Here is a 72,089-nt window from a genome sequence, read left to right as displayed (position 1 = left end):
GCCTGAGTAATACACAGCTAATACACAACCTTATGGATGCATGGAGGGAAACCAGCCTATCATGAAAAGTTTAACTCCGGGGCCCTGGCCAGCTCCGAGTTTCACATGGAATTTCTCATGGAAACAGGCAAAAGAATGAATGACTTGAGTGGATAATTAAGGCTTAATTTTACATCTCTGTCTGCAAACAGTCATAGTGGCCCTCACTGGTGATGGTTTGAATCTAAAGTTTTTCATATATGTGACCAGAACCCTTCATGCCTTAGCCAAAATATTTGAGTATGTTTGTCAATTAAGGAAAAAAATTCATGAGGGAGACATTTTTATTTTATCCAAACATTTATATCCACATCACTTTATAGTGTTTCATAAAGGGAAAAAAATATGTTCACCACCTGCTCGAGAGGTGTGCAACCTGGCTCCTCAGGGCTGTAGCTGAATAACGCGCTAAGACAGCTCAGCATTTCCGGGGCCTCCCGGGGGTGGGGGGACTGTTGTACCCTCAGTGACAAGGCTGTGTTTTAATTCCAACACAGATTATGCTAAACGTTTGCTTCCAGCGACAACTAACACTTGGTTTGCCTTCCTTGCTTATCCACTCATAACAAATGGTGTTAATCTCGAGGTAGGCTCAGCGTCCATGAGAAACTCTGACCCACAAAGCACATGTTTTTCTGAATACGTTTTGTTCTGGATAGGACCATTTGTAGCCTAAAGGTTCTGTTAAGAGAGTGGATTGAGAGTTAAAGATGTTCTAATTGGGGTTTATAAATAGGACGTAAAAGGTATAGGGTTCTGGAAGATGCCCCAGGGAAGGGGCAGGGAATTCAGATGTCTGTCGGCAAAGAGCACTGAGGCTGGATGGTGGGACAGCCAAAGGACATGTTTTAATGCATTACAGTGTATTGTTTCTCTGGGAATCTGAGCTGGATATGAACTGCAGTTCTGAGATGGCTGGGTAGGGATGGGGTGTATTGTGGGAGCTCAGCAGGGTCAAGGAAGTAAAGAATAAAAAGCAGAAAGTAGGGTTAGGCCAGGCCCACAGGAAACTCCTCCCTGTGTGTTTGTTAACTGGTATTTATGGGAGTTCAGTTCCTTTCATTTCACAGAGGTTGAGTGCTGGTAAGGGCTCTGTCTTCAAGATGACGATGCTACACACAGTAAATCCTTCTAGCTGCCTTGAGCTTTCTCGGGTGAGCGCTCCAGATCGTCATAGGTTGTGCCCTTGAGCCATTAGAAAGTGTTTGTGTTTTAAGTCTTTACAGGCCAGAAGGGAGTTGAGAGGAATATGACTAGAAATTGGCCAAGGAGAGAATCGTTGTGTTGGGTGCTGTCGTCACTGAGTGGAGATGAAGCCAGGGATCTGTAGTCAGAATCAGGAGATGGGGGCACATGGCCCTGGGATGTGTTCCTCTGGTCTCGATCACCTCTTCGGACCAGTGCTACATCTCCATGAATCCCAGTTTACCTTCCTTCTCTTCGTCCCTGATCAGATCAGGAAAGAACAACAGGAAAAAGTGCCTGATGGATCTCAGGGTAAATTCTTTGTTTTTTTCTACCTGATATTCCAAAACAGAAACGGGAGCAGTTGGCTTTGTATCTCAGGTGAGGATACTCTGGTTTAGATTAAACTGCATTTGGATTAGTAATTCTGCTTCTCTGGTTGCATTTCAGAGGACTGCCCTCCAATTCTTTCTTCCACCCACACTCAAGCCGTGGGCTACTGTGTCTTGGTGGTGACTCCATCACAATTATGGTGGCCACCTCCTCCCTCCTTCTTTGAATCCCATGCCCATCCCTATTGCCTTGGGTGGATGTTCAGGTCCCCTGGGTCCTCACGGTGTTTTTCATTTTCTTTAACCATGTCTCCACTAAAACAGAAGACATCTTGCGTGTCTCATGCTCACTGTAGGACCTAGTACACTATTCTACACGTAATGGATGCTCCATTTTTCCCCCTTGTTTGCAAAACTAATTACAAGGAGCTGAAAATCTTTCCATTTAAAAGAAGTGTTTATCCTCTAGATAGCACTCTTCAGGAATAATATTGCTCATTATTACATGCAGAAAATTTAACAAAACTATCTTAATTTGAAGGTGTTCCTTTCTAAGAACAAAAAATTAGCAAACACTGGGCAATAAATGATAAACATCTATATTCAATTAGTGAAGGCTTTTCCTATCCATCCTAATGTCCTTGTTTCATAGGAAGGCATGTTGTGTGTTGAGGCCAGGGCCTGTTTCTGATGCCTGGACATGAGCAATTGAATATTAGACCACACTTCTTTTGAGTTCATCTTTCCAATTATTTCTCTTTGACAACCTCTAAAATTTAGGCTTTCATTAAGATCCATAGACTACTAACTTACAAGATATCATTCAGGGCTCAATTTCCAGCACCTCCATGGCGGCTAACAACTGTCTGTAACTCCACTTCCAGGGGATCCAGCGACCTCTTTCAGCCTGTGCAGGCCCCAGACACAAGTGTGGTGCTCAGATACACACGCTGCCCAAATACTCATACACACAAAATAAGAATAAAGTCTTATGAAATATCAAGACCATTATTGTTTGAATATGCAACTCCAGTTGTGGTGTAACACTGTATTAGGTGAGGAAAGGATTATTCTTAGTTTTTTTTTTAATCTGTAGCATGTCTTCCATTAGAAGAATTTGAGAAATGATTTTGACATTAGTAAAAAATAGATTTTAATTTTTCAAAGCTCATTTACTCAAAGCTGAAAATGACTTCCGTCCACGACGGTGAGGGCGACACTCTAATGGGAACCAGGTTAGCAGATGCGTCCCGCATGCTTAGCATATGTGGACAGCGGGCAGGGCATGCTTTCCCGATGTGATCTGAGGCTGCGGTAGCAGAGAACAATGCATAATTCATCGTCCTCACCCTTTCCACTGAGCAGAGTCTCTGGAGCTTTTCCTTGGGCTCAGGGCTGTCTTGGCTGCTTCAGAATTTTGGTGAGCAGATTGAGTGATAATTTTAGGCTTCTAAAATCAGTCTGTGTCCCCTCAGTCACATGATGTCATAAGCAGCTGGTGTTGCCTTGGCAACTTTACAGAATAAAAGTGCTGCTTTTGGTAAAACTTTGGAGTCACATGATCTAGCTCTGTCGCTGGGGGAGGCGACATGAAATTATTACTTACATACTTCTCCACCAAAACAAACCCAGAGCCGCAGAAGAGAGAAACAAACCGGAACTTGAAGTCCTATGCACATTAATTACCAGCCTGCCATCTTCTGAAAGCCAAGTTTGTTTAACTTTGTAATTTCAACATATCCCACTGTCGGCGATAGCCTCAGCCGTGTTTTCTTTTCCTCCGGGTGTCTCATGATCTGGGAAAGGGCTCCTATGTCTGAGAAGACAGCGAGGTCTGGAACGGAGTGAGAAACCAAGCCTCCTATGCCGGCTCCCACCCGGGGCTTTCTGGTGTTCCGTGGATCCTGCATGCAGATCCAACCACCGACCCGTTTACTGTGTGATTCGAGACGGCCTGCTCTGTCTTCTGATTGGGCCCCAGGGATGTTACCATGAGCTACTCACGCTGCGATTTCACAAGGTTAAAAGCCATCTGTGAAGTACAAGCACCCGCAGCAGCCTTTCAGTCGGCTGGTTTGCCCAGCAATGACGAAAGTGTGCTGTTTTTATGTTTGTGATTAAGGGTAACTTTAAAAAGAATATTTGAAACAGAAAACAATCAAGCCTAATAAGCAATATAATCTTATTTAGAAGTCTTTTTTATGTTTAGGTATTTCCGTGAAAAAAAAAAACAACAAACTGTGACAGACATATTTATATGCAAGCAAATGAACACATACACACACATTCAAACACACACACACATGCATACACACACACACACATACATATATTTCTCATCTACATACAGGCCATCTCTTCCATACATTCATTAGTGTGTATATCTTTATTTCCCTACCTTAAAAAGTCAATAATTTAAGGTGGTTTAGACTTGCTTTTTAACGATTCTTATTTTAAATGATTTCTATGTTATTTGACTTTTCTATCAGAAGTTATTTATTTATTTGTTCTTTTCTGTCTTCTAATTTTTTTTTTTAAAAAAGACAGGATCTTACCGTATAGCCCTGGCTAGCTTCGTATTGGGGAGGTAGACTAGGCTGGGCTCAAACTCACAGAGATCTTCCTGCCTCTGTCTCCCAAGTGTTGGGATTAAAAGTTTGTTTGGCTTTGTGCTATTAGGAAACAGAGTGTCAGATGTGAGACTATGACCTCAAATCTGCATTAAAAATGTAAGACTCCATCCATACCTGTCACATTGCTTTCTAGAAACAACACACCACTTTCTCTTTCACTAGAACTGGGCAAAAACGCCAGTTATATAGCACGTATTTGTTAGCAATAAATCGTACCAGTTTCTAACACAATTCTCCAAGTCAAAACCCCAGGGCTCCTTGGAGAAAGACCTGCTACGTCTGCAGCAGGGGACAAATAAAATGAGGCCCGTCAATCTTATAGTGACACAAAGTAACAAAGTTTCAGTTCCTTCATCAAAAGTGTGTGTGTGTGTGTGTGTGTGTGTGTGTGTGTGTGTGTTCCACAAGGCTACTGTTCAACCGAAAGAGTTCTCAATAGTGAAGCTGGAACAATACACTCAAGGGGGAAATAAAGCTGGCTTTACATTGTAACCAGGAGAATCAGATGAACGCCAGTGTGCTCACACTGGCACAAACGATGGTCGAATGAGTAAGCCAAATGGTAAAGAAGAGACAAAACTCAAATAATCCCAGGTGAGTTTGTGTGCCTGCTACACCTTCATGGAGGCAGGGCACAGCTTCACATGCTGCGACTATGATCTATAGGGGTGACTGCCCCTCCCTCCAAGATACTGCGATAGGGAAACAGAGGTAGTGAGTGTGGACAAGGAAGCTGGAGAGACCCCGCCATAGAGAGGGGAGGAGGCTGGTGTGGATAATGCTGCACCATGTTGCTAGACGTTAGAACTTCATAAGATGGGACAAAGATGCCATTGTTTAATGACTTCTACTCAAAATCATACAACTACAGTGTAAGAATAAAAATATTAAAGAAATCTAAATTAGGGGCTATTCCACAAAATCGTAATTGTGTGGCTTTTCTTGGGCAGATGTGAACACACATCTATTCATCTCAGATAAAGAACTGTTAACAGACCTGAAAGACGACGGCCCCAAGTACAGGTTGGTGAGGGACTGGCTTGTTTATAGGAACATGGTAAGAGGTTACTTGGCCAACCCAAAGGCAGCTAAATCATCCAGCGCCCACCCCAGCATGGATGAGCATTTGGAAGGAGGTATCTTGTAAATTTCAGGAATTTCCTGAGCCTGTAAACTTTCCTACTCGCCCTAAGAAGGAAGATTTCCCTTCAGAGGGAAAGGAAGAAACAGAGGGTGTTTCCCTCTATAATCCTATAGGAGATTAGGGTTGCAGGTGTAGGTGACTGATGTTGCTCAAACTGTCAAAACCATTCAAACCAAACCAACCAAACAACAACAACAAATAAAACACCTTGGCATGCTGGCACTATAAATCGTTTATTTAGTTGAGGTAGATTCCCCCCCCCCCCCACCCAACCTGTTGAGAGCTTTCATAATGGAAGCGTGCTGATGTATCAGATACTTTTTGCAGTCTCTTGAGGGGATGATAAGGCTGTGGTCCTCCCTTTGGTCAGGACAGCACATTGTATTTACTGACTTCTGCCTGTTGATTGGTTCTTGTGTCTTAGGGATGAATAACTTGGTTATGGTGCAGGCTCCATTTGCTGTGACATTAAATTCTGCCTGCTAGGATTTCCTTGACGGCTTTGACTCTCAGCTCTATGTTCATTAGAGAGATTGTTCGGTGATTTTATTTTACCGTCCTTATCTGGCCTTGCAACATGAGTTTTTTGATATCCCCTCTTTTTCAGCTTGAAGGAGCTTTGAGAAGGATTGGTGGTGATAATGATAATGATTTAAATGCTATGTAAACTTCCCCCTGTGGACCCCAGACTTCTTGTATTTCCCCAGTTCCCCTTCAGTCTCCTCAGAACTCATCCATTCTATTAAGAAAATAATGTTAGGGCCAGCAAGGTACATCTTCATCACCATTTTTTTTGTTTAGATTTTAAAAATTTTTAATTATGTGTACATGTGTGTATCTGTATGTGGGCATGTGTATGCGAACACAGGTATGCTCAGAGGCCTTCAGATCCCCTGGAGCTGGAGGGACATGAGGTTCTGGGTTGCTCCGCGTGGTTGCTGGGATTTGAACTCTAGTCCTGGACAACAGCAGTGTATGCTCTTACTATCTGGAGCATCCCTGCAGACCCTTTCATCAGCACCCGGATGTCTAAATTATATCCCATGTCTTAGACGATGTGGAATGACTGTAAAAATCCGTATCTGATTTATATTCCCATGGGTCTAAAACTATAAAAATGATTACATTTTAAGTACAAGAACTGCCATGCCCCTGATTTAACATTTTTCTAAAGTCCTGAAAATTAGATTTGTGGCTCTACACATTGTAAATACGTTCCTTTTGTTTTAAAATTTTATCTGTGGGCACTTGTCTTAGTCAGTGCTCTGTTGCTCTCAAGAGACACCATGGCCACAGCAGTTCTTCTAAAAGGAACCATTTAATTGGGGCTGGCTTACAGATTCAGAGGTTTAGTGCATTACAATCATGGCGGGAAGCATGGTGGCATGCAGACTGACATGGTTCTGGAGAGCAGCTGAGAGTTCTACATGCAGCAGATGTAGAACTGCAGGCAGTAGGAAGAGAGAGACACTAGGCCTGGCTTGAGCTTTTGGAACCCCAAACCCCACCCCTAGTGACACACTTCCTCCGAAAAGGCCACACCTACTTCAACAAGGACACACCTCCTAATAGTACCACTCCCTAATGACCAAGAATAAAAATATATGATCTCATGAGGCCCATTCTTAGGCAAACCAGTACAGTACTCCTTCTTATCATGAGAAGTCTTAAGGTGGACATTTTTGGAACCATCCCTGAAGTAGCAAACTCTCAAGGGCTTTTCTGCCCAAGACAGCAGTAAAGCCTTGGTGGTGGTTCCTAACATCCTGTGGTATGTGTGCGCCCACATATTTCACTTTTGTATTTGATACTTGTGATTTGGTTAAAGCCATTTTATTTTATTTTTTTTTAAAGTTTCAAATTTTCTTTTCTTTCTTTCTTTTTTTTTTTTTAAAGATTTATTTATGTACACAGGGTTCAGCCTCCATGTATGCCTGCAGGCCAGAAGAGGGCACCAGATCTCATTACAGATGGTTGTGAGCCACCATGTGGTTGCTGGGAATTGAACTCAGGACCTCTGGAAGAGCAGTTAGTGCTCTTAACCTCTGAGCCACCTCTCCAGCCCTTAAAGCCATTTTACATCACTCATTAATTCATTTTTAGTCTTTACTTTTATTCTAGTGCTTCTTGTCTCTCATTTGATCTGTTTTCTTTGGTGACTTTCCCCAGTTCAAAATTAAAGGACTTAAAATTTTGAAATAAGTCTACTATCTCCAAACAATGGCAAGCCTGTTTGTTGTTTCTTGAATTTTGTTTTCTTACTAAAAGTCTTGTTTTTTGACCTGGCAGTGGTGTAGTATAACTTTATTTTAGCACTTGGGAGCAGAGGCAGGTGGATCTCTATGTTTGAGGACAGTCTGGTCTATAGATCAAGTTCTAGGACAGCCGGGGCTACAAAGAGAAACCCTGTCTGACCCACTGCCAAAAAAACCAGAAACCCCCCCCCAAAACACACAAACACACACAAAACAAATAAACAAAACCAAAAAAGCTTGTTTTTTAAAAAAAATTAATTTGAAACATAAACGTGAAACTTTATTTCTATTGAACATATTTAAAATTTAAGCTTTTAACTTACTATTTGCCAATTATGGAACTTGAGAGGAGGATCATATTAATCATATTACTTGATTTCAGAAATAGAAACTGAAATATTTTAACCTCACCTCTATCCATTCCTACTTAATCCTTACCTGAAAGAAGCCGAAATGCCTTGATTGCTATTCTAGGTACTGTTTCCGCTATAGAAATAGTATCTTTGACTTCCCACTTAGCATGGGATTTACGGCAGTGTTTAGTCTTACTTCGGCTCCTCTGGCTTCAGGGTTCACTGCTGTCTCACTTAGAACGTGACCTTCCCATGCTCAGCTGCTCATTCTGAGGCAGAGAATACCTCCAAGGCTGTGTCAGCGAGGTGTGTTGCTGAGCCCTTAAATGTCTCCCATGGCTTCCTATTGCTTTGAAACGCGACAGCATAATTCTGGGTGACATCATTTTACACTTATGGCTCTGCGGTCTTCTGACACTAGGCAGACAGGAGAATAAGATCCGTTGGGTTCCTCTCCCACCTGCTGTGGGACAATGGTTTTACCCTGTAAAGATTTGTTTCTTGTACTTGTTTAATAAAATGCTGATTGGCCAGTAGCCAGGTAGGAAGTATAGCCGGGGCAACCAAGCAGGAAGTATAGGAGGGGAGACCAGGCAGAAAGTAGAGGTGGGGCAATGAGAACAGGAGAATTCTGGGAAGATGAAAGACTCAGTCTGCTGTTGTCATCCAGACACAGAGGAAGCAAGATGTGACTGTCTCGCCAAAAAGAGGCACCAAGCCACATGGCTAACACAGACAAATATTATGGGCTAATATAAGTCATAAGCATTAATAAGAAGACTGAACTAATAGGCCAACCAGTTTATAATTAATGTAGACCTCTGTGTGTTTCTTTGGGACTGAAAGGCTGTGGGACTGGGCAGGACAGAAACCTCTGTCCACACCCACCCCTACCTCCCCTTTTCCTTTTCCCGTATCCACTCATGTGTATTTCGATTGCCATTATAATTTCAGGCATTTCTTTTTCATTTTTGATCATTTGGGTAAGGTGTCATTTAGTTCAGGGTGGCCTTGGACTTACCAAGTAGCCAAGGTTGGCCTTGAACTCTTGACCTCTCTGTCTTTACCTCCTATGTACTGTCATTGTAGGCATGTGTTACAACCCATGGCTTAAACTTTATTCAAATTGTGTTTGTGGCATGGGTTATCCTGACTTATGCCTGAGATGTGTTAGATAGGCCCTATCGTATTTGATACCCCTTCATGAAAACTTAGGTCTGTCCCCAGAATCTACCTTATTTAATGACCTATGAATCCACACACCTGTTGTTGTGGGGAGGGATGGAGCCCAACTCCTGCTGTATAAAGCCCCCTTTTCCCTGTTAGGAGGACCTTGAATTTCCCACATAGATGCTGTTCTGCTGAGAATTTATGGTACATGTGAAAAAGGACCCTTTCCTGTCACGTGTCATTGGGTTTTGGAGGCACTGGTCACCACTTCACAGCCATGCCGATTCTGAGTCTATTCAGTGTCTGTTGACAAAGAGAAATTTAGACAGATAGATGGGCATCTTTACTCTGCCAGGGCAATGGTTGAGAGACGGCTGGGGACTTTCCCCTTCAAACACCTGTTTTTGTTGTTTATCCTGATCATTAATTACCATGTTAGAAATTAAAGCAGAATTAAAAAGAAAATAGTCATTATCGATTCACTTACATAGTAAACCCATTTCATCAACACACATCACATTTATATATTTATATTCCGAAATACAAATGAGAAGACTAATGTCATGGCATCTTTCTGGGAACCTCCTGAAGAGGGACTAAAACCAGAGCTGAATCGCATCTCCCTTTGCCTGCCTCACTGCACAGTCCTGCACTGCTTTAGCTGGTGTTAAAGGAGATCTGGAGTCGTAGGCTGTGCAGTTATTTGTCGGGGGCATTCATGGAGCCTTTCTGTTTACTTTGCTAGTCCATTAACACCTGGCAAGTGGTGATTTCTTGAATGTCAGCACAAACTGTTTGTCCTGTGCTATGCTACAATCCATCAGTCTTTCTTAAAAATAAGGTTTGTTTTACTATTTTTAACTGCGTGTGTGTGCGCGCGTGTGTGTGTCTGTGTGTCTGTGTGTGTGTACAAGAATGCAGATGTCCACAGAGGCCAGAAGATGGCGCCTTGAAACTCTGGAGCTGGAGTTAATAGGCATTTGTGAGGTGCTCCATGTGGCGCTGGGAACTGAGCCTGGGATATTCTGCAAGAGCAGCGCGGGCTCTTAACTGCCGAGCTCTCTCTCCAGGTTTGGTCAGTCTTCCTTGCATTTGGAATGGATCCTTTGCAGCCATGCATTGGCTATATGATTCACTGGGTGCTACAGGTCAAGCACATGCTGACATACTTTCTTTCTTTCTTTTTTCTTTTTTTGAGTATAACAAAGGGTTCTTTTTTCAGAGATAGACTCACAGATCACAGTCCTCGCATGAACGGGGAACAGGATTTGAATCCAGCAGTGGAGAGAGTGTGTGTGCAAGCTTTACACTTGCATTTATAGTATAAGAGATCACACCCAAGTGGGATGGTATCTTTTTTTAAGATTCATTTTTTTAATTGTTTTTATTGAGCTAAATATTTATCTCCACCCCCTCTCTTTCTCTTCCCTCCCTTTCTACCCTCTCCCATAGTCCCCATGCTCCCAGTTTACTCAGGAGATCTTGCTGACTTACTTTCTTATCCCACACTTTTAAAAATTACATCAGTCTATAGGGCCATTATTTTACCAAAAATGTCTTTATGCAACAAAATGGCACTTACACATTTTCCAAAATTTTAATTCTCCCCAACAGCTCAAACTTTATAAACAAGTGATATCATTTGACCTTGAAGATACTTTTGTTCATTTTTAAGAAAACTATCTGCCAGGTGTTCACATCCAAAAAAAGTCAGAATGTATCCATTTATTCATTCAGGAAAATACCCTTTTTCCATGAAAGACATGGCTTCTTTCACTGACATCTCTCTTGGAGCAACTGCAGCCCTGCACTGTGTGCCCGAAGCTTCATGTTTGCCCACCACCCAGCTAAACAAACCCATATTTCTTACTGTGCTTTCTGTGCGGTGGGGGTTTGAGCTGACTCTGGCTTTGGACACATCATAAAGCTGTATTGAAGACAATGACTGGGGCTGCAGTCATCCTATGGCAGGACTGTGGTAGGTGGATCCCTGTGTGTGTGAGAACTCATTCACCTCCATGGGAATCCATCCATACAAGTCAGCAACGAGAGACCTCCCCTGCACTCCAGACAGGCAGCTCCACGGAGCATCTTCTGGTCTCATGTGACTTTCAATGACATTTCTCCTACAGCCTGTTGATTGCATACACTATCTACACTCCATGTACCAAAAGGAGGAAATGATAAAAGAGGATGCTGGGAAGTCTGAGGCCCTGAACACAGTGTGCCGATGTCTCAGGATCTGAAGCGCCATGCTTTCCAGAGTCACCATGACGCAAAAGTCATGGTTTTACTGTTGAAGCAAGGTCTTCCATGAAGCTGCACAGGCACAGGTGTGCCAATCATTGGACCGTGTGATATGTCGTCCACAAACACTCTCAGCTCGCTTCAGCTGTCCTCGGGTGGTGTTGGTAGAGAGTGTTGGCTGGACCAGTGTTAGATCGTTACTTGTTTATCTGTGATGGCTGCTCAGGTGTGATGGCATGCTGCTCAGTCTCTTTTCTTTAAATACTCAGGAGTTCCTAGTTCTTTACCACATTATTAAGTCTATGTTTAGAATAATCAGCTTTAGCATTTATTATTTGTTCCTAATGAGGATTTTTATTCTGTTAGTGTATTTTTAAAAATTGCGCCTATTTCTTTACTTGTTGGAGTACAGGGGATGTGCACAAGCCACAGTGCAAAGGCGGAGGTCAGAGGACAGCTTTTATGAGTGGGGCTCTCTCCTTGCTCCATGGGGTTCTGAGGCCAGGACTCAGGTTTTCTACCTTGGCTGCAAGCGCATTTAATCACTGAACCAGAATCTCCCAGGCCTTCTGCGTTTGTCTCGAGTGCTGGGATTAAAGGCGTGTGCCACCACCGCCCGGCGGCGCGTTTGTCTCTTTTTAATTCTCCTTTGGGCACCCTCATTCCACCTTTTTCTTTTGTCGAGACATTCAGCATGTTCTGAAAAACCGGACGAATGCAGCACGTTCGAGACCACAGTGGGCCAGTGCTGTGTTGTGGGGAGAGGTTGTCCCTTTCTCGCCAGCGAGCTCTGCTACAGTGGTCCTCCGGTCAGAAGGTGATGCGGTTGGGGTTGCTGCTCAGTTTCTTCAAATCAGATAACGGGAGAAAGAAGTCACATGCATTTTCTTCTTTTTAGGATGGGACAGTGTGTGCAGTGGAGTCTGCGTTTCCTGTGGAGTAAAAACGTGGAGATATTTGCTTCTTCACTTCCCTCCGTGGTTCTGTTCCCTTTCTGGTCCAGTGCCGCCATGTCTGGGGAACATCGGTTTTGTTGTTGTGGAATTTTGTATTTATTCATGAGGGGCAACTCTGCATTTTGTAAAACATTGCTTCTGAGGGTCTAAAGAGATGGTTCAGCAGTTAAGAGCGCCGGCTGCTCTTCCAGAGGTCCTCAGTTTCGTTCCCAAGACTCATGATGGGTTCCCAACTGCTTGGAACTCCAGCTTTAGGGGTCAGATGTGCTCTTCTGGCCTCTGAAGACACATGTACTCATGTTTACAAATTCCCAGCCCTGCATATTTGTGATCAAAAATAAATCTTTTAAAAATTTCCCCTGAAAGAACCTAAAAGGTCGTTAAGACTAGTTTAGATAATTAAAAGCAACATAAGAAAACTGTCATTTGTTTTCATAATTTGAAACCGTTTTGTGCATATGTGTGTGGGCATGCATTGTGCTTGTGTGCGCGCGCGCATGCATGCGTGCCTCTGTGTGCATGTGTGTGTGTGTGCAGGCCAGAGATCAACACTATCCTCCATCACTTTCTTATTGAACCTGGAGTTTCCTGACTGGATAGTCTGATTGACTGTCTCTGAATGACTCAGGCCCTCTTGTCTCTGGCTCCCAGTGCTGGCATTTACAGGAACTATGTGCTGGGGTACCAAGCTCAGCACTTTACCCATAGAGCCGTCTCTGCGGGCCAATTTTATTATTGTTGTTGTTATCTTTAATTGCACATGTTTATAGATTTCAGTGTGATAACTCGATACACAGACATGAAATACAACAATAAAGTCAGGGTCGCGATCATTTCTGTCTCCTTAAACACGGATGGCTTCCTTTTATTGAGAATTACAGCATAGCTGGAAATAGGTGGGCATTTAGGGTCAGCGGCAGTCATCAGTTCAGAGTGTGGCCTGTTATAGCCCCCACTGATTTCAGTTTTATTATTTCTTTTACTGTCAGTTTTCAAAACTCAATTGTAATTATTGCACGTATACAATGCTGAGCTGACTTTCAACAGGAGAATCACGTAACGGGTCCAACCCTTGCCCAGATGGTCATTTCATGGTTTCCACTGGGCACGTTAAAGTTTTATGATTATTATTATAAGGCAGGGCCTAGGAGGCCTTGGGTTTCTTCTCTCTCATTCTGAGTTCTTTACAACTAGAATCCATTACTTTATTGAGATACGAGTCACATACATGACGCTGTGTGAGTCAGTGATGTTCTGCAGAGTCAGTGTGCAGCTGGCACCATGAAGGACTGAGAACATTTGTGTAACCACAAAGGAAATCCTGAATCTGTAAGAAATGAAGCTCCATTTCCATCCCGCCCTCCAGAGCCCATGAGGACCTCTGCTGCACTTTCTGATTCTGTGGACTGGCTATGTTGCCTTTTGTATCTGTCTTTCTTGAACTATTAGCATAGTGTTTTCCTAACTCATTCATGTTGCCTTGTGGATCATTATTTTGCCTTTTTCTCCCAGCCCAATACCATCCCACTGTAGAACTAATCCGCATTTGATTTATCAGACTTAGTAGACAATGGAAGTGACTCTTTCTAGTTCCTGGCTATCGGGAATAATGCTGCTGCGAATACGTGTGCAAAGTTGCTAGTAGGACACATTTTCATTTCTCCTGCATAGACCCTAGGCTCTCTACCGTGTGACCTTACAAATGCGGAGATAGCTGTCTTTGAGCGAGGAAGTATTTACCAGAGACCAAATTTGGCGACAGTTTGATCTCAGACTGTTTAGCACGTTGAAGTGTGAGAAAATAAAGGTCTGTTCATTCTAAGCTGTACTCTTATGCTTCATTGTTACAGCAGCCTGAGAGGACAAGTCAGGCATTCTAGGAGTGGCGTGGCTGGGTCAAATACCAATTCTATTTTTAACTTTCTGAAAAAACCATCCAGCTATTTTTCAAGCGGCTCTTCCGTTTCACAGCGATGTGTGAGGGTTCCAGTTTCTCTCCAACCTTGCCAGTTGCTCTTCACGTCTGCCTTTTTAACCGTGGTTGGCCTACGGGTGTGTATGGTTTCTCACTGTGGTTTGGATTTGCGTTTTCCTGGTGCCTAATCATGCAGAGTGTGTTTTCCTGTTAAAAAAAAAATAGCTTTTCGATTCCTGAGTAACTTCTTCCTTAAAAAATGTTGACTCGCTCTCCACAGAAAGGTATTCCTAAAGACGCAACGATGCCACTGTTACCGGGGCAGCAACCCACACTGTCTGCTTGGACTTCACAACCTGACTGAGAGGAGGAAAGTCATGCCTGTATTGTAGACCTTCCCAACCACCTGGGCCTACTGCTGCTGCCACTTCCCTCAGGATAATTCCTAACTGCATTCTAAGTGTTTATCTTCACAGCCACAGGGGAGCACGGTTCATACTCCTCCTTGGAGAAACTTCTCTTCAAACTTCTCTTTACAGCAGGTGGGAGCCATTACAGCACGTGGTAACAGCTGGCAAAACGACAGAGAACAACCGACTGAGGAGGACCAGGCCTCAGCTGGTAGCTCTACGGGAAGACGCCGACAGCGAAGGCTCAGGGGACCTTGACAAAGACGAGGTGAAAGAATTGTCAAGAGCCGGAGAACCAGGAAGATTGCTCTGAGACTGTCTCCTAGATAGGACAGGTCAGCCACACCCAGAAAACTCAACAGCCTGACTGCCTGAGCAAGCTCAGCACCAGTTGACACCTGAATGTGGACGGGGGACTCTCCAGGGACCTCAGCACTGGATGAATTACATCATTAATGACAGTCGAGAGAGGGTGACTCAGTTTCCTCCAGGGAAGAGCCTCCTAATTGGCTACTTGATACCAAGTGGTCATCCCTAAACACATATACGCCCAAGCAACACAAAATAGGCTCAGGACATTGTATTTATATATTTACTTATTCACATTTATATGTAACAATAATAGCGAAAGAAAAAGACGAGATGACTTTGAGAAGGAGCAGGGTATATATGATGTGTTTTATTTAGTATAAAAATATAACATGTAACGATTTTGGCTCACTGTCTGTTACTGAGTTGTCAGATACAAGACCTTTAACTGATATATATATATATATATATACACATATATATATTCATGTATGTATACACACACACACACACACACACACACACACACATATATATATATATATATATAAACTTGTTTATATTCCTCCATATTTTTAAGGCTTTATGCTTGTTTTCTAGGGTTAACTTGGCAACTCTCATTTTAGCCTTCAGCAGTATGAAAATCAGTACACTTCCTTTATTGGCCCCCTTCTTACTTTGCTAATTGGATTATATTATTTCTCCTATTGTTTACATCTGCAACTTTACATATACTTATAACCTGGCCGCCCCTCTTCTTGACATTAGGTAATAGTTTATAAGTGCTGAGAAATTTAACATGTCATGTCGCCGCCTATTTTTTTTCCCCTCTCCCAATCTTGGTCCTCCATGATTGTTCTATCAACAGAAGGAATATCATTTGCATTTGCTTATGTTTATAGAATAATAATAAGTTTATAGAACGTATTCTATATTTTACTTGGTGGTAGTGAACAGTGAAATGAATGACGTATAGAGCATCACGTATTTCAATGTTGTTTCTCTACTTATCTTTACGCGGCATGAGATTCCTCTCCTAGTGGTTCCTCCAGGAAGGTCTTATGGAAAACACGCTTATTTGTGAGTTTAATTGGAAATTCTTTATTTTTAATTTTAAACTATGCATGTGTGTCAGTGTACATAAATAGTATGTAAACATGTGAGTCTAATGTCTTTGGAGGCCAGGAGAGGATGCTGGATCCCCTGAAACTGAGTTATAGACAGCTGTCAGCTGTCATGTGGGTGCTGGGAACTGAATTCAGGTCTTTTGGAAGAGCAGTGTGTTTTCTTAACACGGAGCCATCTCTCCAGCATCTAAAATGGGAGATTCCCTATTGCCTTGGCAGGCTTTGCTTAGTGGGGACCCTGTGAGGCCAGCTACAGCTATAGAGAAATCTTCAGCTTTTGATTTCTTTTCTTTCTCCCTAATAGTAACTCAGTGTTTCCATCAGCCTCAGGAAAATGATTATTTGTCTGTGAAATCCAGTTTCTAGGGTATGTATTACTGTTCCCTTTATTTCTGTTTACTTCCTCAGGCCCAGCAGCAAACGAGATGCTCTTCCGATCAGCAGACACAGTCTTCAGCTCTGTTTGGATAATTCTCTCAAGTTACTTTTAAAAAATACTTTAAATCTAACTGATTATTTCAGTTTTCTTCTGTAACAGTTGTAATCATGTGTGCTTTGACTTTCAGTTAAAGATTAAAAAATAAATTTTAGTTTTTTTGACTTTTATTTCCCAAAAATGAGTATTTTCTTCATTGTAGAGGTTTGAATAAGAATGCCCCTCCCCCCCATCTTGCAGGCTCACACACACACACACACACACACACACACACACAGAGGCACAGACACAGAGATACAGACGCACACACAAATAGACACACACACAAAGAAAATGAATCTTAAAAAACTGTGTCTTTAATACATTGTCACTACAGTTTCTATCTTGCTAACCTCTGCTTTATATAAACCAATGTTTGCTTTATTAATTATATAAATACAAAGTAGACATGTGCTGTAACCCTTTGTACCAGTGGGCTACTTGTGATGATTGCTTTTAGTTGTTAATTTGATACAATCTAGAATCACCTGGAGAAAGTATCAATGAAGGACCACCTGATGAGGTTTTCCTATGAGCATGTCTGTGTGGGGACCTACTCGGTTAAGCTGAGAAGACCCCACCCCCATTGTGGGTAGGACCCTTCCTTGGGGTTATGCCATGGATTGTGTTTTTAAAAAAGGAGAAGGTGAGTCAGGCACAAGCTTGCGTGCATTTATTCTGCCTTCTGCTCTTGACTCTGGCTGAGACTGCCACCTTGACTGCCCAGCTATGTTGAAATGGCGAGCTAAAATAAACTCCTTTCCTTTAAATGGCTTTTTTCTCAGGCTGTTTTAGTTTAGCAACAGTAATGCAGCTAAGACCTTACTGCGGAGTTGCTTGGACGAGCTATACACTCCTTTTGTCTAAGTCCCTGCCCTCGCCTGGTGCACTGTGCTGCGGAGAGCTACATGCACTGAGAAAGCTTCATTGAAAATCAGTCTGAGATTTTGGGACATAAACTTGGAACAAATATTTGTTTTCTCATTTACACTTTACACACACACACGCACACACACACACACTTATAGATGACCCAAATTAAGTTTCAATTGTATCATGAGTTTTATCTTATATGTTTGATTTTTTTCCCCATTATTTTTCTTTGAATCCATGGAAAATCTGTCCGGTTTGGTACCGTAATACAGACATAGACAGATGCATTTTTTTTTGTGTGGTCATAGAGATTGATACAAAGACCACTGGTACACACGGGAGTAAAGATGGCTGAGGAGTGCGTGTGGTGAGCAGAGAGTATGACCTTGGCGACCAGCTTCAAACGTGTTCATTTCAGGACTTGATCAGTTAGCTCCTGATTCATGCTGAAGACACGGTAGATGATACCCAGTATGGTCGGTTAACAGGTAAATGCTGTCAGAGAGTAGATCAAGTTGGTTGGGATGCTAACTTGGCACACAAAACACTCCCGTGAATATAACAATCTTTATTGGTCTTTAAAAATTCAGAGTCGAAAGAAAATTTCAACCCATAGCTCTATACAATCATAAAGATGATCCCATCATATCCTGGAACATTATAGTTAAGGGTTCTGGAGGGCTCCAATTAGAGGATAAAGTGTGCATCTTGGAAAGCTGACTCTTAAAAGTGTGCGTGTATGAGGGGGTGCACAGTTCTCCCAGCTGATGTGTGTGAACTGGTTCCTTAATCTGGAAGCATGTCAGAGTTTGAAACAAAATACGCTTCCCACCTGCATCCTGCTTTCTTTTTGGAAAGATCCCTTGTTTGCTTTTAGGATACAAATATTTTTTTTTTAAGGTTTTAAAAAACAGAACTTTTGAAACAAATCCAATTGCTGAAGAGGCTTCTTCAACCCTGGCTCACCCACCCCATCACTAAGAAACCCTTGCTGCCTTCTTGATTTCATCCCAATTGAAACATTGTCTCCTGGAGGGAGGGAGGGAGGCAGGAGGCTCATAAGATACAGGAAGTGAGATTTACAAGCCTGAGGAAGCTCCTGAATCTTATAGGATTCACAAGGAGGCTAAGCAAAGTTTTAGAAGCAGCGGCAGTTGCTGGGGAGATGCTCTGATTAGCTGAGCAGTCTTAGCGCTGTGCAGAGAGCTCCAAGGATGCCGTTTCCTTGAGTCATCACTCATGCTAGAGTGGGCTTTCCAGTCACCCACGTTCCTTTAAGTAACCCTGTATACTCACCGGCTCACTAAGCGAGCCTTAGATGGAGTCCTTTCTCTCATCTGCCATCAGTGTTCTATCTGGGGTGAGTAGACATTTATTCACAATTCCCCAAGGAAACTCATACTACACACTGAACACACCACTCGCCATTATTCCGTTCCTCCTGGATTTAAAATGCCAATCCTTTCCCAGCAGCCGTCCCCAGAAGTCTGGTTGAGGCTGGTCACGGAACTCACACATGCGCAGTTCGGCTTCACACCTACAGACCAGTCTTCCTGCCGCTGGCGGAAGCTCGCATGCGTTCAGACTACGTGTTCTTCCTCTCTTAACTGGGGCCTTTTGCCATCCAGTATGCATGACTTCATCTTTATTCATGTCAGCTGAGCTTCTGTTGCCCTGCTGTTGTCTTTATTAGCAGCAAAGTGGATGTGCGCCTTTACGCTGAGGGAGGAAATGAACTCACGCTTTCTGGCAGAGTGGGTTATCTCTCCTGCGCTCTCACTGGTCTTATCTGACCTCATAGACTCAACATCCATCTGAAGCCTGCTTTGTCTCCCTCTCAGAGGTAATTTCTGGAAAGTGTACAGAGAGCTGAGGGTGCATTAAAATAAGAAGCAGCTTTCACTTGTGGTATTTATAGTTTATTAACATTTTTTTAGGGGAAGCAAATGTTTTGATGATTGACATTTAGATGATCAGCAACTGTTGTGAGCTAAAGTGCATAAAAGAACTTTCTCAGATGCATTGCTGATGAGGAGAAATTAATAATTCTAACAATGATGTAAGTTTTTTTTATAGAGCAGCAAAAAAAAAAAAACCTGACCACTGATTAATAAAAGGAGCAGGTCATTTAAATTGCTATTTTAAAATGCAGCTTAATGCTGGTTTGGAAATGATGCCAAATGCATTTTAAAAGCCAAGTATACTCCTTGCGTGAGTTTTCTAGCCTTGAGACTCCCCTTTGTATCCTATGTGGAGTCCTCTGTGGGAAGGAGTCAAATACAATTGAAATAATCTGAAATATTAATAAGAAAGCAGGAATGCTGGGAGATGACGGCAGAATTGTGTTTTCAGCTTCGAAAACACTCAGGGAACCTAAGAAAGCATGCCTCCTCTGGGGCCTGGCAGCTACTGTGTGGCAGCAGTGACGGGAAGCCCGTGTGCCCACAGCAGGTCGTGCTCACTGCTCTGCCTCCCGTCGTGGGTTTGAACGGTTTTCCTCCCCAGTTTTCTTCCTTGCTCTCAGGAGTCAGCAACCAGCCTCCTTCAGGTTTACAGAAACCACATGACTGCTGGTGCTTAACAGCCACAGCACACTCTGAAGGCAAGCTCAGTGCAAAGAAGACAGGAGGTTGAAGTGTCAGGTAAATGTGCATGATGAACCAGAGCTATTCTGTCGCCTTTTGTTCAATTTTCAGCAATCCATCTACTTATCCACTAATCCTCCCGCCCACTCATCCACTCATTCACCTTCCCACTCATGCATTCACCTTCCTAACCCATTCACCCTCCTACTCAACCGTCCACCCATTCACCCTCCCATCCACTCATCCACCTTCCTATTTTCACACTCACCCATTCACCCCCACTCACCCATTCATCCATTCACACCCCCCCACACACACACTCCCCTTCCCACTCACCCAGCCACCAGACAGCATTAGGTGCTAATGATTTTCCATGCTTGTAGTTAGCGAAGGATGCACTGGTCAACCCAGACAACATGCTGGTCCCTCCAATCAGAAAGGGAGACAGAAATCGGTCAAATGATGAGACTGTAAGATTATTAAATGAGGCTAGTAAATGAAAAAAAGGAGTGTATATTTTGGAAAAGCGTGTGTTTTTCCCTGAAAAAAAAAAACGAGTTTGATCTGCGTTTTGAAGAAAGAGTAGGCATTAAACTGGTGTGGCTAGGGGATGTATTAATTACCTTTTTCATTGCATAACAAAATACCTGATGGAAGCAGCTTGAAGAAGAATTTGTGTTGGCCCATAGTTTTAGTATAAAGAGCATCTTGGCTCAAAGTCACAGCAGTGGGAGCTCGAGGCTGCTGGTCACATTGTATCTGCAGTCAGGAATCAGAGGAGGTAAATGCTGGCTCTCAGCTCTTAGTAATATGCTTTCACTGAGCCTAAGACCCCAGCCCATGGAATGGTGTGTGCCTATGTTTAGACTAACTTTTATCACTTAATCTAGACAATTAATTCTTCAGAGGAATGTCCAGAGGTTCATTTCCAAGGTGATCTTAAATCTTGTCGCTATGACAATCATTATAAACCATCATACTTAGTGATGAACTAGTCAGAGCGTATTGAAGGGAAGTGCCAGAGTATCCTTGGTTTCTGGGTATAACAAATACTCAAGAAAAATGGTTTATTTTGGTGCAAGGTTTCAGAGGTATCTGTTCACCGTTGGCAGGATCCAGTGCTTTGGGCTTAAGGTAAAGTATATCATTGCATCTGGAGTGTTTGGCAAAATCTTCATACCTTAAAGTGGCCAGGAAACAGAGAAACAGAAGGGGCAAAGGGCAAAGCCCGCAGTACCCACTTTACTTAGTAAGCTTCCATTTCCAAAAGTTTCCATCCTGTCTCCAAATACCAACACCAGCTGAGGACCAGGCCTCCAACACATGAGCCCATAGATGCCATGTTGTATCCAAACTGCAGCATGGCATTTCCTAACGCAGTGCCCAAGGAAAATGAGGGGATTTCTCAGCTCCTTGTTTGTAATGCAGAGCCAATGGGGTTCCAGCCTTTAGGGTTCTTGTGCCCAGCAGCAGATTTACACAGGACGTCTTGCCATCTTGTCATGTACAGAGATTCAGATATTCTTGTTTATAACAAGGAGCATACATTTGAGGGAATCACTGCTATTAGCTTTTTTCCTTGCTGAAGCCACAACGACTGACGGAGAGCCTCGTGCAAAGGGGTGGTCACCTGTTTGGCATTAGACACCCTGGATTTTAATTCTCTTTCAGATATACAAATGAGGACTTAAAGTGGATAATTAAGGTGCCGCTGAGCTCCAAAAATTATTCGGACGCAGTGGATAACGGAGCTGTGAGTACTGAGACTGCGCGAGGAAGGGATGGGAGTGGTAACGTGACGGCATGGAATGGAGTCACGAGGGGAAGCAGGAGGGGTGCACAGAGGAAGGGCAGAAAGGAGGGCCTCATTCAGAGGATGGGGATGAAGACATCTGTTGTGGAGGATGACACCAGAGAAGCCCAGCAGGGTCTATGAGACACTGTGCCGGGGATGCTCGACTCTATGGTGTTTATTGACAACAGCATTGGAACGAGGAGGATCCAGGCAGCTCTTGAGAATGTAGAGATGAGAAACCATGAAAACTTTATTGTGATGAGAGGAGAGATATCTCACATAGGCCTTTCTGACTGACACAACACAGGATCGCCGGCTTTGTTCCCCCCGGCTGGAGAAGCTGATGAAGTGCCATCTTGCTTGGGCCTTAGTAACTGAAGAGAATCAATTGGTTCTGGGCCCACATGGGTTTGCTGGAACTTACCATGTTCTGGCAGATGTAGAAATCTCTTCTAGTTTCTTGCAGGTGCATTCTGGCTTCTGGGCTAACACCGATAGTGGTCGTGGGGCCTTAGGTCCAAAATAGGCATATTTTTTCTTATGGAAACATTGCTCAAACACCGTTGCTTAAATGGTATTAGCCTGGAACTATGGCATCCAAGCCAGGACACTTTGTGTCTACAGCCTAGCTATGACCCAGCCCAGGGAAAAGAATTCAAACTCCTTCAGAATAGTGCAAGTAAAAAAAACCAACTTTTAACTCGTCTCTTGAAAACTAGCTGAGGGGAGTTAGGGCTGTTGGGTGGGGGGATTCTTCACCAGGGCTTCTTCACCCCTTTTCTGAAATCTGTAGCTAAGCGCCCTCCACATGAACTGCATCTGTTCCCATAAAACAAGAATCAGCACAAAGTCCCCTTGTTCCATTTCTTGGATGAGAATGGCCCCCATCGGCTCATGTATTTGAATGTTTGGTTCCCAGTTGGTAGAGCATCTAGCAAGCATTAGGAAGTGTGGCTTTGTTGGAGGAGGTGTGCCTGTGAGGATGGGCTTTGAGGTTTCAAAAGTCTATGCCAGGTCCCTTCTCCTTCTCTCTCTGCCCAAAGATCAGAACGTAAGCTCTTAGCTACTGCTCCAGGACCATGCTTCCTGCCATGATGGCTATAGACTCACCCTCTAAAACTGCAAGCAAGCCCTCAATTAAATGCTCTTTTCTGTGAGTTCCCTTGGCCATGGTGTCTCTTCACAGCAATAGAACAGTAATGAAGACAACAGGTAAAGTCGGTTTCTACGAGTTGGACCTTCAATCTATTATCTTAGACCAGAACTCCTGTGCTACCCACAACAGCCTCAGGACTATGCATGATAACACCTCCCTTATGGGAAGGAAATTTGGGGGTGAAGGAGAAACAAAAGGACAGTCCTGTGACACATCTGGCAAGACCTTGCTGCCATTCATTGACAAATGTCAACGGAGAATGAGATACGGCAGCTATGCTCGACCCTGTAGCCCAGCTAGCTCTAGGTCATTCCCTTCTGGTACAGGTCAGAGTCTATAGTGACACATCCGGATAGAAACCCTTCAAGGAGATACCTTTTCCCCTGTATCCTGACTAATCAATGAATATTTTCAGTTCCTTGAAGATTAGGTCTTAGATGGTACATGGTTCATCACAACTGGTTCAACACACGCATACCAGCACTGATATAAATTAGATATAATATACAATTTACATCAACAAACTCTAAGTGTGGTCAGTACTTTTCTGTTGTTCTGATAATACCCAGACAAAAAGCAACTTTGGAGGGAAAGGGTTTACTTTGGCTTAGTTCCAGAGGCTTCTATCCGGGAAAGGAAGGCCTGAAGGCAGGAATGTGAGGCTTGGCAGTCAGTTACAAAGCAGAAGGTTCATAGTGGTGATTTGAATGAAAATGGTCTCCCATGGGCCCATAGTAGGTGGTGTTATTAGGAGGTGTGACCTTGTTGGCATAGTTGGAGTAGGTGTGGCTTTGTTGGAGGAAGTGTGCCACTGAGGTTGGGCTTTGAGGTTCCAGATGCTCAAGCCAGGCCCAGTTGTCTCACTCTCTTCCTGCTGTCTGCAGATCTGGTTATAGAACTCTCAGCTCCTTCTCCAGCACCATGTCTGCCTGCATTCTGCCATGTTTCCTGCCATGCTGACAATGGATTAAACCTCTGAACAGTAAGCCAGCCCCAATTAAATACTTTCTTTTCTAAGAGTTGCTTACGGTCTTCACAGCAAGAGAAACCCCAAGAACCATATGTCGTTTGTATACAAGAAGAAGAGAGAGAAGGGATAAAACTGGGGTGCAGGCTATAAATCCTCAAATCCAGGAAAGTGGGGAGTGACATGCTTCTTCCAGCAAAGGTTCACCACCTAAAGGTGCCATGACTTTTTCAAACTGTGCCACCAACTTGGGATCAAGTGTTCAAAGACATGAAGCCATAAGGGATATCCTCATTCAAATAAGATAGTTAGTAGAATTAACCAAGTTATACTGATGCGTAGATGGAAACGTAGGAACAGTAGACGGTGAATGCAAACCCCTCAGCTAGTAAAGCACGGAGCCAACGCTGGAACTCAGACCTTACCTCTGGGACATATGTACTGCTCAGCCCCACTTTCCAGCACCCTTTGAACAAAAGTCTTTCTTGACCGTCGTCAGTTACTGAACGGTCACGATGAAGGAAACACCAAAGGGCACAGCAGGTCTCCTTGGAAACCGGTGCCTCCACTGATGTGGTACATTTTCGTCGTTTAATAGCCACTACCGATGTAAAGCAACTCCAGGCCATAGGTGCTCACGTACATGTTGGAGGCCATTGGAAGAGTTGGCTACCATCTGGGCTGAGAAAGCCATCTCCTTGGACGAGTCCAGCAACATGCCAGCCATTGCTTCTCCTTCTAGAATGCCTAAGCAAGCCATTCAGCAAAAATGCCACTGCACCGCATCTCTAAGCTAGTTTCTGGAGTTGTCGCAACAAATTGCAGCGAGGCCCCACAGCGCCTATAATTACTGTGGCCACTGATTGTAAACACTCCGTTCTGGTTTTGTCGGTGCAAACAGACAGCCCGGCACAGGCACACTCGGATCCCTTTGAATATGTAAAGCCTTTTTTTTTTTTTTTTTTAAATTTTCTGGAACTTAACGCTGCCCGAATGTCAGAGGAGTTAATGGCAGATGTGGTTGGGGAAACGTTCTGTATTTTTAGACAACCTTTAATTAAAACACTTTGTATGTCTCGGGACCAAATCATACGCTGCCACTTGAAGGCTGTCAGAAGGAGGGGGGGGAAGTATACAAAGATTCTAAAAGCAGCTTTGCTTATTTTTATCTGAGATAGAGTGGGGGAGTCTCTTCAGGGACAAAGTTATGCCTTGCTTCAAAATTACATGACTTTAATACCCAGGGGAAAATATGTAAATCATTTAACACTTCCTCTCTAGCATCTCCAGTCAGTGCAGCCTGGGAGGTCAGACTGAGGTCAGTGAGCACAGGCGGGTGCCTTCAAAGGCTCCTGATCTCTAAGACCTCTGTGGTAAGTGGATGAAATTGCTCCCTGGCTCTGGCTACGCAAACATGATTTGCGACGCCGCACAAGTGCAGAGTCATGGATTGCCAGGACTGGAAGTGACATCAGGATGTTGGAGAGATGCGGCGGTTTGAAAGCAACCATGTTAGATTATTCTAGATTAGTAATAAAAACACAGAGTATTTCTATTGCCAAGTAATATACTCCACAAAATTCCTTGCTACTATCCGTACCCGACCACTGCCCACTCTGTGGTTCCTTTAAGATATGTTCAGAGTCTTTGATAGACACTCCTGTAAGAGGTGAAGTCTCTTTCCATCTCTGGGAGGGTGGGCTAGACTTAGTGACTCATCCCCGACAAGGGTGACGGTATGCTGTCTGTGAGACTAGGTTGAAGATGGTAGGAGAGATTCCTTTCCTTTTCCCTTACATCGCTCTGGGAGAAGTCAGCTGTCACAGCATGAGGACACCCAAGGATCCCTGTGGAGAGACTTTGTGATGTAGAGCCTTCAGGTCCCTGGTTAACACAGTGAAGGGTGGAGGCTCCCTGCGGACAATGCTTGTATGAGATTGAGAACCCAATCCACCTTTGGATACCAGAAGTCCTCACTGGCCTGTTGGCAACACCCTCATGAGACACGCAAGCCAGAGCCACCTGGCATTAACTAACACTTTAGGGTTCCTGCCCCACAGATTCTGTGAGATCATACACACTTGTGTTAAAGCCGTAAGTTTCAGGGTAACTTTTCCACTTAGCTATAGAGGGCCATATACATCCTTAGCCCCAGGCCCTTCCTGATTTTTGGGTAGTCTCCTGCTCTGAGGTCCTGCTTCCTCATCCTTCCTTCCTGACGGCAATGATTTGCTTTCATTGTCAGCTAGATGGCGCTTAGAGTCACCTAGGAGACACACTTCTGGGCATGTCTCTGAGGGTATTTTCTGGGAAGATTAACAAGCGGGCAAGACCTGAGTTTGGAGTGGGTGGGCGGAATTTTCCTATGGATAGCCCAAATACTAAGAGGTCTGAGGGGCCGGAAGTGTGGGTGCACTTTACCTTTGCCTCTCTCGGGCTCCTAGGCTCCTCTGATGCCACTCTGTAGCTTTGTTGGTTTTCTAATGTTGACAACCTGTGATTTTCTCTCTACCAGATTAGGGTTGCTGAGATAGATGTAGGCTTCACGAGATAAGCAGTGACCATGTTCTCTGCCTCCTTAGCATGAAGAAAGCCACTCTGTGGCTACCTAGCCCTTATTGTGTAATCCAGCTAATGAATCCCTCTTTATAGTGTGTGTATGTGTGTGTGTGTGTGTGTGTGTGTGTGTGAGCACGCGCGTGTGCACGTGCGCTGCTGGGTGGCATTCTCTTACTAAAATGAGTTTGGGACTTTGCTATAGGGTCAGTTTCCTCATGATAATCTAGGAATGACAATCATACAACCAGCTCAGATGCCTGGCTCCCCAGAGAGTGGTTTCTGTACTTTAGTGTTTGCAAAGATCCATAGCCAATAGCAATGCACTGTCAGGTCTGCAAACTCCCTAGATGGTGGGCAGTGGGAAGGCATGAAAGGAGAGCCAACTCCGAGAGGAGGCACAGTTGTGATCCTCAAAACCGTGCAGTCTTCCAGTTGGAGGAGCCTGCAAGCGAGCAGTGGTGATGACTGCCCCGGCATGAGTGTTCCAGCCCTTTCTTATGAATATCTAACCAGCGTCAATCTTACACACACATGAGCAAACAAAGCATTGAGAAACTTAGTATCACAGTCACCTTTATGTTCTATAAAGGTATTTGACCATTACTACTCAATGAGCATCCTATTGACTCATTCAAGTTCTAACAGACTCAAGCATGGCTAGATAGAAGCCACATTGACTCGGGGGAACATGGGGAACATCTGTCATCATATCAGGCAAAATCAATGAGCTTGGCAATAGTGGAGGGACATGAGAACGTGGTTTCTGATCCTTCGCCTGCAGTGCAGAATGCCTCACAGGAGTGATAGGAATGGTGGTGGAACAGGAAAGGGGTTTGAGGTGGGGAAGGAGTCTGGGTGGAGCTTGAAGAAGCATCTGGTAACTATTAAAGACCTTTGGCCAGGAAAGTGATGTTGCTTATTATGTTAGTTGTTTGTTTGTTTTTTTTCATTACTGTGGCCTAATATTTGGCCAAAACAATTCAAGGAAGGAGGAGTTTATTCTGAGCTACAGTTTGAGGGAATGGACTCTGCCATGGTAGCAGAAGGCACGGTAGTGGGAGACTGAGGTGCTGGCTGCATAGCGTTCCAAGTCAGGGAGGGGAGACTGATGAATGCCGGTGGGTTGCTTATTTTCTCATCATAGTCTAGGATCTCCGAGTGTGGGAAGGTGGTACTTCCCACATTCAGGGCGAGTCCTTCCCTTAGTTCAACCTTTCCAGGAATTCCCTCACCGCTACTCAGAGAGTTGTCTTCTGGATGACTCTAGGTCTAGTCAGGGTGATGGTCAGACTCAGCCATCACTCCTATAACACTCTAAGTCATGGCAGAGAGGCCGGAGGCGATGGCCCGACAGTGAGCTGTCCCATGCAGGACGTAAGAGAGATCCCCCTGACTGACTGGTGGTGAGGTTGACAGAGGGACTATTCACTGTGACAATCATAACTCAGTAGTTGCAGGGGAGGAGGAGCCAAGAAGGCTCTCAAATCACTGGTCTGAACGACTGGGTCAGTGGTGTGTGTCCTGAATAGGAACAAGGCAAACAGGAACCTGAGTGGACTGTGGGGTGGGAGAGGTCAGATCTGGACGCATTGATTCTTAGGCACTGGTAAGGCCAAGGGGTGGAGAGGCTTAGTAGGCTGTGGGGGTCAGGACCAGGAGGAGGAAGGCCAGGGAATGTGCAGACAGGAGTCATGCATGAATGTAGCATACTGAAACAAGTGGCTAGTGGCCCTGTAGATCTGGTGACATGAGAGAATAAACATCAGTCATGTAGCAGGAACTCTAGATGGTTTCAATGCTCAGGACAGCTTTGTGAAGTAGACCTCATGATTGCGTTTTGTAGTTAAGCAGACAAGGGACCAGGGCTACTAAGAGCACAGGCAGTGAGCAGCGGGACTGAGATTCAAGCTTGAGTGACCTCTGGGAGCAGGTAGGAAGGTCCCAGTGACCTCTGGGAGCAGGTAGGAAGGTCCCAGTGACCTCTGGGAGCAGGTAGGAAGGTCCCAGTGACCTCTGGGAGCAGGTAGGAAGGCCCCAGTGACCCCTGGGAGCAGGTAGGAAGGCTCCAGTGACCTCTGGGAGCAGGTAGGAAGGCCCCAGTGACCTCTGGGAGCAGGTAGGAAGGTCCCAGTGACCTCTGGGAGCAGGTAGGAAGGCCCCAGTGACGTCTGGGAGCACTGAGTGACCAAAACTAATCGAGCAGTGACCATCTGAGCCTTGTATCCACTGGCCTTGGAAGGCGTGACCACCAGAGAAAGAGCCTCAATTACACCACTTGGAGGAAAAGATGGGTAGACAGCCAGGTAAGAGTAGAGTCAACAACACAAAGAGCAACACAGCATCATCAAAAACAGTGATTTTGCAACAGCCAGACTTGAACACCCCAACACAGATGAAGCAGAAGAGAAAGACCTTAAAAATAACTTTAGGAAAATGTTTGAGGCCTTTAAAGAGGAAATAAAAATTCCCCTCAAGGAAGTAGAGGAAAAGACAGACAAAAAATTGGAAGAAATCAACAAAACCTTAAAGGAAACCAAGAAAAAGCAATCAAACAGGTGACAGAAACGGTTCAAGACTTGAAAACTGAAATAGAGACAATAAAGAAAACACAAGCCAAGGGAATTCTGGAAATGGGAAACATGGGTAAGCAATCAGGAACCACACATGCCAGCATAAACAGCAGAATACAAGAGATGGAAGAGAGAACCTTGGGTGTTGAAGATGTGATAGAGGAAATAGACTCATTGGTCAAAGAAAATGTTGAATCTAACAAATCTTAACACAAAATAATCAGGAAATCTGGGGCAACATGAAAAGACCAAACCTCAGAATAATAGGGATAGAAGAAGGAGAAGTCCAACTCAAAGGCGTAGAAAATATACTTGGCAAAATCATAGAAGAAAATTTTTCCAACCTAAAGAAGAATATGCCTATGAAAATGCAAGAGCCTTACTAGAACACCAAATAGACTAGACCAAAAAAGTCCTGTTGCCACATTATAATCAAAACAATAGACATACATAATAAAGAAAGAATATTAAGAGTTGCAAAGGAAAAAGACTACACCAAAAAAAGTCCTGTTACCACATTATAATCAAAACACCAGACATACAGAATAATAATAATAATAATAATAAAAAGAATGTTAAGAGCTGCAAAGGAAAAAGGCCAAGTAACATAAAGGCAGACCTATCAGAATTACACCTGACTTCTCGATGGAAACAATAAAAACCAGAAGGTCCTGGTCAAGCGTTATGCAGACATTAAGAGATCCTGGATGCCAGCCCAGACTACTATACCCAGCAAAACTTTCAATCACCATAGACGGAGAAAACAGGATATTTCATAGCAGAACCATATTTAAACAATAGCTAGCCACAAATCCAGCCCTACACAAAGTACTAGAAGGAAAACTCCAACCCAAAGAAGTCAGATGTACCCACAAAAACAGAGACAATAGATGTTCTCACAGCAGCAAATTCCAAAGAAGGGAAAAACACACGCAATAACAATACCAACAACAAAAACTAAAATAATAGAAACTAGCAATTACAGGTCATTAATATCCTTTAATATAAAAGGATTCAACTCACCTATAAAAAGACACAGGCTAACAGATTGGATATGAAAATAGAATCTAAAGAGAGATTCAAAGACGAAGAAAACCTCTAAATGGTTTACAGTGTGTTAAAAATATACACAGGCTAAAAGGTTAAAGTCATTAAAAATAAAAAAGAAAGATATAGGGTGTGGTGGTACACACCTTTAATCCCAATGCCTGGGAGGCAGAGGCATATTGACCTCTGTGACTTCAAGGGACAGAGGTAGAGATTGACCTCTGTGACTTCAAGGTGTGGTAGCACACACCTTTAATCCCAATGCTTGGGAGACAGAGACAGATCTCTGTGAGTTCAAGGTGTGGTAGCAAACACCTTTGAGCCCAGCACTGGGGAGGCAGAGACAGAGGAATCTCTGTGAGTTCAAGGACAGCCTGGTCTACAGAGTTATTCCAGGACAAAGATATATACAGAGAACCTGTTTCAAAAAGCCAAAAGTTAAAAGTAAAATTAAAAGAAATAGAGGTTGAAATAAAGCCGCATAAAGATGGAAAATACACGGAGAATCTTGATACTGTATATTATTATGCTCTCTTTTAATTGTTTGAATGCTGAGGAAGGAGCAACAGTCGCCAAAAGACATTTGCTTATAAATGCTGCAGAATTAATCCAAGATAGGTATTTTGAAAATACCTTGGCTTCAAAATTGAAGTCAAAAGGTATGTTACTTTGGAGAAGAGATTTTGCTTTTGTTTCCACAGAAAGTGAGAGGCTGTGGATTCATTCTGAGTTAAGAAAAATCAGGTTCGAAAAAGGAAGCCCACCTGAGAAATCTCCGATAGGAACAGATGGCCCAGATGACAGAGTTCTACATCCAGAACAGATTCAAGACTTCTGCCTGAGATGATCGAGACTCACAGGATACTCCAGTCAGGACTTGATTATAACTCTAAATTTTCTTTAGGTCCCCATAAGATCATCAGCGCCCCACAACCAGCAGGAAGTAGCCTGAAATACTACGCCCACATTCCCAACAAATGGACTATGGGTATTTTCCTTTGTTAAAAAAAAAGAGGGAAATGGTGTGGGAGAATTGTCTGTATTCTGTCAATCATATTTTAATAAAATGCTGATTGGCCAGGCGGGCAGTATAGGCGGAAAAACCAGACAGGAAGTAGAGGTGGAGCAAAGAGACTGGGAGTATTCTGGGAAAACAGGAAGCTCCCTCCGCCAGTTCTGCCCAGACCACCGGAGAGGAAGGATGTAAGCTGCCCTGCTGGAAAAGGTACTGAGCCATGTGCTAACGTAGATAAGGATAATGGGGTAACATAAGTTATAAGAGCTAATAAGTAGCCTGATCTAATGGGTCAATCAGCTTTATAACTTATAGAGATCTCTGTGTGATTGATTTTCTCTGGGACTTGCCGGTTGTGGGGTACCGGACGGGAACAGATACCCCAACAAGCTGGCCCTCATGTTACAAGAATCCATCCTTCTGCTGCATACAAGAAACACACCTCAACCTCAAAGACAGACATCACCTCAGAGTAAAAGATTGGGAAAAGATTTTCCAATAAAATGGACCTAAGAAACAAGCTGGTGTAGCTATCCTAGTACCTAGCAAAATAAGCTTCAAACTAAAATCAGTCAAAAAGAGACAAAAAAGGACATTTAATATTAGTCACAGGAAAAATCCATCAAGAGAAAATCTCAGTTCTGAAGATCTATGCCCCAAATACAAGGGCACCCTCATATATAAAACACTAAGCCCCACACACTAATAGTGGGAGACTTTAACACCCCACTCTCACCACTGGACAGGTCTATCAGACAGAAAATTAACAGAGAAATAAAGGCACTAACAGATGTCATGTATGACTCAAATAAACTTAACAGACATCTATAGAACATTCCATCCAAACATAAAAGAATATACCTTCTTCTCAGTTCCTCATTGAACCTTCTCAAAAATTGAGTACATACTTGGTAACAAGGCAAACCTCAACAGTTACAAAAAACTTGGAATAACCTCCTGTATTTTATTGGATCACCAAGGTTTAAAGTTAGAATTTAACAGAAACACTAATTTCAGAAAGCCCATGAAAACACATGGAAATTGAAAAATGCTCACCTGAATTGCCAATGGGTCAAGGAAGAAGTAAATAAAGAAATTAAAGGCTTCCTAAAATTCAACAAAAATAGTCACACAACATACCCAAATTTATGGAACACAATGAAAACTCTGTTAGTACTAAATGCATACATAAAGAAGCTGGAAAAATCCCTCACTAGTGAGTTAACAGAACACCTGAAAATGACAATCTTACCAAAAGCAATCTACAGTTTCAATGCAATGCCCATCAAAATCCCAGCAAAATTTTTCACAGACCTTGAAAGAAAGGTGCTCAACTTCATATGGAAAAGTAAGAAACCCAGGATAACCAAAGAGTCATGTACAATAAAGGAACTTCTGGAGACATCACCATCCCTGACTTCAAACTCTATCATAGAGCTACAGTAATGAAAACAGTCCAGTATTGGCATAAAAACAGACAGGAGGACCAATGGTATTGAGTCTAAAACCCGGATATCCATCCATCCACTTCTGAACATGTGATTTTTGATGCTAAAAATATAAAATGAAAAAGAAAGCATATTCAACAAATGGTGCTAGCATAACTGGATATCAACATGTAGAAGATTGCAAATAGATCCATATTTATGACTACGCACAAAACTGAAGTTTAAATGGATCAAAGACCTCAACATAAAACCAACCACACTGAGCCTCATAGAAGAGAAAGTAGGAAGTACATTTGAATGTATTGGCACAGGAGATCACTTCCTAAACATAACATCAGTAGCACAGACACTGAGAGCAACAATTAATAATTAGGACCTCCTGAAACTGAAATGCTTCTGTATTGCAAAGACACAATCAACAAGACAAAATGGCAGCCTACAGAATGGGGAAAGATCTTCGCTAACTCCACATTGGACAGAGGACTGATCTTAAAAATACATAAAGAACTCAAGAAACTTGACATCAAAAGAACAAATAAGCCAATAAAAAATGGGGTGCAGACCTAAATAGAGAACTCTTAACAGAAATATCTCAAATGGCTGAAAGACATTTAAGGAAATGTTCAACATCCTTAGCCATCAGAGAAATGTAAATCAAAACAGCTCTGAGATTCCATCTTACACCTGTCAGATGTAAAAACTGACCTGTTTTGACAGGTCAAAAACACTGATGACAGCTTATTCTGAAGAGGATATTGAGTAAGGGGAACACTCTTCCATTGCTGGTGGCAGTGCAAACTTGTACAGCCACCTTGGAAGTCAGTATGGCAATTTCTCAGAAAATTAGGGAGCAATCTACCTCAAGACCCAGCATGCTATACCACTTTTGGGTATATACCCTAAAGATGCTCAGTCATACCTCAAGAACATGTACTCAATTGTGTTCATAGCAGGATTATTCATAATAGCTAGAATCTGGAAACAACCGAAGAATGGATAAAGAAAATGTGGTACATTTACACCATGGAGTACTACACAGCAGTAAAAATAATGACATATTGAAATTTGCAGGCAAATGTATGCATCTAGAAAAAAAACATAGTGAATGAGGAAACTCAGACCTAGAAAGACAGATATAATATGTACTCACTCATAAGTGACTTTTGGAAATAAAGCAAAGAAAAACCAGCCTGCAATCCACAACCCCAGAGAACCTAAACAACAAAGAGGACCCTAAGAGAGATATACATGGATCTAAATAGGAAGGAGAAAAACACAGTATCTCTTGAGTAGATTGGGAGCGTAGGATCATATTTAGGGTTACGGGAGAGGGTAGAAAGGGAGAGGAAGGGAAGGGAGCAGAGAAAAATGTATAGTGTAATAAAAACAATAAAAGAAGGGAAAATGGTGATCCTTCCCGTATCTTGTGAGATTCCGTGTGTGACAAACAGTTTCTGGGATGACCTGTGCCTCATGGCAGCTGCTAAATATGCCCAGACATGTTGACGTTTTCTCTTCTTTTTTAACTTTCTTCAATGCCAAATGTTTAAAAACTGAAATATTTCTTTCTAGCTACATGACATTCTATCCTTCAGGCTGCAGAGAAGTCAAGAGTAGATGACTGAAGGCAATTAGGATAGAAACATAAGTTTGTGTGACTGATGTGGCAGGCAGAACCGTGGTCCCAAACGTTCCCATGTTCCAACCCTCAGAATCTGTGAGTATGCCAAATTGAACGGCAAAGGGTAAAGAGTTAAGGTTACAGACCGAAGGAAGGCTGCTCACTAGCTGATGTTCAGATAGGGAGATGACTGAGTTATTGGCGTCCGTGATATCACACAGGCATGAAGAACTGGACAAAGATATCAGAAGAGGGAATCAGAGAGAAGGCAGATGGAGAGGAACTCAGACTGACATTGTTGGAAAAGACAAGGCATGTTCTGGAAACGAGCCAAAGGTAACGAACCAGCTCCTCTTCCTGGTCTGGGGGACGCCAACAAGATGATCTGTACCCAAGAGACCCATTTCAGACTTCCGACCCAGAGATCCGGAGGAGGAGAAATTGTGCCGTTTTAGTCCACTGAGGTTTGTGACGAGCTCTTTATTCTAGGAGAGACAGGAATCGCATACAATTGAGGAGACTCAAATAATGCGGCTCAGCTCATTTGTCAATAAAAGTGAACCTGGGGCTCAGAGAAGCAGAGGTACCCAGGATAGACACCTGGGAAAGAGTGACTGTAACCTGAAGAAGGGCCAGCCGATGGCTGCTCTCCCTGTGCCTGTCAGTTGAGCCCAACTAGGCCAGAGAGGCATTGCTCAGATGGCCCTCCTGGGCCTCCTTAACAAAGAACTCAGGAGCAAACCCATTCTCTGGAATAACAGGGCTCACTTCATTAGCAGTTAAGGCCGACTTAATGGTCCTCAGTAAGTTTTCCTCCCTGCACTGACGGGTCTGTAGTTAAGAGCTAAGAACCTCACCGGGGAAACCAAGGGCACGTCTAACTAGGTGTGGCCGCGGGAAATGGCTCTCTCCTGGGCCCACTTCAGCTCTTCATTTGGAGTGAGCCGAGCAGGAACAGCCGCAGCTCATTCGCGGGAGCAGAGCCCTCCCACAGGAGTGCAAGAGCTTTGTTTCCGGGTGGATGTTTCCTTGCCTCTGAGTGTGAAAACCAGTCCTCAGTCATTTTCATCGGCAACAACTAAATGCCTTCCCTTTGCTGAGTCTTCACCGCCTGGATTTTTATAATTGCGTCTGTCTGGTTCTGAATGGGTTCCCTTGGAGCTGAGCCGGTCTGAAATGTGAAGGCCCTGACGATGCTTTGCAAAATGTTCAGGCTCTAAGGATGTCTTTCTTCCTCTCCTTCGGTGCCTTGCCAAGCCCTCATTTAGGCCAAGCCTTTTACGTGTGTAGCTGATATTCACAGTGTTGTTTCCCCTGCTTAGATCTGGTCCTTTGCTTCAACTTTCATCGACTGCGGTGGGACCCCGAGTTTAACACGCCCATATGTTGCAGGAAGGTGTGTAGCTAACAACTGCCCGCCTACTGGGGCGTGGCCTCATTGACTATTTACCTGGATGCGGAAGCGCGTCTGGCGGTCTTCTCTCTGCCTTTCCCCTTGGACCCTGTTTTTGCTGGTTCGGTTTGTTTGGGTCTCGTCTTTATCCATCGTTCATGCAGAGAATCCTCATTTGTAAGTTTTATCTATTAATAAATACCTGTATATTTCTTAGTTCTGAGTTAGTGTGGGATTCCTTTTATTAAGCGTCAGACATCTCTCCGTGTTCACCCGTAGATCGGATGGGTTTTTAGAGAAGCATACTACCATTTTGTGTAAAGTCCCATGAAATGTTCATCATTACTTAATCCGCCTGGCTGTGCCACCAGCGGCTCAGTAGCTGCCGTACGTGCCCCACAAAAGGGCTGGTTTATGGGGCAGGGGAGATGGCGCCATTGCTAAAGTGTCTGGTGCACAAGCAGGAGAGACTGAGCTTGACCCTGGCACCCGGGTGTGAGTGTGGGGTGCGTGCCTGTAGTGCCAGTGGTGGGCAGGCAGAGACAGAAGATCCGGAGGGCTTGCTGGGAAGCCAGCCTACTCAAACCAGCCAGCCACAGGTCCCAGAGGAAAACTGTCTCTAAAACATGGTGGACGGCTCCTGAAGAATTGTCTGAAGTTGACGTCTGACTTCCATGTGCACACCTATGTGTGCACACCTATGTGTTCATGTGCACTGAATACACACATGAACCATCATATACACGCACCTCCATACATATGACAGTCTTAAACTTTGATCTAAAACTGATTCCTGAGGCCCCTTCATAGTCTTCTTTTCTTCCTTTTTTATTATACTTTTTATTACTTAGAGCAATTTTTAAATTTAAATATATTTTGATCGTACTCTTCCCCTCCTCCAAGGCCTTCCAGATCCCCTTCCTACCCATGCAACTTGAAGTTCTTCCTCAAAAAACAAACACAAACTTAATGGAACAACAAAATATAGAAAACAAAATGCAGCCCCCACACTTATCAAACTGTAACCAAACAACAACAACAACAAATGCACAAAAACCAATTATATGTTGGCCAGTTATTCCTGAACGTGAGGCCTATACTGGAGTGGTTGATGTACCCAGTGTCACTGTATTAGAGAAAACAGATTTTCCCTCTCTGAGCAGGTGTGACAATTCAATTGTTAACCTTTACCCTAGTGTGATACGGGAGAATTATCTGTATTCTGTCAATCATATTTTAATAAAACGCTGATTGGCCAGGCAGGCAGTATAGGCGGGAAAGCCAGACAGGAAGTAGGGGTGGAGCAAAGAGACTGGGAGTATTCTGGAAGCAGAAGCTCTCTCTCAGCTCTCCTGCACAGACCACCGAAGAGGGAACATGTAAGCTGTCACACTGAGAAAGGTACTGAGCCCATGTGGCTAAAATAGATAAGGATAATGGGGTAATATATGTTATAAGAGCTAATAAGTAGCCAGAGCTAAGGGCCAATCAGTTTATAACCTTATGGAGTCCTGTGTGTGATTTTCTTTGTTGCTTGCCGGCTGTTGGGGTACTAGGCTGGACAGAAACCCCAACAAGCCGGCCCTCATGTTACACTAGTGGCTAGATTTCCATCCATCCATCCATCCATCCATCCATCCATCCATTTATTCATTTTTTCCTGGTTTTTCAAGACAGGGTTTCTCTGTAGCTTTGGAACCTGTTCTGGAGTTAGCTGTTGTAGACCAGGCTGGCCTTGAACTCACAGAGATCTGCCTGCCTCTGCTTCCCGAGTGCTGGGATTAAAGGCGTGCGCCACCACTGCCTGGCTTCATTTATTTGTTTTTTAAAACATAACAAAATAAAATACAGCAAGATGAAACAAAAACTATCACATCAGAGTTGGGTAAGACAAACAAGGAGAAAAGAGCTCAAAAGAAGGCACAAGAACCAGCGATCCCCCATTCACACTCAGGAATTCCATATAAACATTAAACTGGAAGCCATAATATAAACACAGAGTTCTGTGCAGCCCTGCGCATGCTGCCTCGATCTCTGAGCGCTCATAGGAGCTTTGGTCATGCTGATTCAGAGGGGTGGCTCCCACCCTTCTTCATGCTGTGGCCCTTTAATATAGTTCTTCATGTGGTAGTGACCCTAACCATCAAACGAATTTCTTTGCTACTTCATAGATGTAATTTTGCTACCGTTATGAACCATAATGGGATTTGACCCACAGGTTGAGAACCTTGTTTGAGAGGACTTTGTTTTCTTGGTGTCCTGCCCAGGCTCTCACACTTGCCACTTCTTCAGCTGAGAGGTTGTCTGAGCCCTGAGGGGAGGGAGGGACTTGATGGAGATATCCCGTTTAGGGCTGAGTGTTCCAAGATCTCTTTGCAGAACGTCTGGCTGTGGGTCTCTGTGTTTGTTCCCATCTGCTACAGGAGGAAGCTTCTCTGATGGTGGCTGAGCACTGGCTGATGAGCATGGCAGACTGTCCTTAGGAGTCACTTTCATCACTATCTGTTCTTTCTTGTTTTAGACTAGTGGTATTAGGTTTTACCTAGGTCCCCGGGCTATCTCATCTCAACTTCTTGGCAGCCTCAGGTCTGGGTTCTCCACCTCACAGTCTTCAAGGCCACTGTATTTGACAGCTGGCCTGACACCTCTTTATCTCTTCCCCTCCTAACAGGGACAGGAACCGACCCTGCATTCCTGGGGTGAGGTGTGGATCTAGACTTTCTAGGGGTTGGGTGAGGTGCCTGCTGCTGGCAGAGCCCCCTGCCACCGCACTGTTCAGACCGTGATGAAAACCCTCAGTGTTTGCCCTATCACTAGACTCCAAGGATGTTGCGTTACCTCCTGCCACATAAGGACAAGAGTAAAAGAAAATAAGTAATTTAATCAGATGACTGGAGGACTCTTCATTAGATGTGGGTTTAGTTTAATCGAAGGTCTATTATTAAAATGGGGATTTTAAGTGTTATCCTGGAAAGGCCTAAAGAATTTCCCACCTCTCCTTTTTCCTCAATGTACAGTCAGTATAGGTTGTCAATATTATATGGGTTTTCTTTGTCTACTTTAAAAAATATTTTATGCTTAAAATGCATAGTGTGTTGTCATCATTACAGTCTCCAGTTCCGTCTCTCAGGCCCCTCCCATTCTTCTCCCTAAGGAATTTCTTAGGAAGTCTCTGAGGGTGACAATGTGGCACGGAGGGCTATGTCAGACTCTTATCTTCGGAGTGAACTTTGGTGGTCACTTTTGTTACTTGGTCCTGGGCCCGCCAGGAGGCCGCAGAGGAAGCTAAAGCCAGGGCAATAGTCAGCAAGGCATGCTGAACCCCTTCTCTTCCGAAGGAGTCAGAGCCCTAAGTGGAACATCTCTATACTGCTACCTCCCAACCCCTAAGGTTCAGGAAACACGGCAGAAGACAGGGTGATAAGGGAGGAACGTAAGACCAGAAGATGGAGCTGAGTGTTGTGAAACTATCTTCTGGATAGGCCGCGGCTGCTGGACTTAGGAACTCACAGCAGCAGCGGCCGCGCCTGCACAAGACAGCAGGTGGAACTCATGGGCACTCCTTCAAGGATGGGGGAAGGCCTCAGGAGGCCCCGCCCCTCCGCCAGGAGCTATAGGCAGTTAGTTAATGGTTGTTGGGTTCAGGGGAGTCGTTTTCTTCAGTAGTGTGGTCATGGCTATGTGGCCTGTGCTCCAGTAAAGACCTGCACCCAGGGCTCATGCAAACAGCCCTAATTAAACCCAGTAGTTGGCAAAAGAGAAAAACAAAACAAACAAGCAAAAAAAAAAACAAGGAAGTGTGTACTGTTTGTTCTAAAGATGCTATGACTCCAGTAGTGATTTCGCTTTGGTCCTTCTCTGATGCGGGAGAATTGTCTGTATTCTGTCAATCATATTTTAATAAAACGCTGATTGGTCAGGTAGGAAGTATAGGCGGGACGGAAACCCCAACAAGCCGGACCCTCATGTTACACTTCTCTCTTCCCTTCTCTCTGTTTGGGTGCTCAGGTGCCTTTAGAGAAGGCTCCCACTTGGTCTGAGAGAAGAAGAAAGGGCACTTTAAGATACGGCGTGGGTAAGGGTATGTGCCCCAGCTGCTTTAGTCCCGCCCCAACGCGGGTTTCCTCCTACACTTGTCGCTCCCTCTTCTGCCCAGCACCAGAGCATGGTGGCTCTGATGAGCAGCCTGGAAGCCCTGGTGGCTTCTTGTTCCTTCTTTCTTGAGAGTGACAATATGGCATCGAGGGCTGTGTCAGACTCTTTAGAATGAACCTTGGTCTGATCTTTTTGTTCTTTGGTCCTGGGCCCACCAGAAGGCCACCACAGAAGGAGCTGTTTGGCACTTTGCAAGGACAAATAGCTAGCAAGGCATGCAGGCTTTGGGGTCTTTTCAGTTTTGGTTTGTGGCTTTCTGGGTTAAGAGTGCCCTCCAGGTAAGCGAAGACATGGGGTGGTGATGTCAGAAGGGAGGGGAGTGGCTATGCAAATAGATGTGTGAATGGAAGATAAGGAAGTTCTTTTCTCAATACCTGTGTGACTTCACTTAGAAATATGGTCTTTAAATCGGCCAGTGGTGGTGCACGCCTTTAATCCCAGCACCAGGGAGGCAGGGGCAGGTGGATCTCTGTGAGTTCAAAGCCATTCTGGTCTACAGAACTAGTTCCAGGACAGGCTCCAAAGCTACAGAGAAACCCTGTCTCGAAAAACCAAATTAAAAAAAAAAATGCAAAACAGCAATACGGTCTTTGCAGCTAATGAAACTGAAATCATCTGGGTGGGCCCTGCTACAGTTTGATTGGCATCCTTAGAAGTGTGGGGGAAGGATATTAAATGGAGCCTGACACGCACAGAGAGGATGGTGTGAGTTCAGAGAGGATGCTATCTCAAAGCCAGGACTGTCAGAGTCTGTGAGAGCGCAGAGCACAGGGAGCAAACTCCCGCAGACACCAGAAGGAACTGTTCCTGCAGGCATCTCACTTCCAGACATCCAGTCTCCAGAATAGAGAGGCCGGCTGTTCACGCCCCTAGTTTAAGGCACCTTGCGACAACCGTCTGAGGATGTGAACTTGAAGGTTAAAAGGAAAGTGGGGGGCTGAGGAAGAGCCCCTGGATGGACAGGAAAGATTCTTTATAGAGAAAGAGGCTTTGCCAGGAGCAGAGAGGGTGGCCAGCCACATCCGAGCCACAGTGCAGAGTAAAGTCAAGGGCACAGCACGCATAGTGCAGAGGTGGTGATGGTGAGGCAGGGGCATAGCACAGAGTAAAGGTTTCCTCCCTTAAATTGAACTTGATAGAAAAAAGCTTGAGAGTTTTATCCCAGTGTAGAAAAATGTGATACCAATTATGGACATTTAATGGAACACTCTTAGGGGTGTTGAGGGTGGTTTGGAGGAGCCATGGATGGTGACTAGGGCACCATGATGGAGGGCCACTTCTAATAGTATGTGTTGAAAGTTATAAGGGCCCACACTGAGTCAGTGGTGTTGGAGGAAACAATTCCTCTTGCCCTTAGCAGGACCCGGGCATTAACTGAATGTAGGAGCTGAGAATGATAACCAGATTTTTAGTGTGGGGTCTCAAGAGAAGAGCCTGACCGCACAGAAACAAGCTATAGTATGGGGGGTATGTTTCAGGAGGATGGTGTAGACCCTGACTGCACTGTGGATGTGCTCGCTTCTAGGTGCCTTTGGGATGCTCTCTGGAAGGGAAACCACCCTTGGAGGTGGAGAATTCGGAGGAACGATCTCTTCCAGGTGATGAGGAACGGGGGTAGGCCACTCAAAGAACACGTGCAGAGCATAAAGAGAATACAAGCGAAGACAGGATCCCAGCATGACAGCCCGTAAGCCCTGGCTAAGGGAAAGCACCAGGAGAGGACGGTACGTGAAGTGCAGATGCACACTCATGAGAACGTATTTCTCATAAAGATAACATTTAAACAGCCACAGGTTTATGTTGCAGAAGACTTGAAAAGAATAATACTCTGTGTGTATGTGAGAGAAGAGGTTGATGGGGAGAGAGTGTGGGGGAGAGAGAGAGGAAGAGAGAGAGAGAGAGAGAGAGAGAGAGAGAGAGAGAGAGAGAGAGAGAGAATGAGAACAGAATGAATATAACAGAGAATTCACTTGGCAGAAGACCTTAAAATTGGCCCGCTTGAATGCTATGAGGTTATTGGTGCCTGGAGCTGGGGAAGATTCAGGAAGTGGAGCACAGAAGCCGTCAGGGTTGTGGGGAGAGGAGATGGACCCACATGTGCAGGCTTACAGTTTCAATAAATATGGCAAAGCGTATGGAAGAAAATGGAACCCGGAGGGGACAGAGGAGAAGGGGCCTCTCTAAAAGGTCAATTGTCTCAGAGAAACAGATCCAGGAGGCCAGGCAAAGGACAGCGGGCGTTTTCTGCGTTGCCTCTCCCAGCTGTATGAATGAAACCAATTCTGGAGTAATCCTGGCACTCAGGAGGCAGAGGCAGCGGGACCTGGAGTTCAAGGACTGACTGGGCTACATGGGCTCAAGTCTCAAAACTTCCAAAATTATAAAAAGCAAAACCCCAACTCCCCCTTCCTATCTACTGTTATCCCCCCCCCCCCCCACCAACATCCTCGTTGTTCTTTTACATAGTGAAGTAGTCTCTGGCCACGTGGAGCTTGTGAACAGGCCCACGGAAAGATGGCCGTTCAGGCGGAGTCCCTTCTGACTCCGGAATCTCAAAGTTGGGTGCATTATCTCGGGCAGCTGCTCATGTCTGCGCTGTTTGTGCAAGAAAAGAACCCAAACGGCGGGGCAAGGTTGCTGCTAGCAATGGGAGAATAGAGTCGCATTTCGAGCTGCAGACATTTTAAAGATAATTACAGAGCTACATTGTAGCTGTCGGGATCTTGGCTGGGAGGAGAGCAGCGTCGTTTTGATAAACGCTGGACTCCCGATGCAGGATGCTGCTACCGCCTGCTCGGAGGCCATCTGGTTCTCCCCTGGATTATAGGTTCTCACAGAACACAAAGTGGCCTTGCAAAACAGAGTTCAAATTTAAGGCTTGACTTTTCTCCCCCCTCAATTGTCTTCCTTCAAATTATTTAAATAGCAAGCAATTAGCTCCCGAAATTGGCAGCATCAACCCTCAGAAGGAGGGCGCTCTGTTGCCTTTCTCTCAGCCTCTCTCTCCTGCATCTTGGAGCCCAGTGGAAGAGGAAATTGGTCAATGAACTACCTGAACTTTGTTAAATGTTCAATGAAGTGCGCTCCCAGGGCTTGGGGTGGAGGCTTCCTGCTTTTGCTCTGTGTAGATGCCTTTCCGGTGAATGTGGCCTTTCAGATGAATGAATGACTTGGAAAGAAGAAAGTGGGGATCCCAGGCAGGCAGCGCCCATCCCTTCGTTTTCTCCTTCCTCCAACCCCTGCTCAGTAGTTTGAAGTCATGATCTGTGCAAAGTCAAGAGGAGGGCACTTCACAATGGAATGTGTTTCTTGATCACGAAGAGCAGCTTTCCATGGAAAATCTGATTTCATTTAAAATAGCTAGCGAAGTTCTGGAAATTACATATTTCAGGAAGCAACTGTGTGGTACTCTCACACATCCTACAGATGTCCAGTTAAAGGAGGGCCCAGGGGTTTACTGTGTTCACGATGACTTCCCTCACGTCATTGTGAAACTTGAACTTGGCTTTGGAGGCCCATGATAAGGATCTAAAACCTCTCCCTTCTAACCACAGAAGAACCCTGTAGCAATAGGGGCGTAGCTAGAGTTCTGTGAGGTGTCAAGGAGGCTGGACAATGAAGGTGAGAGCATCACTAGCCTTTGGTCAAGTTGTCAAGACTGGCTTAAACCCTGTGTGAAAGGCAGCAAGGAGCTGATGCAGAACATGAGCAGGGACTGCCACTCCCGCCCCCACTCATCTCCCTGACTCACAAGCATGCAGGGCACTGTGGGTCAGCCGTTTATTTGATGAGCAGAAAAAAAGCCTCAAGCACAGAAGGCTAAAGTTCTCAGGGTACAGAAAGTAAAGAAACCAGAAGGGAAAAAGAAAAAATTCAAAAGAAAACTTGAAACATTCCCCTATCTGGGTCTTGCTGTTTGCCATCCATTTTTTTTAAGGGTCTGCCTCAAAAGCTGCCTCAGGTCCTTCTGACTGACTGTGGTTCATAACCATAAATTGTGGTTGCTTTTGAACATGTCCCAAGTCTCTAGCTGGAAGATGAGCTCAGAGAAGGCAGAAGATGTGAGCAATTTATAAGTCTACTTATTCAATAAATAATTTTGGAGTCCAGTAAATAATTGTGAGGATCTATTTCATGTCAGGCAATAGGCTGGCTGCTCAGAGTTGGGGAATTTTTGTTGGCTTGGGTCAGTATAATGAGAGGTTTATCCTCAATGAAGCGTCTCATGCATTTACAATTATGATTCGGCAAGGGAGACGAGACACACAGCTTCAGAGCTAGGGAGCCATCGAGGTGGCATAGCGGTACCAGGTCAGAGACACTTGGAGGGCATTGTCGGGCTCAGTATGGACAGAACAGAAAGATGTAGACACCCAGAGGAACATTTCAAAGAAGAAACGTGTTAGTCACCTTCCTTGTGCCTGAGACCTGATACCTGTTAAGAAGAAACTGAAGAGTTACTTTGGCTTCTGGTTTGAGAGGATAAAGTCCATCATGGAGAGGAAGGCATGCTGGAAGGGAACTCGATCATGGCAGGAATGTGCAACTGGACTTCCTCACCTCCATCTTGATGTAACAGGAAGCAGAAAAGCTGACAGGAAGTGCTGCTTGGCGATAAAACCACAAGCTCCACCCCATTGGCTCACTTCCTCTAATGAGGTTCCACCTCTTCCACAATCTTCCTCGAATAGTGCCGGTAATGGGGGACAAAGTATTCAAACAGGCAGGCCTATGGGTGTGGGCACATTTTACATTCACAGATCAACAACCATCAGGGTACAGTTGGGGGCACCAACACTGGGTACGCTGAAGAAATGAATAACTTCGCCATCCTTTTGTGTCTGAGTCTCTTCGTCCCCTGTGTTCACGGTGGCCCCTAAACTATGCCATTCAGCAGGTGCTGCAGTGTGGGGAGGAGCTGGTTGTGTTTGTCCTGTCCAGGTCCCCATTCCCCATGATGCTCTGCTGCTTTTGCAGGCATCCCTGCGTCTTCTTCCCTAAGATGTCAAGGCTCTGAGTTTATTTTTAGCTCACACACTGATTGATTCTTGTTTAATGACTGAAAAATTCCAGGCATGCTTCTGTAAAGATAAAACAGGTAGAACAGGATGAAAGGGCATCTCTCTGGGGACATCTCTCTGGGGACATCTCTCTGGGGGCATCTCTCTGGGGACATCTCTCTGGGGGCATCTCTCTGAGGGCATCTCTCTGGGGGCATCTCTCTGGGGGCATCTCTCTGGGGCATCTCTCTAGGGGCATTTCTCTGGGGGCATATCTCTGGGAGCATCTCTCTGGGGGCATATCTCTGGGAGCATCTCTCTGGGGACATCTCTCTGAGGACATCTCTCCTCATGTTATTGCTTTTTATCTCCTTAAGGTTGGCTCTTGAGACAAAAATAGAATTATTCAAGCTCCTTAGTCCCCAGACTCTGTCAAAATTCTGAGTACTAAAACAGATATCATGAGATTGGAATTTGCTAAAGATGTCTGTGCCCTCCATTATGACAGTCGTGTGACAATTTGGAAACACCTTAAGCAATTTAAATGACCCAGAAAGATACTTCTTGGATTTGCTTCTGCCAACGTACTATTGCCGTTTCTTCTTCTCCCTCTTCCTCCTCTTCTTCCTCCTCTTCTTTTTCCTCCTTCCCTCTTCCTTCTTCTCCCTCACTCTCTTCCTTTTCTTTTTCAAATAAGCACGTTGAACTGGGGAGGGCTTGCTTCCTTCTTTGAATGGCACACCAGCCTAGCACATTATTTATGAAAGTCACTAATCCTGTGGAGTTCATATTAGCAGGCTTCACATAAGGATGCCCCTGCTAAAGTCTGAATGCCGTAGCTCGAGCTGTTCTATAGCCCCTTTATCCCAAAAGTGCACCTGTCACTAGGTGTCCTCCATTTGCTTAATTGAAGATATATATATATATTTTGAGGTCATCTGTTTTTCTTCATAAGGTTAAAGGTTCTCCACAATTTTCCCCTTTCATTCCCATTCAGAGACGTTCTCAGCCTGCCGGCAAATGAACACAGCAGGCTCTGTTTTAAAGTTTAGGTGATTTCCCCCCTGGGGCATATACATTGACTTCTTAAGGTCTCGTAATTCACTTGAAAACGCGCATTTACTCACACTAATAAAATTTTCTTCCCGCTATATATGTTCCTGCATTACATCATCTCATTAAGCATTAGGCTCACTCAGGCTTGGATTTCCCCCAAAGACTGTGGGAAATTTGTGACTGGCTCCATGAAATGAGCTCTTATGCTGCCGTGCCCTAAAAATAGTCACACCACACTGTAAAAACATATTGCAAGCGACTTAGATTAATGTCTTTCTTCTGCACTCAGGAGCCATGAGATGACGGGCTGGGACGGGACCTCAGAGAGCATCTGAGCAAATGCTAGAACTCACAGATGAGAAATCCACGTCCCTGCCTGGCAAGGAAGTGGTTCCTGCTGAGTCCCTGATACTTCGGACCTGGAACTCATATCCCTGGACTCCCTCTTATAAAGACAAAATATTCAACTTCGATGCTTTAGCGGATGAGAGAGTGAGAGGCTTGGAGTCTTGCAGACACGAACAATTATCCCCACTGGTTCCTTAGTGGCTAGGTTGTCCTTGAGAAATCTCAGCATAAGCAAGTCCTCGCATCTCTACAACGGGCACAACAGCTGTGGCCTCCTCATGGAGACATTATATTAAGCAAACAGCACGGTCGTGCAAAGACCCCAGTGCAGTGTCTGGACCAAAGAGACTGCTCAGAAGCCAGCAGGCATCATTCTTAATGATGTAGTTGTAAAAGGCAGCAGTAAGTGTCTGATAATAAAGATGGAATATTTTAATTAGTGAGTTGAAAAAAACATCTGAGGGAAAATGATTGTGTTCTACAAGTAAGTGCTTGAGAAAGAGAGAAATTTATCCCCTTTGCCTCCTGCTCCCCTCCCTGTCTCCACCCCACATGGAGGTGTAAACTTGTCCTGCCAATTTTAATCCACAGACTTGCAGTTACTTCAAGTATCTGGTCCTGCAGTTAATGGCAGTGGGTTTTTACCCACGGGTCTGTCGTTTCAGTCCCAAAATAGATAACAAAATAAGACGTCATCAGAACAAGTTTTCGTTCATGTCCCCTATAAAGAGGACCACATCATCATCATCTGCCCACATTTGCTGCCATGTCATGGTTGGTAGGACTCTGGTGTCAGGTTTCTTTAGGTTTGAAATCTGCTTTCATTTTTTGGGTAAACTGGGATTCAACCTTGTGTAGCCAACACCAGGTTGCAGAAAAAGAAGATCATAGTAAGTACATTCAACGTTTTTTTTTTTTTTTGAGACAGCATGCCTCTGTTCTCAAGGTAACAGTATGAGAACACTTCCCACCACAAATTTGTTTTGCATTGTTTGGCTTTCGTTGGGTCCACCTTCTGTGTACTATTGTGGTTTGGAGATTCATCCACGCTGCTATGCTCGTCAGTGTTCAACAGGGTGGGGCATTATGCTATATGTGATGCTATGATTGATTTATCTACTCATGTCGGTGAATATTTGGCTGCTAAATACCAGTATGTGGGAGATTCTTCCATTGTGCTTTGGAGCATGCATGCATGCAGTCCTTTTGAATTACACGGGGATCGCTGGGTTCAGTAACAGACACTTATAGAGTTTTAGCACAAACTGACAGTTTTAAGAAGTGGTTATACCTGTTTATACTTTATCAGTTGTTCACACAAAATTCAAGCTCCCTAATATTTTTTCCATTAAGTGATAATATTACATTAAATTTTTCTTTTGAGTCAAGGTCTCACTATGTATCCTGGGCTGGCTTGGAACTCTTTCTGTGGATCAAACTGGCTTTGAACTAACAGAGACATAGACCTTCCTCCAGGTTTCATGGGTTGGCATTAAGGACATGCACTCCATGTCTGGCCTTATGTTAAGAAAGGTTGCAGCCTGCTCATAGAGACATCTTATTGTGGTTTTCTGTCTGTGTGCTGGAGAACGGAAGCTGAGAAGAATATTTTCATATATTAGTTAGCCATTTCAGTAAACTTCTTTATGAGTTCTGTCTAAGATGGTTGCCTAGGGCTGAATAGGCACATGTTGTGTCCCTTTTGACAACTGATATTTCGGGAATATACATGAGAATAGATGCTGGATGAAAGCCTTTTCAATTCACACGCATAGTAATGTCTCTTGATAAGCAAAAACTCTTAATTATTGAAGTCTAATTTGCCAATCTTTTCCTTAATGTGTATGTGTCCTATGTGTACATTTTAACAAGATGAACTGCCCCCAGGTGTGTGGATTTTGCTGTCTTCTGCATAATTTACTGATCTGAAAACTTCTTCTCCTTTCTCTATAACAACTGCATCTATATAATCCACATAGAATTGCTTTAAGAGACACAGATCCAGGTTCATTTTTACTCTTTTGGTTATGGATCAGGCCAGGTTCAGGATGGAAAGGGCCGTCCATTTTGGACTGCTGTCTGATGCCGTCTCAGCCATCATCCATGAGACTCCCGTTCAGGTCCCTCAGTTCCTTTGCCTAGAGCCATGCAGCAAAGCCTGGAACTTTGTGGGACTCGGAAGATATTCCAGGTAAGTCATTAAATCCTTCTTGTCTTCATGCTCAGCTTGGAAGATTTTTGTCCTCTGCATCTGCACATACATTTTAGAATTGTCTTGTCCATTTCTATGGGAGGGCCTGCTGGATTTTATTTAAGATGACAGAGACATTGCAGATTTAGTCAGGTGAACTGATAGCTGTAAGCATTAAGTCCTCAGATCTTGGTTAAGCATAAGTCCAATTATTTCAGGTCATTTGAAATTCCCCTCCATAGCATTACATTGTTTTAATGTGTGTGTGTGTGTGTGTGTGTGTGTGTGTGTGTGTGTCTGCCATTTCTAACACTCTGCTGAATATTTTGAACTCTCACCTTTTCTTACATTCCATGGACCAGAATTTTCAGAACAATGTTCAAAAGAAATCATAACACAGCATCTGTCTCAAGCTTAAGTATATGGAATTCAGTCTGTTAACTATGTTGACTCTATGTTTACTTTGTGTGTTCCTTGAACTAGATTAAAGAGATTTCCCTGCTTCCCAATTTGCTAAAAGTTCATTTTGTTTGATGGACAATTGCTACAATTCCCAAATGTAGCTTTTCTCACCTAACGGGGAAAAATAGAACCTCACATTAATTTAATGGTTAATATTTGGATTTTTGATTTTTAAACCAAGACTGTATTTGTGGAATTTAAACTCAAAATTGAATGGAATTTATTAATTTTCCCTTTTATATATAACTAAATTGGATTTGCTAATATTTTGATTTCGATTTTCATATCTATGCTCAGGGGGGAGGTCAGCTCATATTCTTCTTCTATCTCAGATGTTTGACTTTCTGATTTTGTTCTTAAGGTGTGTTGAAAGAGAATAAAACACTTGGGAAATATTCCTACCTTTCCTAGGCTCTGGAGAAATTTGCGAACTAGGTGTTCTCTTTTCAAATATTTGAAAGAAATCTCTGTGGAAGTTGTGTCAACTTGGAGGTCATGGGAGGATTCAGAACAGTGCTTCTCAACCTGTGGTTCATCACCCCTTTGGGGGTTGAATGACCCTTTTACAGGCATAGCATATAAAATATCCTGCATATCAGATATTTACATTATAATCCACAACAGTAGCAAAATTATAGTTATGATATAGCAATGAAAATAATTTTATGGTTGGAGGTCATCACAACATGAGAAACTGTGTTGAAGGGTTGCAGTATTAGGAAGGTTGAGAACCACTGGTTTAGAAACGTAGACGCTATTTCTTTCATAGATAGAAGGATAGTCTAATTTTCTGTTTCTTCCTATGTCGTTTCTGGTAAGTTTTGATGTTTCAAAGATCACAGATTTTCATTGGCATGCGTGGTTTTCCTGATAAGACTATCCTGCTGCCCTCCATTGGCTAGGATCATAGCGCAATTGGTAGAATGCTTGCCTAACATGCAAAAAGCTTGCTCCCCACAACCTGGCACACTTGTAATCTTAGCACTTGAGAAGTGGAGGCAGCAGGATCAGAAGTTCATATCATCCTCAGTTACTGAGTTTTAGAGGAGTCTGTGGTACATGAAATCCTATCTCAAAACAAGGCAATCCTGTTGCAAGGAGCTGCTTGCTCATCCCAGCTGCCCAGAACTGAAATAATTACACAGAAACTGTGTTAATTAAATCACTGCTTGGCCCATTAGCTCTAACTTCTTATTGGCTAATGCTTATATTAATTTAACCCATTTCTATTAATCTGTATATCACCATGTGGCTGTGGCTTACCAGGTAAAGTTCCCAGCATCTGTCTCTGGTGGCTCCATGACCTCTCTCTAACACTGTCTTCCTCCTCCCATGCTATAGGCCAGGCCAGTTTCTTTCTTAAGAGTCTTTCCTCCCTTCTCCCAATCTCCTTACACACACACACACACACACACACACACACACACACACACACACACACTTTTATTTTTTTATTTGGCTCTTTTTGAGACAAGTTCTTACTCTGTAGGCCTGGCTGGTCTGGAATGTTTTATGTAGACTTAGCTGGCCTTGAATCCACAGAGATTTATTTGCCCCTGCCTTCTCGAGACTGGGGTTAAAGAAGGCATGCACAACCATGTCCAGGTGACAATTTTATTTATTCTTTCAAAGTATTTATTTATTCATTATTTATTTGAAGTGTATGCTTTAGCTTCTCTCTCTCTCTCTCTCTCTCTCTCTCTCTCTCTCTCTCTTTCTCTGTGTGTGTGTGTGTGTGTGTGTGTGTGTTGGTGTTGCACCATGTGCATGTAGGAGCCTGCAGAAATCAAAAAAGGAATCGGATCCACCTGGAAATGGAGTTACAGACCATTGTGAGCTACCATGTGGGTACTGATAAGCAAACCCAGGTCTCTGCAAGACCAGTCAGTGCTCTTAACTGCTGGACCATATCTCTAGCACCCCTGGAACAAATAATTTTAATTGTGGGTTCTGTATATGAGAGAAAACAGGCATCATTTTTCTTTTAAGTCTGTTTAATGTGATCATTTCTAGTTATATCCATTTCCTGCAAAAGTTTTGATTTGATTTTTATTTATTGCTGCCTAAAACTCCAGTATATATGAGCATCACATTTTCTTTATCCACCCCAGGACAGGCTGCTGAGCATGCGCACACAGGCATGCACACACGTGTGCTATGTACACATATACCCAAGGCCTCCACTACCTTCTCCACAGTCAAAAGAAAAATGTTTCTCTCTCATTTCTTCTGAATAATTTCAGGCAGATAGATCTGTCAGCTGAAGATTTTGGATGACTTTGTGGATTTGCTTTGTGAATCACAATATATGGAGATGAAGGACTCTTACTGTGCTCTCCCCCATCCCACTGGAATAAGGTTGGAAACAGAGAAGGGGTTCATATTTCCAGTACTGCTGGGGATCAGAAACTTTTACTTAATAACTTGCTAGGAACCAGGAAAAAACTTCTTTGCAGAATGCAGAGGAAACCACACAGAAACCAGTAATGCAGTTTGAGTAAAATGAGACCAGAGGTAATTCTTTCCCCATTGGAGGGTCTGTCTGTCCATCTGTTTGTATTTTCCCATCTCTGTTCTCTATCAATTCTTAGTCTGTGATTACTGGATTGTGCAGATGGGGCATCAGCAATATAACGACTGGACAAAAAGATTTTGGCAAAGAAATAAATAGAGACAGCTTCAAAGTAGAAAGATAGCCAGGGTTTCTTCCTTAAGTGACAACATTGCAAATCCCAGGGAAGCTGGCTGGAATTGGGCGGAGTCATAGGAGGCAGGGAGGGCTGCTGATCCTAGCCGAGCCACACAGGCGGTTTATGAGCAGCGGTAAGAATGCCTTCCCCCTCTCCCTGATCAAAGGACTAAACGTAGAAAAGGGAGAACGTGGGATTTGGGAGGCAGGGAGCAGCGTTCCCTGGGAGACACTTTTTATTATAGGAACCAGCAGACATTTTTGAGAAATATCTGACTCGAAGGCAATAAACTTCAGGAAGTCAAAGATGAGATGAAAACACCATAGACTTTGATGAAAAGGGAGATTACTATGAGAGGACGGCCTTTTAAGGAATCTAAAATTTAATGACTTTTTAAATGGTTGATAACAGATCTGGAAGCAAAAACTCACAAAAAAAAAAATATACAGCGTTTTGCATTCCTTCGCAATTGATGTGGTTCCCAAAGCTGCCTCCACATCCGGCGCCCCTCCCACCGTTGGACAGATGTTTTAAGTCATTCAGAATATATTTTTGAAATGTGTAATTAGGCAATTTCAGTGAAAAGAAAATTGTAAATTTGGGCTTCTTTTTCTTCTCCAGTTTGGCTTTTCAAAGGAAACTACAATCAATGAACTTCAAATGTGCCATTACAATGACAGTAAATCTTAATAAATATGGCCTCTTCATGAACCATTGCCTTTTTAAAATGTGGAGCTGAAGCTTCCCATTAACAGGTGTTGAGAAGATTGAGGCACATGGCATTCAGCAGGGTAGAAGGGGTACGACAGACAAAACATGAAACCATGGACCCCCAAAGCAACATTAGAAGTCACAAAGTTCACCCTGTGGATAATATAACCAGAAATGCAATGTTTTTCAAATTTACCACCCTAGAGTCACATGGGGGTGTCTCCAAAGCTGGCATTGGGGTGAAAGGAATTAGAGGGTGGTTAGGGCTTGTTTTTTAAAGTCCAATTTCTAAGGCAGTGGGTTCTTTCCTCCTCTTTCTTAAAAGGCAATTCTTCATAATTTGGCCATTTGAACTAATAAAATAATTACTTTGGTTTAAGCTATTTCTGATGTTGAACCAAACTGAGGAAGGCTCCCAACATTTAGATGAATAACACCAAGGAACTGGAAGAGTGAGAGAAGACACCAAGGAGCTCAGTGTGCTGTTGAGAAAACGTTAAACAGCAGGGGAAAACACAAACAATGGCGACAAAGTTGCACAAGACAAGTTGTCTAAAGCCAAAGAAGAACCGCGTGTAACTGGAACAGATGAGGTAGCAGATGAGATCACTGATAACCGAGTGTAACTGATAACAGATGAGGGAAGGCCGTTGTCCTTTGGTGTTGTGTATTTGTAGATCTGTGTCCATACTTGTCTCCATGCACATAAATACCTGAATCTGGCTCCATATATCTGTATAATTACATGCCTGCCTGTAGTTATTCAAGCAGGGGGAATGTCTTTCTTTAGTTTACAGTTGACACTACATCTCTCCAAGTCATTATTTTTTTGGAAGGGATTGGGTGTGGTCATAGACTAAGTCCCTGTTTTGAAAGACAAATCTTTTTATCACTTCCCATGTCCTTCTTTTCCCCTAATCTTTTAAATTATTTTTATGACATCTGTTCATCTATCTTTCTGTCTACCCATCACCTCTATCTATCTATCTCTCTATCTATCTCTCTATCTATCTATCTATCTATCTATCTATCCATCTGTCTATCTATCTGTCTGTCTATCCATCTATCCATCCATCCATCCATCCATCCATCCATCCATCCATCCATCCATCCATCTATCTATCTATCTATCTATCTATCTATCTATCTATCTATTCATCTAATCTATTCATCTATCCATCTATGTATGTTTGTCTGTCTATCTATCTATCTATCTATCTATCTATCTATCTATCTATCTATCATCTACCTATGTGTCTGTCTGTCTATCTATGCCGTGTTTATCATCTATCTGTGTGTACATATGTGTCTGCTGTTTGGGCGTGCACATACCACAGTGTACATGCGGAGGTCAGAGAAAAACTTGTAGGAATGACTCCTTTCTTCTACCTTGCGGACCTTAGGGACTGGACCCAGGCTGTCAGTCTTGGCAGCAGGCTCCTTTACCTAGGAGGCTATCTTGCGGGTCCACCTCTGGTTTCATATCAGCAAGAGTTTTTTAATGCTGAACGTTTAGTTTTCTCTTCTCTGTCTTTGGAGATGGACAGGTGAAACCAAAGAGCCTAAGGGTGTGAAAACACTGACAACAGCAAGAGCTGCTGAACGCTCCCTTAGGAATAGTACCCCCGATTATCTAAGAAGTGAAAACAGACAGCAGTTGGGTTGTTGTACAACTCAAGCAAAGACTAGGGAAATTAAGAAGTTACCCAGAATCCCTGAAATCTCTGAAAACAGAGGATAGCTAACAGAACAGTGTAAAGTGGGCACTAAAGTTTCTGACCCTGCTGTGTAACCTTAGCAAGAGCACAGGAAGGGTGAAGGCAAGAACAGAGGCGCATGAATGCCTTATGTCACCCGTAAGCAGCGCTCCACTCCATAGCTCTGAGCTTTGATGTTTGAGAAGTCTACTGTCGAACTTATACATAAGTTCGTGTTACAACTTACATGTAAGACGTTATGAGTCTTAAGTCTAAAATTCAAGCATGGTTATGGACATAAAGTTCAAAATCAGCCAGTGTTCATGTCGTTGCAGAAAAGAACCTGGTGTGAAATGTAAGAAAACAGGAAAAATGGGGAAAATGTCTCCTCGGCTTCACAGCATGAGACAAGACAGTCTTTAGTAAACTATGTGTTATTCATGATGGTACACGTAAACAGGCTATGATACTTAAATCAAAATGATTAACTTTACTTTGAGGCTTAAGTACAGTGCAATCTAGCAAATATAATCTCTTTTTAGGTTGTTTGTAAAGGACGCATTCATCTAAAAAATAAAAAAAGAAATAATAATTTAAAAAGACTAAATAAGTAAATCTAAAATATCGGATTAACACGAAACAATTTAAAAATCACAACTAAAACACTTTTACAGTAATATATAATTAAAAATTATGTATTAATTAAAGACATAAAACATGAAAATTGATGGAGGGATATTTTAGCTTGTTAATACAAGGCACACTGTAGACAGGCAGAAATACTCATCCAATGAATAACATGTCATCTAATGCCATTTCTTTGACAATAAAAGATCATTACCAAAGAAAGAAGAGTAGGCCACAAGAAGAAAAGAATTATAACCTGGAAAAGAGCGACTTCAGCCAATTTTCCTACATATTAGAAAGATTAAGCTGCTGAAACTAAGAATACAAAGAGTTTGTGTAATAACATTATGAAGTTTAATTAAATAGACTAAATCGAAATTTGTGTCTTGCAATCTTGAGTCAAATTGAGAAAGGCTCTCAAAACTCAGAAGACAAGTACCAGACAAGACTGAAAAACTAAAGTTCTATTTCCAGCAATGTCAAAAGTTGCATTTCAGAAAGGACATGGGGGCCAGGGTGGGTGGTTTTATCAATTTAATGTACAAGAAACAGAGCAAAGAAATACATGGGGACTTTCCTTATGCATTTGCTAAAACCTTATGCAATATAATTGATGGAGATATCCCCCTCTGACCAAAAATACCAGGGATGTATCTTCATGGTGGAACACCTGCTTTGTACATATGAGGCCCTGGGATCTACCTCCAGATTGCAAAATAAGGTGTCCAAGTTGCATTGTGAAAATAAGCAAGTCTTGATTGTAACTTTGCAAACTGAGTCCAGCATTCTAGAAGCAGGGTTGAATTCATGACCAAGTTTACAACATTCCAGGAATGCAATAGTGATTTAGTCTTAGAAACATCTCATGACATGTCTATAGATCAAGAGAAAATACCCTTGGTGGTTGAAAAAATATGTGGCATTTCTTAAAATTTAAATTCAATTACCAATGAATAATCATTAACTATGAATTAAAAAACCTGCTTTGACACCCTCAAGTTTTTCTCTTGGTCTCTGCTTCAAGTTGGATTCTAACTGTTGGCATCCAGTGCCAGGCCTCCGAGTAATTATAATCCCCTGTGAAGCTGGTAGGACCATAAAATGATGCAGGAGTGTGGTATTGACTTTTGAACTTCTGGTGTAATTTCAGAACAGGCAGGCGTCACACAGGGCTCAATTATTAAGGAAAGCGGGTATGCCTTTGGTGGACCCATTCCTCCTGTGGCTATTGGGCAAGGAGGTGAAAGACCCACAGGGCTAGCCACATCCACAGAGATGAGAGAAAGATGCAGAGCTCTGAGGTCCCTTTGAGATCTGCTGACTGGCATCAGTTAAGAGAATGCTTTCCGAGTTCCATCCATTTGAATGCAAAACCATCCTGAGTGAGGTAACTCAGACCCATAGAGACAAGCACGGTATGTACTCACTCACAAGTGGATATTAGATGTAAATCAAAGGACAATCAGACTATAGTCCATGATCCTAGAGAAGCTAGATAACAAGGAGCACCTGAAGAGAGACATACATGGATCCACCTGGGAAGGAGAAACAGACGAGACCTCCTGAGAAAATTAGGATGGGGGAAGAAGGGAGGGAGAAGGGGAGGGAGGAGGAGAACATTGGGGTGCTCAAGAAGGCAGAAGGAGGTGAGGGAGAGAAAGGAAAAAGATATCTTGATTGAGGGAGTCATTAAAGGGCTATTGAGAAACGTAATACTAGGGAACCCCAGGAATCCTCAAGGATGGCTGACCCCAGTTAAGACTCTAAGCAACAGTGGAGAGGATGCCTAAACTGGCCTTCCCCTGTAATCAGACTGATGACTACCTTAATTGTCATCATAGAACCTTCAACCAGCAACTGATGGAAGCAGATACAGAGATCTACAGCAAAGCACTGGGCCGAGGTACCTGAGACCAGCCCAAGAGAGGGAGGAGTGATAATATGAGCAAAGGGGTCAAGATTATGATGGTGATACCCACAGAAACAGTTGACCTGAGCTAGAGAGAGCTCACTGACTCTGGACTGATAGCAGACAAACCCTCACAGTACCAAATTGGGGCTACTGAATGTCGGGGACAGTTGTGAAGCTTGGGCAGTCTATGGGGCAACTGGCAGTGGGATCAGGATTTATCTCTAGTGCTTGAACAAGTATCTAGGAGCACATTGTTTTTAGAGGGCTACCTTGCTCAGTCTGATTAAAGGAGGGAGAGCCTTGGTCTTGCATCAAAGTGAAGTGCCAGACTGTTGACTCCCTGTGGGAAGCCTTACCCTTTCTGAGGAGAGGATGGGGAGGAGTGGTGGAGAGGTGGAGGGAGGAGGTGGAGGAGGCTGGAGGAGGGGAGGGAATGGGAATGGGGATAGCTATGTAAAATGAGAAAAGATTGTGTTAGAAATTCTTAATAAAAAATTAGAAAAAAAGAGAATGCTTTCCCACAGGAGTTAGAGAACCCCAAGCTAGTCTCGAGATATCTGTAGGACTGAATAAAGAAAAAAAGCTTGCATCTACCCAGTTTGAACCAGGTAGCTTTTCCCACATAGGCTCTGGTTTTTATATGCTTGTGGCCACTATTCTTGACACATAACTCAGTAGTCTCACACACCACTCCTCAAGTATGCAAAGATAAGTTATCAATAAAAATGGTTGAGTGATATGTCACACATACAAAACTACATAAGATTTATGTGTACAACATAAATGTGAATCATACGTGCACACCCGTGTGCCCTCCCTCCAGCTGAGGCAGATCTTTCCTGCACTCCACCACACTGAGTCCTACTGTAAAACCTATTAACTCTTGTCCCCACCCTTCCCTATGGAGTAATCCACAGTCGCAAGCTCATGTTTCTTATCACTTTAGAGTCTTATCTTTATGTTTCGATGCCTCTGCATAAACCACGAAATAGTTCTATTTTGCCCATTTTGGAGCTTGCTGAGTGGGACGCATTCTGTATGCCGTGATGAGGTCATGAGACTCACCTTCCAGGCATCCGGCCACATGGGAGCAGATTGGAACCAAGAGCTTAGGAGCTCAGCTGAAGGCAATAGGTGTTTGTGCTGGTACCACGCTCTGTTTACTGGCAGTGACTAGCTATGTGAGGACATTAAGACTGATGTGTTTCTTAGGCAGCTTGGGGTCTCTGGGTCCCCTTATCTTGCTCTGTCGTCTCCCCTGCTTTCCTGCCTTGCTTTCATGACGTCAACTCACACACAAACTGGTGGCTCTTCTAGACTTTCCTGGTTCTGGTACCATCTTCATGACGTTCTCGTCTCTAAATAAAATCCTTATGTATTTAATGCCACCTGGGTGGTTGCTTTTCAGAAGACTTGAAAGCGTTACCCTCCAACACCATTGGCTTCTCTCCTAAATACATTTTATGTAGTTAAAGTGGGTGTGTGTAGCAGTCACAGTTCACATATGGAGGCCAGAGGGCAACTCTGAAGTAAGAGCTCTCGAGAACTGCACACTGGGTTCCCAGGGAGAAACTCGGGGTGTCAGCCTGATGGTAGGGGGCCTTTACCCACTGAGCCATCCCACTGACCCACTGTTGACTGTCTTCTTGCGGTAAAGGTCTTCTTTTTGCATTCCATTGATGCTGATGTGTGGATTTATTCCTTTTCTCCACTGTGTGATTTCAACCGTTTGTATGCTAAATTTTACTTAGCTCTTTGTCGTAGACAAATTTATTGTTTCTTTCTTGTTTTTTTTTGTTTTATTCAAATTACACAATTTCACCAGAGGCTTGAAAACAATGTTCTGCCTGTTTCTGTGCAGTAGTTCCTTCTATCTTTGCCACAAGAAAACAAACTGAGGAAGAAGATTTATTCCGACTCACAGAATAAACAATATTCAGTCCATCATTCATGGCAGGGATGGCACGGAGGCAGGAGCGTGGGATACCCAGTCACACAGCACCGTCAGTCAGGAAAGTGAGGCAGGTGAATGCCAAAGGGGAGCTCCCTCCTCAAGGGTTTCAGCCCATGAAACGACACCATGCACATTCAGAGTGGGCTGTACCTCTTTTTTAAGCCTGTTGAGAAACACCCTCATGAACATGTCAGAGATGTGTCTTCTAGGTAATTCCCAGTCTAATCAAGCCACCAGTAAAGCTGGACCATTTTGGCCCACAACATGAGAAGGATATGTCTTCAAGTTACATGTAAATATGAAATTCAAATTTCATGGTGCCTAGCACGTTTTGTGACAATGCATCCGTAGTCCCTTGCTTCTGTACTGTTGAATTGCTGTTTTCCTGGCTCTAGTGCAGAATTAAGCTGTTGCTGGATGATCTTCAAAGAGTCAAGTGTCTGCTGTTTGGTCCTTCACAGAAGGAGTTTGCTCAAGTCTTCTATAAAGAATGCTACTGTGAGGGAGGCCTTGAGAGGTGGCTCAGCAGCTGAGAGTATTTGCCGCTCTTTCAGAGAATCTGGGTACTATTCCTAAAACCCACGCGGTAGCTTATGACCACCTGGAACTTCACCTGCAGAGGATTCAATGCTTCTGGGTTCCTCCAGCACCTACACTCATGTGCACATACCCACGGGCAGACACACACAACCACATATAACTTAAAATATTAAGAAAATATCTTTTAAAAGGAATGCCGCTGTGATTTTGGACATATCTCCTGGTGCACGTATGTAAAGCCTTAGGAAGGAGAGAGCTGTGTCTGAACTGTGGGATGCATACATGCTTCTTTTGTTTGGATAGTGTCCATTTGTTTTCCAAAGTGGTTGCAGTCATGGGTCTATGACCGAGCTTTATCTCTTCCCTTTGCAATGAGCAGAACGACTCTTGATCCAAACCTTAGACTTGTCCAGCTCTTCAGTTCTTACTGACTGAATGGTGTGAAATGCTTCCTAATTATGATTTTAATAATTATTTTCCTGGTTATTAATGAAACTGAGCAGATGCCCATGGCCCATTTTATTTTTGTCTATTTTTATTTCTTTTCTCTCCAATTTTTATTGTTGTTCTTGATGAACATATATATATTCCATGAGTTCTTTAATATTTAATTTACTGAACTAAGTAACATTCAATTTGATTTATTTTATCATTATCATTACTATGTTTTGATAGTCCCTTCACCAAGTGCCACCTTCCCATGTCCATCCATGTTAGATGCATGTTTGTGCTACACTGTTATGGAATCTGTAGACTGTCTCCTGCTATGTTCATCAGAGGAAGCAGGCCATGGCTGCAGTATTCTTGGGCTCTTCCCTTTCACCTAGAGGGTTTGATCCTCTACCTGAGGCTTTGCCCTAAGATAAGTTGATAAGAACCCTGGCACCTTTGAACTGCTTCTTCTTGTATTCCCAGTGGGCTGAAGGGCTGAGGTCACCTCTTCCTATGGTATAAAACCCTCCAGCATTCTATCTAAGCTCCTCCTAGCTAGAGTTGACAGTAAAATTCTATTGACTACAAGCTGGCTGGCTTTGCCTTTGATTTGTAAATAAGAAGCACTTGAAATTATGGCTCTTTCCCCACTCCCATCTTGGTTCACATTTATAGAGCTTGGCTTTCAAAAACCACATTTCTGCTACAGAATCAAAGATGATCTTTTTTGTTTGCATTCTTTCTAACAATGTCAATAGAGACGAAGTGACACATGCATACCCGAGAAGAAAATGAACACACTACCAAAGGGCTGCTTGATGCGCTTTAAACAAACACAGTTGTGTGGAAATTAGCATCTGAAACCATGGCTCAGCCTGAGGCTTCTCTCGGGGTTTGAGGTTTCACTAGCACCATGATTTCAGCACAATCAGCGTGTCCTTGACACACAATGGTGTGCACACATCAGATATGAGTTGTCATGGTGACACTTTGAAAACCTCCCCAAATGATGCCCCATCTCCAAAGCACGACCGTGCTGGATGCTGGGTGAGACATGGAATGACACACAGCCTGGATCTCATTTGAATCTCGGACTGGCGTTGATGTGGATCCTCGAGAGAGAGAAGGGGCCTCTCTCAGCGCAGACAGGCTTGACATAAGCGCTAAGGTGCTGGATAAGCGGCTGGAGCGTCGCGGACGGTTCCCGCTAACCAAATGTCGACCCGAGACCGTGGCGCTTCCGTTTTTGCATCCATGTTGGTGAGGAATAAAGTTGTGGACAAGGAAAGAGTGATCACAGTCAAAGCAGATTTTATTAAGAAAAATGGGTAAAAAGTGAGAAATTAAGGAAGGTGAGAGAAAATCCCAGGAGGAGAAACCACCCAGTGTCTTGTCTAGGGAGTTTTTACAGGACTTAAAGAGACCGTGGACACGCACTCAAGTAATTTCTACTAAGGTTGCCTAATTCCCTGGACTATCACAGTCTGAAACACTGAAGGACCCACATGCTCTGGGCATGCCTCCTTGCACAAACCAGGGAGATGAATTTGTGCTGTATACAGGCTGTTTGCCCAATTGTGTGTGAGGGTGGGTGTCAAATGTTCAAACTCCACTGTCTGTCTCGTGGCTCGTCTCCTGGTTGCTAGTCCTGGGCAGCATTGCTGGTCTGCAGCCTTGGCTGGCACATTGCTGCCTGTTAATTCAACTATGCTGTCCTTGTTTGCATGTGACCTGGTTGTCATTTTCCCATCTGCTTCCCCTGGGTCCTTACTGTCCACTGGGAATTCCCACCTCAATTAGAGTTTCCAAACTTAATTCAAATCCAGGTATTTCAAAATCTATGCCATGGCTGCCACCCTTGTCTCCTTCGGCACTAGGTAGGTCCATATTAATATCACAATTTCCTACTTGTCAGCCTTATATAGAAGACTGGATCAAGGAAGGAAACAGGCACTGGTTCCTGCCAGAAAGAGGCAAACTTTCTGCTCAGCTGTTGTAGCCATAGAGTCAAATGCTGAGGAAGCTGGGAAGCATCTCATGGAAGAGCAACCGTGAAGCTAGGCTGTGAATATGGCTGCCGTGGAATAACTTGTTAGGAGGAGGGGCTGTGTGGGCAAAGACAGAGACGTCCATTTAAAATGACAGACTTGGAGAACCATAACTGTTCAATGCAATTGGAATGTGGGTCCAAGCGTGGAGCAGAGCAACAGGTCCCAGAAAACGTAGAGAGCCGGATGTTCCTTCTACACAGATTCCTTTAGCCCAGAGGTGAATAGTGGGTGGGGAGGGGCCGAGGCTGGAGGCAGAGACACCTAGTTCTTAAAAGCCTAGAAGATTAGTTACAGAGGACGGGGATTAACCCAGACCCAGTAGACATGAACATGCCACAAGGAAACTGGTTATTTTATAGTCTAATTAAAAAAGATTTTACTATTGACATTGAGTTCCAAATTTACTTTTTCTCTGGCTAATTACATTATAAGGCCGCGCGACCTTGGTGGTTGGATTGTACTTAGGTCAGGATTGTGGATAAAGATGAAAGGAACCAGCTAAGATGAGCGCTGTGGAAAAAGACGGGAAAAGGCAGACTCTGTGGGTGTGTGCGCCTGATTGATTTCTTATGGCTTGCTTGATTAAAGGGACTGATGGTGTCTTGTAGTTATTTCCTCTGGATTGAAACACTCTCTGATTTAGGGAGGAAGGAGGCTTTCATAAGGGCCGAGGAAGTAAACAGAACTCATAAGGGCTCTGCTTAAAGTTCTGTAGACAGCAACAGTCGCTGGGAACAGGAGATGTCCCAGTAGTTGGAGCCGCCTACAAGCCGTCCAGGGAGCTACAGGGTTGGTACTCTCGTGAGTTGCCATGCTGGGGTGGGCTTTTCAGTGACTCCTCTGCCTCAGAGAGACCTGTGGCTCCTGTAAGTAATCCCTCACCCTGCTCCTGTAAATAGCCCCAGTAACTCGCTGGTAACACTGAGCTAGACTTCCGGAACATTATTTCCTTGGTCTCTCTCTGGGGCTCTCTGGGGTGAGTAGATATTTATTCATATCTATCTGGAAAGTCCCGCAACAGATGGCAATAGCAATCACTGAACACCCAGTATGGAGCAGGAAGTCTGTCTGTCTGTCTGTCTGCGCACACACAAATTACCACTGAACCCATGAAAACCAGAAGGTCCTGGATATATGTGCTGCAGACACTAAGACCACAGATGCAAGCCCAGACTACTATACCCAGCAAAGCTTTCAATGACCATTGATAGAGAAAAAAAGATATTCCATGAAAAAAAACAGATTTAAACAATATGTATCCACAAGCCCAGCACTAAAGAAAGCATCAGAAGGAAAGCCCCAACCTAAGGAAGTTAACTGAACCCACAAAAACACAGGCAACTGATACCTCCCCAGCCCTGCCGCACCAGCATAACCCAAAGAAGGGAAACACACAAACACCTTCTGGTTTTCATGGTTTCCATTGAAAAGTCAGTTGTAAATCTAATAGATCTACATTTATATGTTACTTGATCTTTTTTCTTTCCAGCTCCTAATATTCTTTCTTTATTCTGTATGTTTTGTGTTTTGATTATTATATGGCGAGGGGATTTGTTTTTTTTTTTTTTTTTGGATCCAGTCTATTTGTTGTTCTCTAAGCTTCTTGTACCTTCATAGGGATATCCTTCTTTAGGTTGGGGGAATTTTCTTTTATGAATTTGTTGAATATATTTTCTGTGCCTTTGAGATGGAGTTCTTCCTCTTCTTCTATCCCTATTATTCTTAGATTTAGGGGATTTGTCCCACTGTGAAGGTCCTAGAGAGTGAGGTGCCCTGCTGCATGACTGTTCACTCTTAAGTCCCCTGAGTATTGGAGCAGGCTTTGTTTCAGAGTTCCACCAAGGTTGCAGAAGGATAGGTGAGTTTAGGGGTGGGGTGGAGCTGGTAGCTTGGAGGGTCCGGTGGATGGATGGAGTTGGGTAATGGGGGAGCCTAGTCACAGGAAACTCCCTGCTGGCTGTTTAGAAAAGCCAAGGTCATTGGGGGAGGGGCCCGGAGTTTTGTCCCACTGGGGAGGTCCTAGAGAGTGGGGTGTTCCGCCTTGTGACGGTTCACTCACCTCTTAAGTCCCCTCAGAATTGGAGCAAGCTGTCCATTTTCAGTCTTTTAATTTAAGAGGTTAATCTACTTTTATTTAAAGTAATTGCTGACAAAGGATTTTTGTCATTTTACTATTTCTTATCTATATGGCATCCACTTTTTGCTCGTTTGTTCTTTTGTATCTACCTGACTCTAACTAGTAAAATGTTCCTCTTATAATTTACTTTTCTGTTTATTCTGTAATTATTTTATTTGTGGTTATCATGGATTGCATCTAACATATAAAATTAGAACACTTTAATTTGAATTTCTATCAACTTAACATCAATAATATGAAATATATCTCCCCCGGGCTGGAGGAGATGGGGCTCAGTAGTAAAGGTTTCGCCTAGCATTTGTGAGTCTGTGGGCTCTATCTTTAGCACTGCCAAAAAAACATATGCTCCTTTATAGTTCAGAGGCAGGAGTTAGCGCTCTGTAGGCGGTGATGGGGAGAAAGGCCTGTGGTAAAACTATATAAACTAGTCACGTAAACACGAGACCAAGAATGGTGTAACTAACAGCCAGCAAGACACCATCCAAGCTGGTTGGAGACCAGCATGATGAGCTGAGGGAACAGCTCATTAGCAAAGCTGGCTGGGGGTGGCTGTAGACAGAGAGGGGTTGTAGCACACACATGGCCACATCTATAAATGTGTCAGTGGGCAAAGTATGTTGTTCTTCTCCCTGGCCAGGCCAAGGGGCCATGCCAGGAGTGTGCAGGTCACCCCACCCCCAGCACCAGGCTCCAAGCTACAACTTGAGAATTAACCAGTCTCTATCATAATTATGTCAGGTTCTGTCCAGTGTCAGCCATACTTCCAATTAAAAGCCCTTAAGGCATAGCTGTGTATTTACCCTTCCATCTCTCCTTGGAATCCTTTCCACCATTAAGTGTTTCTTTGCTTTCCCGCTAAACCCCCACCTTTCTTGATTTTCTTCTGTGGAGCTTGTTTTCGCTTTTTTCCTTACACCTGTGTGGGCCATTCCTTTAGTCCTCACTGATGTGAGGCAACTGTCTTGGGTTGACTTTGGGTGAGCATCGGTGGTCAAGCACCTGAGTCCTCCATTCAAACACATCTGGGCTGACATCTGGGCTGAGAAAGGCCCGGTCGCCCTCGAAAGCACTGCGCCGGCTCAACTTTTGCTGCTTTCAGCCACTAATGCCACAATGCCACTTCTAGAAGGCCACGTTACATCTCTATGCACAATGCGTCCCAAACTATAAGTTAATAACTACTTTCAAAACGTGCCAGTCGAATCATAGGCGTGGAAGTACAAGTAAAAGTTGCGGTAGTGTGGGGCTTCAGACTTGTAACTGTTTTGAGGGCTTTGGTCTCCTCAATCATGTTGAAAAGAAAAAGATAAAGTTAAAAATGACTACAGTCGTGGCTTTATGAAACCTCCTAAGTCTTTCTTCACACAGCAGTAGCTGCTTGTTCTTTGCTCCTTAGTCACAAACAGGGCTCCTCTGAGCAATCCGTTTAGGGCAGGGCTAGTGTGCTGAGGGCCCCGGTCTTTGCTTATTTAACAACAACACTAACTTCTCACTCTTGCCAGACATAGGGTTATTGGTGGCAATGGTTTTTATTGTTGTTGTTTTGTTAAAGTTTTCCACCTGTTTAATATAGAAGCCCGTTGCCTCTGGACTCCTATAATGCTGCTGAGAAATCTGCCTTAATTTTTTTAATGAGGACTACTGTCTGTGATGTTTTTCTTTCCCTACCACCTTTGAGATTTTTCTCAAGACTAGACTACATCTTGGTGTAGACTCCTTAAGTTCATTCTCCTGGGTGTTTGTTGAATTCTTTTTTTTGTTTTTGTTTTTGATACATCAATGTTCATGAGTGAGATTGGTCCGTAATTATCTTTCTTAGTAATGTCTTTATGTTGTTTGGGTATCAGGGTAATTGTAGCCTCATAAAAAGAGTTTGACAATGTTCCTTCTGTTTCTATTGTGTGAAACAATTTGAGGAATATTGGTATTAGTTCTTCTTTAAAAATCTTGTAGAATTATCACTTGTACTTACTCATAGGTGGTTTTTAAACATAAAGCAAAGAAAACCAGCCCACAAATCACAATCCCCGATAACCTAGACAAAAATGAGGACCCTAAGAGAGACATACATGGATCTAATCTACCTGGGAAGTAGAAAAAGACAAGATCTCCTGAGTAAATTGGGAGCATGGGGACCACGGGAGAGGGTTGAAGAAGAGGGAAGAGGCATGGAGAGGAGCAGAAAAAAAATGTAGAGCTCAATATAAAAAAAGATCGAGCACTAAAAGAAAAAAGAGTTAAAACCCATTTTTAGTTGATTTTATTCTGATCATTGAAGGCTATCTTTGTGCTAAGAGATGAGTCTAAAGTGGTCCCTCAGGGTCATCTTCGGCCTTTTCAGTGGCTGATCTTGCACATGGGCATGCTTAGTGGCTCCCTCCTTCTTCCTGTGTGAGCATTTGCTTTTTAATGCTTTTTAAATTAGTGTACAAAATAATGAGCTCCGTTATGACATTTTCATATACACACACACATATGTATATATACATATATGTATATGTTTGTATGTATATGTATGTATATATCATTCTGCCTTCCTCTCATTTATTCATACCACAGGCCTCCTCATGCCTCCCTGACTCTACCGATTCCCTTCCTATCCAGAAATTGTTCCCACTCTGTTCTCCTCCCCTACTTTGTCTTTCTCTCTCTCACACACATTGAAATCTATATTTTATATATGAATGTGATACTTTCTCTCTTTTCCCATGTTACCCTCTCTCCCCCTGTCATGTCCCTCCCCCTCCCACAGTCCTTTCCCCTTTACTCTCATGTATGTATCTGCGTGCATCTATATAAACCCAGGCTCCATATATGGGAGACAGCATATGAGGAACAGCATTTTCCTGAATCTGGCTTCTTTTTCTCTGCCATAGTCCATGATGTCTGCCTTCTAAAGGAGAAGGAGAAAGACCCCAAAAAGAAAACATCATTTTCAAGTCTCTGGAAGTGTGTGAAATCACTGTTCACCGACGCTTCTTTGCCTCTGGGCTCCAAAGCAGCAATCCATGCTCAAAACACAGGTTTTGAGGACAGTTTTTTTTTTTTAAATTATTATCTATCATTGCTTCTCAAAGCTGCATGCCAGCTGTTCCAGAAACATGTGACCTGCAGCACTGGACGGTGGGAAATGAGTAGCCATTGCTGTATCCAGAGTGGAAATGGACGGAAGTTGGGCAGTTTGAAATGTGTGCCTTCCTTTGGAAGAGTGGAGTCCTCAAGGCACTCCAGGGCTCCATGTCACAGCAGACAGGCTCTGTCGGTGGGGCTGTTGTCTGGGTGGTAAGGCAGGTTCCTGGCTCTTCCTTTCCACTGTCTTCCCAGAATCCAGAAAATGTTTCCTGCTACATTTCGTGTTATCTCTTGACTACCTCGTGAAAGGAAATGTGGGGGAATTGGTAGACTTCCAGGCTGTGTATGGGCACGCTCCCAGATTCCAGAAGAGGATTCTCTGGCCTTTGCTGTTTGCTTTTAAAATTGTATCTTCTTAGTACAGTTAATGTGACATTCTGGCTTCTTTGAAAGATCTTCTGACATTGGAGAAATTTTTATTCGTAGCCACGGAAGCAGCCTGAGGTGGATGGCATCATGAATAATCTCAGTGAGCATTGCAAAAGTCTCCCCTTTTCCCTAAAAACTGAAGCATTTTCCAGTAGGATAGCGTGTTTCTGAATGTGTGATTTCCTCCCTCTTCTCTGCAGTCTTTATATTTAAATCCTAATTCTGAATCCTTTAAAAAGCCAGTGTGCCAATTCCCTCAGATCACTTATGTAGTTTTTCGAAAAACCAACTGCTTCCTCCCTTGGCTGTGAAAATTAACCAAGGCCCTGCGCACGCCTCTGTAGCCACCAGGAGAGGTGCGGTGGGAGATGACGGTGCCTGGGGAGCCCCTGCCAGAGCATTTGTGCCTCAAGCTCAGCCAGCGTGGCTCATTAGCAGCAGAGAGAAGACTCTGAGACCCGGAGTAGCTTTAAAAGCCTCATACCTTATAAAATCCAATTACTATTTGGAGTGAGTGGCGATGTTAAATATAGTTGTTCTGATATAAAAGGCATGAAAGCTTCCCCTAATTGGAATTGAATGCAGCCTCCCAAAATGCATCTTGATTAGAAAAATAAAAATAAAAATAAAACAAGCGAACGAAACTAACTCCCTCAGTTTCTTCAGTCTGTTGATCTATGTTTCTACCTATGTCTATATCTATATCAGAAAATGCATATTCACAAACACACCTATTTACATTGTATATGTGGGTCAGGGAAGCGACATTTTGGGCAGAGTTATAATCAGCTGCGTTCTGTCATTTTCTAATCAGAGGAGAGGCGCTAACCTGGCCCCAGATGTTCCATTACATGATGCAAAAGCAGAGGTATAACCTGGAATTATAACTTCACAGGCTCTGCGTGGAGCTGGCTGTGGGTGGTGGAGGGATTTGATTGGAACAAAGGGCCTCGAATCCCATTTAGGGATGGTGAGACACTGGGCTGTTTGTGTGGTCCATTTCCCAAGGCAACTTCCTCCTCTTCCGCTTCTCCTACAGGTCTGATGTGGTTTCCGAGAGTGGTTGCTGCAGAGTCGGGCCCTTGTTGCTAAGTAGAACTGCTTTTCTTGGGATGAACATCTTCCTGGCGATGTCATCTAATTTTAGGTTGCAGGGGATGGAAACGAAGCAGCAGGCTCTGGCAGGAAGCAGGTGTCAGATCGTCTTCGCACTCTGAGATGCAGCTGAAGGGGGGTACCGTGAGGATCCATCCGTGACAGGGGAGGTTGAGAAAAGTAGCGATCTCCACATGGCCAGGATTTGGATTTCAGCAGAGCCAGGTCTGGGCTGCATCTGAACAATTCTCAAAGCATTTATTTCTGCCCAAATCCCACCGGTTCAGGGAACCAGGGAGTCGGTCGGCGGCAAATGCTTCGTGAGCATCTGCATGGGAAGGCAGAAGCAAGGGAAAGACTAAAGAGAGATGGTAGGGGAAGGGAAGAACTTTGTTTCAATTTCTTTGGATAAATTCAAGCTTTTATTAAGGGGTCTGAATTGGAGCCTGCCCTGGGCAGCTCTGATGAATTGGACAAGGGGATTACAGAAGCTGCTTCGAATACAATTTGTTAAGAAACATCACTGTTGGGGCTGGAGAGAAGGCTCAGCTGTCAAGATCACCCAATGCTCCTGCAGGGGACCGGCATTCAGTTCCCAGCACCCATATAGAAACATCCGCAACTTCTAGGGCATCTGATACCTGCCCTCATCTGGGCTCCGAGGGCACCAAACACATGTGCTGCACAAGTAAAAATGCAGGCAAAGCACCCAACAGATATAATATAAAGTAATAAAGAAAAATTTAAAAAGGAAAAGAAATGGTGGCAGCCGGGCGGTGGTGGTGCATGCCTTTAATGCCAGCACTTGGGAGGCAGAGGCGGGCGGATCGCTGTGAGTTCGAGACCAGCCTGGGCTACAAGAGCTAGTTCCAGGACAGGCTCCAAAGCTATAGAGGAACCCTGTGTCCAACAACAACAACAACAACAACAACAACAACAAAGAAATGGTGGTCCTGGCTGTTGAGATAGCTCAGTAAAAAAGTGATGCCTACACAGCTATGAGGGCCCAAGTACGGTTCTCTGGATGCATCATGAAAAACTGGGAAAACTGGCATGTGATGGCATGTGCTTATCTCCTAGGGAGATGCAGACCGCAGATTCCCGAGGCTTACTAACCAGCCGTCCTGACACACTCGGTGAACTGCTGGTCAGTGGGTGACTGTCCCAAAAAACAAGGAAGAGGACTCTAGGGGAACAACACCCAAGGTTAACCTGATTTCTGTATGTATGTAAGCATGCACATGTAGCTGCACACACATACACACACACACACATACTCTTGCACACAATACACACACACATGCACACATACCACACATATATTCACACTCACAAACACACACTCACACACATCCCAACACACATACACACACCTGCATACATACCACATATACACAAGCACATGTGCGTGCGCGCACACACACACACACACACACACACACACACACACACACAGTGCTTCTAATATGGAGATAGAGACTACCTGCAGTTTGTCACTAGGTTTGAAAATGTTTTTTCTCTTGATCCTTGTGGGGTTCTTTCTCTTACTGACGGCCACCCAGATGCTTCTCCACTCCTCTATTCTCTTCCAAACATTATTGTCCTTCGAATATCATAACTGGTGAAGCAAATAAAAAGGAACACGTCATTTATTTTTTTCTTTCTTTGTAAACTTATTTATCAAGAAAAACCTCTATTGGTCTTTTAATAGCCTACTGAAACAATACATGTTTATTAGAATACATTTGCCTGTGATGAACAGGTGTGAAAAATATTGATAGCTTGTAATGTCACTGCCCCGACTACTGTGCTAATATGGACCTGGACCCCTGTGGCCCCGTTCTCATGCTCAGAATCCTCTGGTCCTCAGCCTGCACTCGGATTTACTCAGAGTCAGAGGAAGGATGCCCGCAGGTGCCGTGGCATCTCAGTGTGGCTGCTCGTCACTCATGGTACGGGTATCTCACGAGGGTGACCCTGAGGTCAGAGAGTTCCATTCTCACTTGGACTCTCATAGCCTTGTATTCCTGTCAACTTGTCAATCAGAACCCATCATGCTGACAATGTGTCCTTGAGAACCCCCCCCCCCCCCGGTCTAACACACCTTACATTGAACTTTACAACTATTTTAACTTTATTATTATTATTGTTATTATTATTGGGGGACATGAGTGTTATGGTGGCTACATGGAGGTCAGAGAACAACTTCGCAGGGTCAGTTCTCTCCTCCCACCATTAAGTGGGTTCTGGGGATTGAACCCAGGTCGTCAGGCTTAGATTGCTAGACAGCAAGTGTCTTTAACCACTGAGCTATCCTACCAGGTGCTTTTCCCCCCATGTTGGAGTCTTCCATGGACAAGGCCTTGCCTTTAGGGAACTTTTCCTATTGTCCCAGTGAAGCGAGTGGGCTCTCTCTTCAATGGCACTAAAGTTTAACAGTCTCAATGTTTTGACATGAGCACTCCTTGCTTGCAACTTAAACCTTGTTTGTACACCTTTTGGTGCCAAACTTCACATTTTTTTCTTAACTTTTTGCTGACTTGTTCTTCCTTGGAGGAAATCGGAATGAAGAGCAACAAACACTAGCCACACTGCAGCCTGAGTGCTCTGCTGTCCACAGAAGAAATAGTCCATTGCTTTTGTAACAAACCAAATCAAACCACCACCAACAGCAAAAGCAGCAACAACAAAAATCAGTTGCACCCAAGTTCTCAGGACAAGAGCAGAATGAAGCCAGCTTCTTTGCCAGAATCCTGCAAGAATGGTGTATATTCCCAGTTACCAATAGTGTCCACTCTGAAATCTCACGAGGTATGTCTCCATCTCCTGTAGTCTCTTGGCATTCTAGTCTTCCAAACACACACCAGAATGGCGCGTTAAGCTCTGCTGATGGGATCTTAGGACTTCTCTTTCTTGAGGCTGCAAACACTCGTTTCTCCCCCAAACCAATTTTTAAACCACGCCCTCAGGTTTATCACCGCAACGCCCCCATTTCTCAGGACAAATTTTCTGTATCCGTTGCCTTTCTCACTGTTGCAGCTAGATATTTGACAAGGAAGAATTTTTTTTTAAAGAGGTTTATTCTGATTTATGGTTCAAGGGGATCATTTTATCATGGCAAGGAAGACAGGACAGGAAACAAGAAAGGCATGAGGGGGGGGAGGAGGAGGCTGGCCACATTGTATCAGCACTCAGGAAGCAAAGAGGAGAAGGGGCTTACTGGTCCCATTGTATCTGCACTCAGGGAACAGAGCGTGAACTTGAAGCGGGACTGGGCTATACATTCTGAAGATCAGTTCCCAGCTCTACTTCCTCCAATGAGGCTCCACCTCCTAAAAGCTCAGCACGTTTTCCAAATAGAGACATCAGTTGGGGAACTAGTTTTCAATCTCCTTATCCTACGGGGGACTTTCACATTCAACCCGCGATATAAATATTACACGAAATCTGTGTTGATTCTGGTTGATGATGTTTCTGTTATTTTAGAGGAGCAATCTTCTCTATTTTCTATTGTATTATGCCTCATACATTGGGGATATATCTGATTCTTTTGGTTTATCTTGTGTTCTTAGTTGAGCAGTTATTATTTAATCACTGAGACTGTTAGCTTAATGGCCGTATCAGCCTGCATTGTAGTGCTATTGCAGGATGCTACAGATTGGCTAATTTAGAAACAAAAACGCACAGGTTGGAAAGTCTCTGTTGAGATTCTCCGCACTGCATAACCAGAGGGCAGAAAGCAGAAGGGCAAAGAGTCAGTACCTATTCCAAAAGCCCTTTAATGAAGGTCTCAAACTCACTCTTGAGAGAGGTGTTTTCGCGCACCAAACACCTTTTCATGCACATAACTCCCAGTGCCTTTACATTGGCAATGACAGTTCAACACAAGTCTGGGAAGGGACACTCACACCATAGCAACAACTTCAAAGTGCCTCATTTTGGACTTAGAAC

General features: G+C 43.7%; 1 long non-coding RNA gene across 2 annotated transcripts; it reads left to right on the top strand.

Annotated features, from left to right (window-relative positions):
• The first annotated feature begins 35,638 nt into the window (after positions 1-35,638).
• Positions 35,639-48,734, top strand: LOC146889873 (uncharacterized). Of its 2 annotated transcripts, none has more exons than XR_014999582.2 (3): positions 35,639-35,756; positions 41,260-41,458; positions 46,080-48,734. It is a non-coding gene; the product is annotated as an uncharacterized LOC146889873 (long non-coding RNA). The 2 variants fall into 2 exon arrangements; XR_015736306.1 differs by lacking the exon at positions 35,639-35,756 and adding an exon at positions 36,883-36,980.
• The last annotated feature ends 23,355 nt before the right edge of the window (positions 48,735-72,089 follow it).

This window comes from Myodes glareolus, chromosome 24 (genome assembly GCF_982192425.1).
Source record: "Myodes glareolus chromosome 24, mMyoGla1.1, whole genome shotgun sequence".
Classification (NCBI taxonomy): Eukaryota; Metazoa; Chordata; class Mammalia; order Rodentia; family Cricetidae; genus Myodes; species Myodes glareolus.
This window is presented reverse-complemented; position numbering and strand designations above follow the sequence as displayed.